The following is a 72,089-nucleotide window of genomic DNA, read 5'->3' as shown; positions in this document are numbered from 1 at the left end:
TTATGTTCTCAGTCTTCTTTGAATTTATTATTAAAAACAGCTATAAAAAATTCTCTTCTATTTTTGGGTAAAAATATTGCTGGTATTATTCAATGCATTGCTCAGTATAGCCCCTCTCTGGGGAATGTCTTCATCAACTTAGTGGCAGAAAAAAATCTCTCTGGATGTGCTTTTTTTCTTCCAAAGATGAGAATTGTAAAACTTTCTAAGTTTCCTTTGTTTTCCCTGTTGCCAGGATGTTCAGAGCCATTTTCATCTCTATCAGAGCAAGTATGTCAAACGATATATAGACATACGTGCCTTTGTACTTTTTTCTTGAATTTTATCCCTATTTTATCAATTTATTGTATGTTTGGGGGAATGTCTACTTGTAGAGATTCACATCCCAGGAAGGGTTTGCTTCATATCCCAGAAAGGGTTTGTTTAGAAGACTGAAAGCTGATCTCCTAACATGAAATCAATTAACCTTAAAAATGTTTTTCAAAGACTAATTGCAAAAAATTGTTTTAAAAGAAAATGGGTCCAAAAATCTTCATTCATTCACTAGTGTAACAACACTAACTAATCTGTATTGTATATTCTAACAAATTAAACAATGAAAAGATTGTTTTTGCTTGTTATTGTGTATTAATTATAAAAACTCGTGTCTTATTTTTACTATAAGCATCATTAGGCATTGTAAAGCTTAGTAAAACCTCACATCAATACCCAGAAAAATTATTCCTAGCATCATGAAGATAGTTGTACCAGATGCAGAACATCTCATGGAGGAATTTATTTTTTCATTTTATAATGCTTTTTATTTGAAAGAATTTGCCTTCTTTGTGTACACTGGAATGTTATATTCTCTATGTATTTTACAGGAATAAAAAACATGTCTCACTTTAAATATTATCCCAAAAATAATTTAAGGGAGAAAAAGTTTTTGTGAAACTAAACTTTAAAAAAATCCTCTGGGTAAGCACCTCTCAAACAAAAGACTGATAATAAAATAATCTAGATTAACAAGATTTCTTGCTTACCTAACTACATGACAGGTTTCTTGTCCTTCCCCTTCCTCAAACACCTCAAAAAACATGCAGAAACCAAGCTAGAGATAAGGATTCTTCCCTGATACAGGTAATGCAAAGGGAAGGACCAGAAATTTCTTTGGCAAACGATTCCATCTCTGGCCTTTGTGTGTGGCTGCTTTAATGCCAGGAACCCCACGAAGTGCGATACTGGGTTAAAAGCCAACCCTGGGCTAGCTGATGGAGTCTTCTCTGTTGAAAAAGTAGTGGATGAGACAGGCTGAGAAACAACCATCACATAGTGACACTCGATAGGAAAGTCTTAGAGGCAAAAAAGGAAGGGTTTCACAGACAGGTACAGATAGGTTAATGAAAAACAAATCACATTTTGGTTAAGAAAATAAGACAGAAAAAAGGAGAGTCGGTGATCCAGCAGCATTTTTACATGATCTCCTTACTGAGATAGAGTCCAAAGGTTAATTATATTGATGGTCTTTGTTTTCTCAGCTTGAACAAATTAAGGTGCATGAGTAGCTTCAAAACAATACATGATAGGAGGAAATGGAAACACAACTGACAATAGCTGTGTGTATTCTGATAACTAGCTCATTCACGGGTTTAACATTAGTCAATCTGTAATGCTAACCCAATAAGTTGACCAATAAAAGGATTGCTTTAGCATTACAGAGACGTAACCTAGGTATAATTTTGAGGGCTTCCATAAATTAATTATATTATTATGCATAAACATCCATATATTATCAGCATTAAAGAACTTGACTCAAGCTAGGGGATATTTAAACAGTGATAAAAATCATCCATGACTAGCCACGCTGGCACTATACTTCTTCAGCATACTCATGCTTATGGCTATTAGATGCCTCATTGCTATGACATTGCTAAGTATAGGAAGGACTACGGAAAAGTTTGTTGGCTGGTAAAAATACCTGTGGTTCAAGTTATTATTTTACTAGTTATGCAATGTAACATATCTATTGTGGGTTTCCAAGAGACTCAAGTCGACAAATATATTTCATCTTGACTCTGCCTCCACCTGGCACAGAAGGACACAGGGAAGTCAGACTGCTCTGATCTCAGTCATGAAAAGGAGGGTAACTCATTGAATACATCTTCTTTATGCCACAGTTTAGGGCCAAAGGATCACAAAATAAAATAAAATTTATGATTTTAGGAAAACAGCAATGGAGAAAATAAATATTTGAATAAAAGACAAACTTTTGCTCTAAAATCCTTTTTCCACCCTCTTAGATATCAATTAACTTACAAATGATTGACTTTGCTTTTGTACCCTACCTTTAAGAATAACTGTTAAGGAAATGCCTAAATACATGAAAAGCTCTATTTGGTAGATAATTTAGTCTAATGTTTTATTCCTCCATCTTTCTCTGTCATTCTTCAAATGTCTACTGAAGTATAAGCAGTATCATGAAATTTGATGACATATACAAATGCTCTCTGAGTAGACTGAATGAAAGTCATTAATACAGGAAGGGCATACTTAGAATTATCTTTTGGTTGATAACCACTCATCCTCTATTCACATATCCTTAATCTCTGGTTTTCTATAATTCTAGGATTTATCCATGGGTTTTTAAAAAATCATGAAGCCCTCTTATTTTTTGCATCTACATCTTTAGATGTACATAACCCTAAGTTTACACGACCATAGGACTTTATAAAGAATTTGAGTTGGAATCTGGATTCTTTTTTTTTTAAATTTTTTTTTTTTTTTCAACGTTTATTTATTTTTTGGGACAGAGAGAGACAGAGCATGAACGGGGGAGGGGCAGAGAGAGAGAGACACACACAGAATCGGAAACAGGCTCCAGGCTCTGAGCCATCAGCCCAGAGCCTGACGCGGGGCTCGAACTCACGGACAGCAAGATCGTGACCTGGCTGAAGTCGGACGCTTAACCGACTGCGCCACCCAGGCGCCCCGGAATCTGGATTTTAGTAAAGAAAAAAGTCATGAGATTCTGTTAAAATGAGTCTGACCTGGTCTTGGCCCAAAGTTATACTAGAGAGGAAACTTTTTTCTTTTGAAAGCAAGAGTATAGTCAATATTTTCACAAAATATGAAATAAAATAGAATATAGCATTATTAAGCCAGTATTAACATTTTATTAATGAGGATTTCACTTTTTAAAGGCTGTGTAATAGGACAACTTAATCTCATAACCTGGAAGTTTTTACTTCATTATTGTTGCCTCTTTATTTTTGGCTAAATTGTACTTTCAAGTGAGTAGACAAAAACCTGATACTATAACTTCAAGTAAATATACATGCTATTCTTCAGTGTTAAGTGATCTATTGGGCTGAATAAAAAGGGTAGATATGATGGTCTCTCTAGTCCCTAGAACAGTTTGCCCCAACATAGAGGTTTCTTGGGTTATTGCTAGAGAATGACTCCAGTTCTTGGTAGCCTTACTATGGATCCCAATTTCTGCATCTGTTTAGATAAGCCAGTGGCTAAATGGATGTTTGGTAATATTAAACAGTACCAATCTGCCTTCTGTATGGTGATTTTTAGGACTGGTCACACCTACCCTCTTCCTCTTTCCTTTCTGTCCTCTTTCCATGCATATTTTTGAGATCCCATACATGTTAAGAACGGGGTTACTGTCTGTTAAGAATTCAGCCTAGTGGAGTTGAGATACAAGAAAACAAAAAATTCTAGCTCAATACAGTAAGTGCTATGATACCATGAAAGTACAGATGAGATACACCTAATGTCATTTATGGGGATTAGGGAAGGCAATTTAAAGATTATACCTGACACAAATACACAGATATTTGTATATACATGTATGAAAACACATTTTTTACATACATCACTTCCTTTGCAGAAGTAAGACAGTCATGACTGTGTTGGCTGATATGCCTTTCTCCAGTATAATGAAAGACATATACTATCTCAATTGGGGGTGAATATCTACAAACTACTTGGTTTTTCTAGAAGAATGATGCCACATAATTTTAAATTATTAATACTTTTTTAATCTCTACTATATTTTCAACAGATGACTTACAGTCAATACCAAAGGAGAATTTTCATTATATGCATGGTAGAGTGGAAAGCATGTTAGATAAATTAAAAAATATAGCTGTTACTCCTGGGTTGGTGGGTCATAAACAATGTGATTTTGACCAAATCATTTAACTTAATTAAATGATTCTTCACTGAAAACATGAGGAGGCTGAGCAATATGATTTAAAATTTCTTCCAGATTTAAACTTCTGAACTTTACAAAACTCCTGGTGCACGTTAACACTTTTAAGCTATTGTGATCTTAAGGCAATAACTTTTAAGTTTCCACTCTTAGAAAGTGCTTATAAATTATTTATGTTCTCATGCTCCCTATAAAATTGACTTAGTCCTGCTCCCCATACAAACAGTCCCCACTACACTTGCCAAGACCCGTCAGACTGGTTCTATTTACATCATTAGTGACTTCTTTCTTCACCTCAATCCAGCCCATGAAATTGCTGATATAGTCTGGATGCACACACTTGATTGCAGACCTCGGTCTCCACAGGGCTCTTCCCTGCTGGTCAGCGATGTATCGGTGAGTTCCTTTTTTCTTTGTCTTAAATTAACTTGTAGTTCAAAATGGCATAAACCACACCACAGAATGTGTAGATCTCTAATTTATTATTTGTTTAAGAAAATATTTTTGATTTTAACATAAAATTATGTCAAGAAATACATTTCTCTTCTTTCTGCATTAGTGTTCCCTGGGATGTAAGGCTTCATCCCCAAATATTTTTGTATATATTTTCAGATGGATTCAATAAATGATAAATGTAGATGGGGTTTGACAGCTGTCTTTTAGTTAACTGGTTAGTTAGTTTCAAGAATAGAATGTGTTCTTAGCTTGGGCTTTGTGTTATTTTCAAAGGTATACGTGAGAAAAAATAAATCTGAAATCATGCAGTTCAAAATTACATTCATTTCTAGAAGTAAATAATTTAAATTTCAAAATTATAGATGTTTTGAAAGGAAAAAAAATAATTTAAGGAGACAGTCTGATCAAATTATTAGAGTTGGATTTAAAAAATAAATCCAGTGATATACCTGGCCACAATCACTTCTCTAACAGATAAATCATAATTATTTTGAAGTTGTTTTCATTCAAAGTTAGAAACTAAACAGTAACAAAGTTTCTATGTACTAGTTTGGACTCTGAAAAATAATTTTATCTTCAGATTAAGATTTTATTTTCTCTAAGTGATATATTGGCATGTCATTTTTTTTTTTTTTTTTTTGATTCTACTTTGAGAAGGAAACAGTTCGGAAAAACTTCCAGTAGAATCTTAATAGGGGCAAACACTCAGTCTCTGTCATTGATAGAAAGCTCCACATACTTATGAAAAGTTTAATACTCTTCTATACACATTGATGAAGCAACTAAGAGCTACAGACATAAATTTAGTCAGACTTCAAGGCTCCCTACCTTTTGCAAGTACTTCCCTATAATCCATGATGATTCTTCTGTCCTACACTTTTTACTACATTATCTTTAAGAATATTACTGTAAAAAAGAGTGCTTTTATTTAAACATATAATCTCTATCAAACTTAAGGTACTAAATAGATTTCAGACTTTGTCTATGCTAGATATAAGTGAGTCTAGAAATTGTGTAGAGGAGCTATAACATGGGGGTATTGGAATGCATTTTTCTGAGTAGAGTCTCTAATTTGAAGGAAAAGATGTACCTATTTTTTGGTCCTACTTCAGAGCAGAGGGAAGATATCTCTCAGGGAAAAACAAAATAAACAAACAAAAAACTCCTCCCTGATCTAAAACTGTAAAAAAAGGGGAGCATATCTATGTTTGTCAGCCTAGGAGATGTTAAGAGAATGGGCTAGAGTGGAAAGGGACTAAATTTACTATGCACATTTGCACCAACAGGAAGGCTTTGAAAAAGAGGTGTAATTGAAATACGTTCTTTCTAAGGACATTGGTTCATAGCTGGGCAAACATATAAGAAACACTGGAGGGTTTTAGCAAATGTCACATTCCTTCCTCGTTAGCCAAATTTCTGAGAGCCCCCTCCCTCACTGCACCTGTTCTAAATGAGAACCACTATTTTAGAATTTAAAAGTAAAAAGAAATTTGGACCAGGTAAATATTATTTTTCAAACGCTACCGTTTCCCCCAAATTCTTATTTTATACTATCCTTTGAGCACGAAGAGAATAACCCATGGATTTTATAAACACACACACACAGAGCAGAAGGTTAAAGAAAAATTTACTAGGAATAAGTTCATAGGGAAGAGATTGGGAAGAGAAGAATATATTTATTAAATATATTTATTTTTGATGGGATATATGCTAACTGTAGTTATCCGCAACCACTGATAAGAATGAAAGATAAACAGACTGAATTTATAGACAGTATCTACACAAATTTAGATGCACAAAGGCGAAATGAGTAATATTCAAATTAAAAAAATGGACAACTTTAGTTTCTACTCAGTAGGGTGAGAACTACCTCTCAGTTTGTGTGTGGCCCATGGACCCTTTCCATTAGATTCAATGGGGGCTTATTAAAAATAGAAAAGCCCAATTCTCATCCTAGAAATTCTCATCAATCTCTGGTTGAGGCATGGGAATCACATTTTTTAAAAGTTACACCAGGTAACTCTTATTCACTCTAAAGTTTGAGAAGTACTGATTATAGTGTAAAGCTATAAAAAAGAAAGGAACTTGTAAGGTGGAATGGAATTAAAGCACAAATGAAATAGGTCAGCTTTTAAGAGAGCTGTAGCCTTTTGTTTTATTTAAATTGGTATAATTATATCATAATGGGAGGTGATCTCTCCCTAGTCACTTTTCCCTCCAAGGGAGAAGAGTACTCATTTATGCAATGTAGTGATGATGATTAAGGAAGAGAGGATAATTTCAGAAGGTAAGGGAAACTGAAGGGTGGATACAAACATGATTTGGGTAGTTTGTGTCCAACAGGGAGGGTCTTAATATGGATCAAAAATATGTTTGTTTAGAGGGAAACCTTAACGTAAAACCAATCAAACATATCCCCCTTCCCCACCCTCTAACCCAAATCAATTCAGAGACAGTGATACTGAAAGGTCACCAAATTGAGGTTTAGGCCCAGAGTTGCTATGGGATCCTGAAGAAAGAAAACTATCTGTTGAGCACCTATTATGTATTGTACATTTTCTAAAATACTATCTTATTTAATTCTGGAAATACCTTGAGAAACACTTATTGAGTGGCACCTGGGTGGCTCAGTTTGTTGAGCGTCTGACTTTGGCTCAGATCATGATCTCCCAGTTCGTGGATTTGAACCCTGCATGGGGCTATGTGCTGACAGCTCAGAGCCTGGAGCCTGCTTCGGATTCTGTGTCTCCTCTGTCTCTATCCCTCCCCACTTGCACTCTGTCTCTGTCTCTCTCTCTGTCTCTCTCTGTCTCTCTCTCTCTCTCTGTCTCTGTCTCTCTCTCGAAAGAAAAACAAACAACAACAACAAAAAAACCACACAACTTCCCCCTCTCCCCAACTTATTGTGATTGCTCCTTTAAGAGTTGAAATAAGTGTGGCTCAGATTGTCCAGGGTTAGTCAATATTGAAACAGATAAGAATCTGATCTTGGCCTTCTTGGCTCTAAAGTCTATGCTGTTACTGCCATAACACATTGTCTATCATGTGCGGGGAGCTAAAAGAAGTCTTTGGAAAGTTTGCATTCTAATAGAGAAAGGGAAAACATGCACACACACACATATACAGATCTGGAGAAAATGTGCATGTATGTGTAGGCATATATAGCTATACAATGTCCTAGGCAAAGAAACAGATCGTATACAGATTGATATGAAATAATGTACACAAATGCTGAAGGAGGAAAGGTGGTGGCATGTATTTTACTTTCATTGGTACATTTTTAGAAACATTTTAAAGAATGCATGGACTGCCCTTATTTAATTTTCTTAAAACTATCTTTGTACTAAACAAGATGAAAATGTGACCTAACTTTTCCACACTGTTTCAAAGGTGAGCAGTGACTGAGAGTATAATACCTCAATCACATCATCACTGTTTTCTAAAAAGGATTACAACATTTGCTATTGCATGAAAATCAAGTTCAATTCGAGCGGCATATCATGGAAAGAAGTCACCTGTCTGTTGTAACTATAACTGTCTCAATGGACCTTTGTTATTTTTTTCATTGTTGTCAGCTTTCCTCCAAAAATATGCCATTGTTTCAATACAAAGAGGGAATAAATAGAAACATTCAAGAAAAAAAGCAACATCGTGTGCTTCAGTATCAGCATTGAGCTTTATAAGTATGCCTGATGGCTTTAGTAATCGAGAATGGGGTGAGTTGGGTAGCTGTGGAGCAGGTCTTCTAAGACAGAAGGTGGTGAAATGGGTGCTCTGGCTGCTTTCCATGGCTTTGTCAGCATTAGGATTTAGAGGAACTGCATGAAGAACTTCATAAAGCACACTCCTTTGGGCATATTCTCATCAAAGACGGTGGGTGAGAATTAGGAAGAATGCCCTCACAACTGCAAGCATAATTTAATACATTTGAAATGAATGGATTAGAGAATAGGAAAGTATTAAGAGGTTGAGAAAAAAAAAATGGGTTGCAGAGATATCAAGTTATGCCAGAATCTGCAAGCCCGAACTTCTCCCACTTACTTACATGGCCTGTGTGGTTGGGCAATTTGTGAGACTTTTAGAATAGTAGCTCTGAAATAATAGAACTAAGCTAGGGAAATCAGAAGCACCATACATCATCACTAAATTCTCTCCTGCAATCTTTTGTCTGAAGATGTCAGGTGATGTCTCTTTTTTGAAGCTGCAAAAGGAGATACAGAAGAATTTAGCACTTTGTTTCAAGTCAACCTGTGAGTCAGTGAAGAACAAAATAATAATTGCCATCATTTGTTTTACATGTCCTATGTGCCAACTACCGTTTTAAAATATCATGAGTATTTAATCTTTATAACAACCTATGATTATATTATTATACCCATTTTATAGGTGAAGAAATTGAGGCTCAGTTGGTAACATTATTTGCTCAGAGGTAACACATGGCAGAACTGGGAGTTAACCTAGGTCTATCTCACTCTAAACCTATGCTATTAACCACAATGTTGTACCATCCTCCCGTCTCCTGTATCTACCACAATGGTTCTACAGCAAGGATGATTTAACTGTCCCATTGTGTCAAAAGCTATAAAAGCTATAATTATAAGCAACAGTGTTATTATTCAATGGGTAGTCTTCTCAGTTTTCCTCCTGGTAGACAGGCAGCATTGCTATCTGTGTTCTATAAAGTAGGGGATTCAATGTTCAAAGATTAGGTAATTTGCATGTGGTTACAGGAATGGGTGAGTCAGTCAATAGTAGAGAGAGGATCTGTTTTTCCTGTTCACCTGTAAACTGAATCCAATATTGTCAAGTAGAAGAGTTAAATTAACACAGGTGTCTACATTATCTAGGAAATACTACTGTTATTATTATTATTTCCATTTGAATATGTACAGAAATATATGACCTTTTAAAAATTAGTTGTTCACTTTAAAAGCTTGTCAGGTTGCATTTAACAAACTTCAGAGAGGGTACATATAGCAGGAAAAAATACATATAGATGATTCCACCATATATTTTCTTATTTGGTACTTATCAACTACCCTGTAAGTTAGATAATTTTAATAGTACTGTGAATTTACAGGTAGGGAAACCAAAGATTAGGAAGACCGAGACTTCCAAATCTCTGAGTAAGTGATTGGTAGAGCTGGAGTTTAATTCATCAGTTGAATTTCTTTTTACACATGAGGCCTAAGAAAACTCCTGATACATGGAGCAGAGTTGCTGTGGGTGAAGTGGCACTAAGGCTTGGGAGCCTTACTTGCTTTGTTTTCTTATCCCCTTAGGCATGCATGAGGCAACTTGAGGGATTTTTCAGCCCACTTTGAAAACAAATTAATTTCTCATTATTATGGTGGAAATAATGACAAGAGCCAACAGTTGTTGAACCTTTATTATGTGCCTGGTCTGATGGCAATTGCTGTATAGGTGTTATTTTGTTTAACCCTCAGAAGAACCCTATACTTAGGTCCTATCATTAGCCCCATTTATAGGTGGGGACATGTAGACTTAGAGAGAGTGAGTAATTTCAGAGCCACTTAGCTAGTGAGAGGCAGAGCCAGGACTAAATCCAAACTCATGGATGCCAATGAGTTTGATGCCAAAGCCCAGACACGGAAATGGAAGTCCTTTGTTTAAAGTCATAGAGCATAATCAAGAGTATCTTGGGGCGCCTGGGTGGCGCAGTCGGTTAAGCGTCCGACTTCAGCCAGGTCACGATCTCACGCTCCGTGAGTTCGAGCCCCGCGTCGGGCTCTGGGCTGATGGCTCAGAGCCTGGAGCCTGTTTCCGATTCTGTGTCTCCCTCTCTCTCTGCCCCTCCCCCGTTCATGCTCTGTCTCTCTCTGTCCCAAAAATAAATAAATGTGGAAAAAAAAAATTAAAAAAAGAAAAAAGAGTATCTTAAAATCAGCTGCTAGAGAATATTAACTAAAAGTATTTTATCATATTTTCCATATACAGAAACTATTAAAAAGTTAGTAATATATTTCTTGATGTTCTCTTTTCACAAAGATAATTACATAAAAGTGGCAATTTACCTTGATTGCAATTAATCTGTTTTGCATATTTTAATAGCATTGGATTTCTCTATGTAGGAGTGACAAGAAATTTAGGGTAACAGAGGTTTATATAAAAGGGAATTAATATAAACAAGTCTGGAGGCAAACAGGTAAACCTGGGAGGAGATTAACAAAGTAATCAGGAATTTAGGCTCCTGCTGTTGTGCTGTCCCACTAGCAATGAATATACATCCTCTAAATCACGGTCCAATATGATTGCCTGAGCTCCAACTAGCACATATGCATTCTAGCTATGAAATGCACACCAGGATTCCACCCACTGGAATAGAGACTCATTAGTCAGAACTTACTCACACGGTGACTCCTATGGACAAGGGACACTATTCTATTTTCCAGATGGCCACGTGCTTAACCAAATATCAAAAATTCTATTAATAAGAAGAAAATATTTGGGATATACATTTACAAGTATCTACTACAGACATGTTAAGTTTGAACGATGGTAAGTGTATCCTATTGTGATGAACAGCAGGCAGTAGACATATGGGTCTGAAGTTAGCAAAGTGATCTGAGCTGCAGTTATGGATTTGGTAGCCATCAGCATATAGATATGAATTAAAGCCGTGGGTGTTGGTAACTGAAAATATTTTATTCTTTTGGATAAAAAAATACTGCCTTTATAATTTTATGGTATTGATTTGCACAGCAAGTTCTACCTTATTCTAACATGAATCTGAGCATATTTCATTATTATCATTAAAATGCCAATATGTTAGGGTATTATTAATGTAATTATATAATGATCAATTTTATAAATTCTGTGTTCCATTCAAAAGTTAAGACCCAACACTTTCATATATTACAGGTCAACAACTGGGGCAGGGGATTCATTAATCAAGAAATCTCACATCTGGAAGAATAATATAAATATTAACAGAATCAGTAATTTTCCAATTGTCCTTCATTGACAAATGAATTCAGATATTATAAACAGGAGTTTCTAGACTACTGGAGGGATTCTTCGATTGTGGCTAACAGTGTTTGCCAGGAAAACAGCAACCTGGAAGACACCATAGAGTCTTAGCATGTGTTTCAATGGATACGTTCCAATTTTAAGGGCCATTACTGTTTTATGTAAAATGAAATGTCATGGGTCTAGGGATTTTTAAACTGGCTTAGGAGGCAAGCAGTAAAGACATTTTATGACTTCCTCTTACAAAACTTGGATCACTTGCAGTCCCTTACTTGTAATCCCTTACTTTGTTCCAGTTATCTGGCATGTGGCAACCAGAGAAAATTATGTTAAAGCTACTTGTTTGATAAATGCTGAATTTTTATTACAAAAATATTAAGCATTTTTAAGTCATGTGAGACATGGAACACTAACTTTGCTGGAAATTAAAGAGCATTTAGATCAGTTAAAGTCCCCATTGTTTTTTTAACAAATGAAGAAAATGAGAGCACGTGCAACAATGGTGCAAGTTGGAGATTAAGGGATGCTGGAATTTGTGTGATGTTGCATATGCTCTCAGGTTTTTCAGCTGAGAAACTTCAGGCTCAGATGAAAGGACTTCATCCTTAAAATTTTTTTTTTTAAATTTTTTTTTTCAACGTTTATTTATTTTTGGGACAGAGAGAGACAGAGCATGAACGGGGGAGGGGCAGAGAGAGAGGGAGACACAGAATTGGAAACAGGCTCCAGGCTCTGAGCCATCAGCCCAGAGCCTGACGCGGGGCTCGAACTCACGGACCGCGAGATCGTGACCTGGCTGAAGTCGGACGCTTAACCGACTGCGCCACCCAGGCGCCCCCTTAAAATTTTTTTAACGTATTTTTTTGAGAGACGGAACACTAGCGGGGGAGGGGCAGAGAGAGCGGGGGGGCCACAGAATCTGAAGCAGGCTCTAGGTTCTGAGTTGTCAGCACAGAGCCCCATATGGGGCTTGAACTCACGAATCACAAGATCACCACCTGAGCTAAAGTCGGAGGCTATCCTGACTGAGCACCCAAGCGCCCCAGAAAGGACTTAATCCTTAAGTAAGAACCCTCAGGACTAAGATGCAGGTCACTGGTTTTATAGTTCAGAGCTATTTCTACTATATCATGCCAACTCTCATAGGAGGCATCTAAGCAAAGTTATGAGAAAGATTTGGTAGGAAGATATCTAACGTTACAAAAAGTTTCTGAAAGTTTATATATTAGCCTCAGAGCAGCCCCAAACTAAGGTTTCTCAACTATTTTTCTTCTAATAAGACCTGCCGCCACATACTCACACACTTCCTGTGAATTTCTATTTTCTTTTACACTTTTAAGTGCGTACAATTCCCACGACTAGTTGCAGTGGCATCCCTTGTCGACATTTCTGTGGGAAACTGGCTTTTCAAGTTCCTTACTCAGATCGTGCCAATTTAATATCTTGAAGTGGAAAGAGTTTGAGGAAAAGAAAGCAAATATATCTGCGGAATTAAAGATTAAGATAGCTCAATTTATAAGTCTATAAACCCATACCTAATTTCTTAATAATATCTTTAAGTTCTGTTTCACCACATCTACCTATGATTATATATTTCTAGAGGTCAAGCTAAGTGTCAACCTGAATTTCAGTTTGTAGTTTCCTGTGCTGCACCATATCTGTCTGGGAACTTAATAAATACCTTGATGATCACACAATGGAGATCAGAGACATTCCTTCCTGTTGAGTTGCCACTAATACTTGCCACTAATATAATATGTGTATTTAACAAAGTCTAATGATCACATGTGTGATTTTCACAACTTCCATTTAAATTAGGTGCCAGAAAAGATATTATTACTTGAGTTTATGGTTGGTTAAATATAGGAATGGTTAAGCTATGGGTTTTGGCTAAGTTAACAGTTAATGAGTGGTAGGGTTTTCCATCAACAATGTTTATTCACAATATCTATTTAAAACTTCCTACTGTACTAAGTACTGTATTTATTACTGTACTAAGTAATACTATGTTTTTGTGCCTACAATTTCAATAATATTTAGATATTTTATAATGTGAAATCCCATTACGGAGTCATTTCAGTAATAATCAAGGAAGTGCTGTCAGATATGTTAAAAATTGTTGTAGAGCTTGGTATGAATGATTTTATACTGCTCCCCTCCCTACCCCATCATATTGCTTTTACTAGGTAGTAATTGGTGTCACCTGCCAATAATGAAGGAAACGCTAAGAGTGTTACAAAACTAATTTTTGTTTCAATGCTAGGAATATTGTGGAGAATAGAACTTATTACATTATATACGTTTTTTTTTTTTTTTGTGAGAAAAATGTGGCTACTGAATAATTGATCAGTATTTATTTTATGGTTGCCATGAAGAATGTACCTGAACATGGTTGGCTTGTTTACTCTGTTTGTTTACTTTTGTTTTTGAGTTGGTTGCTGGTAAGCTACAAATTTTGTGGCCGGACTTTAGGAAATGTCTAAATAGGAATTTACATAGTTTTAGTTTACTCCCATTTTATGTTTTCACTCATGTTTTGTTTTCTCCTTGCAGAGAATTTAAATTCTCTCTAAATTTAAAACTTATTTTTGGGACAGAGAGAGAGCATGAACGGGCGAGGGGCAGAGAGAGAGGGAGACACAGAATCGGAAACAGGCTCCAGGCTCTGAGCCATCAGCCCAGAGCCTGACGCGGGGCTCGAACTCACGGACCGCGAGATCGTGACCTGGCTGAAGTCGGACACTTAATCGACTGCGCCACCCAGGTGCCCCTCTAAATTTAAAACTTTTAAAAAATGCTTATATTTGAGAGAGTGGAGGAGAAAGGGCAGAGAGAGAGGGGGACAGAAGATCTAAAGCAGGCTCTACACTGACATTAGAGAGCCTTACGTGGGGCTCAACCTCACAAACTGTGAGATCATGACCTGAGCCAAAGTCAGACACTTAACTGACTGAGCCACCCAGGTGCCCTTCGCATCTCTAAATTTAATTTAATACCATATATACTATATTATATCTATATCTATATATCTATATCTATATCTATACCTAATGTCCTTTTAAGTTACCTTAAGCCAATCTAGAACAAGATGGAATATAAATAAAAACATTTATAATAAAAACAATGAGCTTCTTACCATTTATCTTAGCTGTAGGGAGAAAATGGAAAAGGTTTTCTGGTAATTAGACTACCACCTTGTTGTAATTGTAACTTCTCTATGTGAATTTTTCATAGTTATCATTCTTGAGAATGCACACATAATTCAGTCCAAAGGCCTTACTGATGTTATTAGACACTTTATAAATTTGTGTAACAGTTGACAGTACAGAAATATGTTATTTGCAATTTTATAAGAAGTAATTTGTATTTCTTTAAAAAAAAACCAGCAATGAAAATATATGATCCATGCACACATATACAAATGTTAATTCCACCCTGTATATTTTTAGAGTCTCATTCTACAAAGTATAAGAAAGATTAAAGATCTCTCCAATGCCTACTGGTATGAGTTTTCCACAGAGGAGAAAGCACCTGAGGTATTTGTGTAGATAGAACAAGCAGGCACAACTCAATGAGCTAAAGAAATAAACAAGTGCCAAAAATGTAATAAAAATTGAATAAATAGTTATTACTTGATATTTGAAATCCTAAGTGCTGACTTAGGGGATTAGCAATGTCATAAGGTACCAGGTTGTTACTTTATTGTGGTATCTTTCTTCATGCTTTTCTTTTGATATTGTAATATACAGACCTTTAATAGCCCCAGATAACATGTTTCCTGAAATTAATGTCCCTCATTTGCATTTATCACTTTCTGTACTATGATCACACTTTACAGTGGATAGATCAAATCACAGTTGGAAAATCATATGTTTTCAGGTGAAATAGAAATATTAACCGCAAAGCTTGATCATTACATAAAGTGTTTTATGGAAATCAGGTTTTACTTAATAGTAATTATTCTTCACAACTTCTGACCTGTCTTTCCTTGTGTGTAATATGCCAAGTTCTTTTCCAAGGCTAAGGCAGACTAGAAGTGCTTTGAGAGAAATTAAAACCTACACTATGGTGTTGACAAACATTCAGTTTAATTTGGTTTAGTCAATTTTAATTCATTTCCCTCTGTGAATATATCTAAGTCAGAGAATGTAGATATAAGTAAGGCTCAGTCCCTATCCTCAAGGAGTTCAGAATACATACTTCAACGTGATGCTCTGATGCTGGGGGGGGCGGGGCAGGGTATAGACCTAACTAAGGGGACTTTTTGAACTGGCTCTTAAATACACATGAGCTTTTATGATGCAAGCAGAGCTTAAACTCTGTTACTGCACCTAGGAGGCAGCAGAAACAAAGGCGAAGAGCCTGAAAGCTCATGGGGAAAAGGGGGAATGTCAGTTTGGGTTTCTAGTAGTCTCAACTGGCTATATCACTTCTAGAAAGATAGCTTACTGAAATGGAGAGTGATCCAGAGATTGGGAGGACAGAAAAGAAAACTTGTTAAGCTACAGGAAAAATTTTAATGAGAATTCCAGAATAAGGTCAGTGACAATGGGATTGCAGACAGACTACATTAAATTTGCCATGCAGATGAGACTGGAAAATGAAAAGATTATTATAGCTTCCCAACACAATTTGCATTGACTTGTAGGTTATTGCTTAAGTCAACCATCAGTAAACTATGGCCCAAGAGCCAAATCTGGCCCACCACCTGTTTTTGTACAGTGCTTGAGCTAAGAATGATTTTTATACTTTCGTGGTTGAAAACAAATCAAAAGCCATGACAAATGAAAATTATATGAAATTCAAATTTCAGTGTACAGAAATAAAGTTTTATCGGAACACAGCCATGCTCATTTGTTTATGTATATTGTCCATGGCTGTTTTGGGCCTACAAGGGCAGAGCTGAGTAGTTGCAACAGAAAATGTGTGGCCCAGGAAGCCTAAAATAGTTTCTATCTGAACTTTGACAGAAGAGTTTGCTGACCTGTAGTTGAAGTAGTTGATAATAATGCTTTGGAACCATCAGCTTTACAGATACTGTGCACATGTTCATTCAAAACATCTCAGCTGGACTGGTCTGGTGAAACACGCAGACTAGGAATATCAGTGCTGGTTACCGTTACAGAGAATAAGCAAAGAGTTTGAGATCCACTGTTAGTCTATGATGGTGGTGTGATGTGCGGGCTTGTGCTGATAAACTTTCCTTTGAAGCACTGTGAGCCCTGACTTACTCTCCAGTGCTTGCCATGAGGTTTATTTGCCTTAGTGTCTTTTTTTTTTTTTTTTGCCCTTGCCTTTTTGTTGTTATCTCTGCTTTTCTTTTTTAGTACAATTCTAAATTGACACATTAGGAAATGATAATGATAATACAACTCTGGACATATTACTTATCTTTTGGCCATTTTAGGCTTCTAAAAATGTACCCATATTTTATTTGCTGTATTCACTTGCTATATTCATTATCTAATCACACATATCCTCAAACCGAAAAGAAAAATCACAGAAAAAAGGAAATTTGATGCCACTGAAACTATTAGAATTTATCTAGTCTGTCTGAAGGTGTGATTTTACATGAAAAGGTTCAGAAAAGTTTCAACAGGCCACAACAATCGTTGGACAGGATTTCTGTACAAGAGGGGTTAATTACATTAAGTGTCTATTGATAGGCACTTTATTCCTCCATTTTACCTATTTTTTTTGAGCATACTTCAACCACATGTAATTAGGAATAATTCAGTATTGGATCTCTTTCTGAGAGAGCAACAAAAAAACTAATTAAGAAACAGGGTGAATCAGTTTGAAAAACAATGCCATATAGACTGGGAAGAGAAGAGATAATGTTTCAGATGACTAACATCTCAGCAATGTGGTCATTACCATTATTATTAATAATGAAAATAACGATACTAATAACAGTCCTTGCTGACTGTTTTCTACTTGTGAACCCAGAGTAATAAAAAAATTTTTACCATTTTAATCTCTATATAGCTCATCATGTTAGGTGGGGTCTGAAATTATTATCTCTGGTTTTGACCTGAAGAAAATAAGAGAGAGAATAAGAGAATCTATTGGTACAAGATTATACAATAAATAAATTGGTGGCAGGACTCAGAATCAGACTCTCTTAATTGTTTATTCAAAGTGTTTTTGGTAGATTCCCTTTTCTCTTTGTCCCATGCTGTCCCTGTTGTCCCTTCAAATTACCAAAGACAAAGCATCACCAAAATTGTTGTGAATCGTGGGGGTTAGGACAGTACCTTGGGCACAATAGTGATGGGAAATCCATAAAAAGACAGGTATAATCTTCCTTGTTAATTTTTTTTACCTTTTTAAAAATCTCTCTCTCTCTTTTGTTTAATTCAAAAGCTATTATGTTTGTGGTTTTTAAAAAATGAATGCATCATAACACAAAAAGTAAATAAAATGAAAGTCTCTCATATTTCTGCTATTCCACTTCTTGCTATTAGTAATTTTGTGTCTCTTTCTCTACATTTTGCTATGCACACATGTAGTTTCATTATTTAAAAACAACTGGAACACAGAATGCATATATTTCTGCAACATTTTTTCATTAAAATATATCATTGACTATTTGAATGTTAATACTTCTAGATTTACCCCATCAATTTAACAGCTGCATTGTTTTACTTTGCTGTCTTGATTAAAAGTTATCATAGAACAATTAGAATTTCTGCCATATTTCACAACTCTACATAGTGATAATATATTTTTGATAATTACAGCACATTTCCAACAATTACAAATTCATATTCTTCATCTGGCATGTTTTGATATTAGTTGAGAAGCCCTTCCCTCCCCACATTCCCTCCAAAGTTTTGCTTACGTCTGCTATATCCATCTCCTTTCTTCTGCAACAGGTGAATAGCAAGCATTCAGAGATGAAGGAGCAGGGATCAGTTTTTAGGTTTCTTAGGCACATTTGCACATAAAAAATAATAACCTCCTCGTGGAGCAGTCTTTTTATATTGCAGTAATTGCCATTCTAGGATCAGGTGTTTGGAATATCACTCAAGGGAGGACTGAAGATTGAAGAGACGGGGGAGAGGAAGGTGAAGTTTCCTTGGCTATAATCCCATAGGAAAATCACAGGAACAAGGGAGGAGACCAAACAGAGTCTCTGGAGTCTTTCCCTATATCTCTGTGTTTTCAGGAGGGGCAGAATCATATCTCAATGATGATAGTATTGACTTCTGCGACAGTGTTCCCACAGAATAAAACATCGAGACAGAGCCAGGGTAGGATGAGGTATGATAGGGACCAAAATGATATCACTTCCTCGTCCTACATAACTGGAAACAGAGTCCCCTTGATTCCTGTAAGCGAAAATTATTTATTGCAAAATGCTTTCCAGTTTGCAAGAAGTTTTCACATTCATGACCTCATGCAGGATTCTGCAATCAATCATGTGCTTTAGACAGAATGGCTATCCTGTCCCTTATCAATGAATGGGCAACTTAGTTCAGAGTTTAAATGATTTTTCCAAGTTGCATAGCTACTAAGGAAAGAGGTGACTCAGAGTCCTCCTTATTTTGGTTGAACTTCCCGTGTTCCTCCAGGATAGCACCACACTTTCTCACCAGTCCTCATGTACCAGACAGTGCTCTGGAGACAAGCATACGTGCCAATGATTCTACCAGTATCTCAAGACATTTAAAATAACAGAATCCTTATTTAAAATAACAGCAACTCTGACTTATTATTTTATTTTCTCCAACTTTTGAGTTTGCTTAGCAACTATTATAGCACAAGGGAACAGCAACTGTGATAATTAAACAAAAACCCGGTTGACAAACATTTTTCAGTAACATGCTTTTGAAGAAAGAACAAATGGGAGAGGTTGAGGGAATCTTACACAGAAGGGATTTCCTGCAGTGTTACTGAAATTTGGAGTCAAACAGGTTCTTTGGAAGAGAGTTCTGGGTATCTTTTATGTGTATCCTCAAAGTTCGTTTGGAGACAAATTAGAAAAACCGAAGGAGAATAGAATTAGAAATTCTATCTGGAATAGTATAGATCAAGCTGTAATGCGTTTCATGGACCATTTAAGATTCTAGAGTGGTAGAAATAGGCTTTAAACATTTTTATAACCTCTACAGTGCCTAACTCAGTATTTTGAACCTAGCCAGCTCTGTAAATCATAACTAACACTTACACAGCACTTTCTACATGCCAGGCACTGTGGTAGGCACTTTACATATAGTAATTCATATAATCCTTACAAAAATCCAATGAGGGGTGTCTGGGTGGCTCAGTCGGTTAAGCGTCCGACTTCAGCTCAGGTCACGATCTCGCGGCCCGTGAGTTCGAGCCCCGCGTCGGGATCTGGGCTGATGGCACAGAGCCTGGAGCCTGTTTCCGATTCTGTGTCTCCCTCTCTCTCTGCCCCTCCCCCATTCATGCTCTGTCTCTCTCTCTCTCAAAAATAAATAAAAGTTAAAAAAAATTAAAAAATCCAATGAGATACGTACTGTCATTATCATCTTCACGTTATGGATGAGGAAACAGGCACAGAGATGTCAAATTACTTGCCTAAGGTCAGGCAACCAGAGGCCGGGATTAGCTTCAGCAGCCTGGGACCAGGGTGTGCGCTAAACCAAAACAGTACTCTACCACCTGAGTGTCCTGAATTCCCCAGAAATGTCTGCTTTAACTAAGGAATACATGTGGCACATACTGTGATATAACCCATTTATTTGCTTTCTTTCTCAGGCGAGCTGTGGTGAGGGCCAGAAAGAGAACTTGTTTGGAGCCCTGGGCTATTGGCCTCATCACCTTTATATCCCTGATTGTCCTGGCAGTGTGCATTGGACTTACTGTTCATTATGTGAGATACAGTAAGTATGGGCTGCCCTGGCATCATGTGATTTACCCCCAAATATTTCCTCTTGTGCATTCCAGTTTTGATTTGCCTCAGGCCTATTCATTCATGCCCACAACTTATTTGCATAGCTGGTACAAAGAATTCTTTACCTACCTGTCTCTTACTTAATCCTCACAAGCCAAGAAGGATTCTTTCATCTATCTTTGATGTAGCAATGCTTCCTGCTGGGAATAGCATGCTAGTTTTAATATTCGTTAATAAGCGATAATCAAATATTAAATAGGAAGACCATAGGAGAGTTAGAGTCCACTGTGTTGAGTTGTTTGAAGACATAGGACAATCACCTTGATTTAAAATTATTCCAACTTATTGAAATCCTGAGAGCCCAATAAATTAATTACATAATCAAGGATCAGAGGGAAGTAGGCTCTATTCTTTACGAGTAAGATAGAAAAATGCCATAATGATATATTGTTGAATAAGTGCCCATTTCTGTTATTTTAAATCTAATCTCGGAATATATTGCATGTGATTAAAGAGGATAGGATATGATGAGAAGGTTAATTATAAAGAGGTTCACTCTGGTAGTCAGGTGTCTCACATCTAGATGAACCATGAGTGTGCTATGTTATTAGAAAGGTCCCCAGGGTGCTTTAGGACTATTCTTCTATAACAACCCTTCTGAAGTTTCCCTCTACTTTGCTTGGGGTTGTAATTACTTGACTCCACTATGACCTATTGGCTTAATATCTCCCTTAGTGACTAACTAATTCTTTGATGTCAAGACACTGTAACCAAAGAAGCTAATCACTTGATTCAAATTTAATTGCAAATTTGCACAAGTTGCTTTCCTATAAAGAGACAGTATGATCAGTAAATTGGTTATCTACTTCCACTAGCAGACATAATCTCAATTCCAATCTCAAATCCAATCTCAATTTCTAAAGCAAGGTGGACCATTTCTGGGTAGTTCAAAGTAAAAATATTTAAAGTAAATACTTGTTTTGGTAGAATTTGCCCACACACAAATCTTTAAATTTGGAGTATCTATATTTTGATGATTTCTCTGGAGCATGTTTTTAATTAAAAAAAAAAGAATGGCTAAAATAACTTAATTCTATAGTTCTGTTATGAATATATTGAGTCTCATTATACTATAAACATCATTATTTCTCTCTACAGATTCCTAGCACTGTATGATAAAGATTAGTGAGGGGTATCTAGGTGGCTCAGTCTGCCAAGTGTCTGACTCTTGGTTTCAGCTCAGGTCATGATCTTACGGTTCGTGAGTTTGAGTCCCGGGTTGGGCTGTGCTGACAATGCAGAGCCTGCTTGGGATTCTCTCTCTCCCTTTCTCTCTCTGCCCCTCTCCTGCTCATGCTGTCTCTGTCTCTCTCAAAATAAATAAACTTAAAAAAAGATTAGTAAATCATATGTATGATATCTTCATGGGGCATACTTTGGTTTGTCTGACTTCACAAGGAATTCCTAGTAATGCTAGAGGTTTCATTACTGAAGTGAGAGAAAATGTTTCTTACTATTTCTCCTTTGCTTTTTCTAAGCCATGCATTATAAGGCTTACAAATCTTACTCACATGCATAAAATGAAAACCTGGCAAGGTTTTTCCAGTAACTTGTTCCTGGATCCTATTGTCTGGATGATCAGTATGGTAATATGGAACACTCAACTTCCACTGCCCACACAGCACATCTGAATAAATAGTGATTGTTGTGATATGTGTTACTGTCTTACATGTATGACCCGCCCTCTGTTTGGAGATATAAACAAAGAACAGAGTGGATATAGCACATGAGCATTGAGGAGTTGGCACACCTAGATAACCAACTAAACCAAATAGTTACGGAAACAGACAGGTTAGGATGGAGGTAATTCACCTTGAAAAAAACATCATTTTGGCAAAAAGTCCAGGACAGCGTAGAATTGTGTGGGCGGCTTCTATCCAGGGGCCTTTAGGTCTGCCTTTTTGCCCTTTTGTAAATTGTCTGACAGGAGGTGACTCTCTTATGAGCAATATCCTTATAGGTTACAGATTCAGGAACTTGTTAGAAAATTATCAGCAAACTAGTGTTCATCCTTATTTTTCTTACTTTTCTGTTAATATTCCTCAATAATATTTCCCAACAACTACACATGCCATATAATTTTGGCAACTGGGAATATATTTTGACTCTTGGTGACCTATTTCAGTCTCTTCAACAAAGTAAAATATTGACTACAGATAAGTTGTTCATTTGGGTGAAACATATGAAGTTGTCATATTTGAGCATATTTGGCTTATACAAATGGCAGTTTCAAAAAGTCAATCTAATAATTTAAAACAGAATAAGAATAATATGTATAAGTCAGTTATCTCTACTTTTCAGTGAGGGGATAGGTACCCCACCAGTAGTATTACATGGGAGCTTATTAGAAATGAGGATTATTATGCCCAATTTAGACCCAATGTTCAGTATTTCAATAAATTAAAAAGCTTCTTTGGGATTATGTGTATTTCCGGGGAACTTCCTGGATTTCAGGTCATTCTGGCCTTTCAGGGCAAGACCGTTCAGTGAAAGGGAGGTAAGGAAAGAGGGAACAAGGCAAAACCTCCCTAGCACCTCACTTTGGTGGCTCATTTCCAGGAGGTCCTAACATTTCAGGCTGCCATCCAACATCTTTTGCATCACTGACCATTCCTTAGCCATTCCCTAGCCTTGCCAACCCAACCAAATCCTCTGGATGGCTCGGATATTCTTTTGAAATTTACCAGTAGTTTTTTCCCAAAACTCTTATGTATGAGAGACTTCTTATACAGCTTCAGTGAGTGGGTTTGGTTTTTCCCACCCAAAAAGTGGTATGTAAAGAAAGTTTGTGTTATGAGAATTAGAGCTTGACTTGAAATCCAGTTCTGTCTTTTCTGGCTATGTCATGTTAGAGTTGGGCAATTTCCTTACATTTCAGAGACTGTAGTCTTTACCTGTTAAATGTGGACATACTGCCTTCCCATGGAGATTATAGTAAACTAATGTTAGTTTCCCTTTCCTCTGGGGTTCAAGTGAAGAGGAAAAGAATGAGAAGCAAGAGAGAAGAGGAAAGAAATTGAGATTGCGTAAGGCACACTCCATTCTCCTACAATAACCACACACAACTGTCTTGATCACCATTATATTCCTAATACTCAACACAGAGTCTTTCATAGAAGAATTAATATTTGTTGAATTAATGAATCTTCTTAAGGTCCCATGCTTGCTTCAGGTATAGAAGGGTAGATGAATACTGCGTTAATTTTCAGCAGGCCCAAAATGAGGGCTGCTTAAACCGGATGAAGAAAGTGTAGACAATGGCTAAGGAAACAGGACACTCCTTATGGCTGGTGGGAGAAAATAAGTGGAGTGAGAAGGGAGTCAGGTGAAATTAAGTGTCCCTGGAAGGTTATGTCAGATGGCAGCTCTAGCTCTCTACCTGAACTCCAAGCATTTTCATCTCTACCCTTATCTCCTTCTTTAGCCCCAAAACATTTTCTTACACTATGGTCGCTGTGGCCAGAATTGATACGTAGTTTCCTGAATTGGAAGAAATCTACTTCTGGAATATAATAGTAAGTTTACTAGGGGCGCCCGGGTGGCTCAGTCGGTTAAGCGTCCGACTTCAGCTCAGGTCACGATCTCGTGGTCTGTGAGTTCGAGCCCCGTGTCGGCCTCTGGGCTGATGGCTCAGAGCCTGGAGCCTGTTTCCGGTTCTGTGTCTCCCTCTCTCTCTGCCCCTGCCCCGTTCATGCTCTGTCTCTCTCTGTCTCAAAAAAAACCAAAAACAAAACAAAACAAAAAAACAAAAAAAAATAAGTTTACTCTTTGGAAACTTCTGAGTCCATTTTATTTTGACACTTCTTTAAAAAATTTAAATCCAAGTAAGTTAACTTATAGTGTAATGATGGTTTCAGGAGTAGAATTTAGTGATTCATCACTTATATATAACACCCAATTGTCATTCCCACAAGTTCCCTCCTTAATGCCCATCACCCATTTCACCCATTCCCCACTCAACACCCCTGTAGCAACCCTCAGTTTGTTCTCTGTATTTAAAAGTCTCAAATGGTTTGCCTCCCTCTCTGTTTTTATCTTATTTTTCCTTCCCTTCCCCTCTGTTTATCTGTTTCGTTTCTTAAATTCCACATATGAGTGAAATCATATGATGTTTATCTTTCGCTGACTGCTGAGTCCATTCTTGTTTGTACGTTCTGATGGTGTAACTTGCTGCCTCTCGTGGCTAATTCAGGAATGGGTAACAAATGACTAATCAGCCCGCAGGAACACCAAGCATTTCTTATGGCTTTTACACTCTAAATCTTATGATGATGAGTGTTGTTTTTTATTCTGAGATAACCAGGAAGCTCAGGGCAAGATAATGGAGATGACGACCTGGGGTAGGACACTCTTTCTGGTCTAAACAGGGAAATAATGATGTTTTACACACATCTAATTAAAAGTATTATGGGTTTTTTTCCCTCTCTCCTCATAGACCAAAGGAAGACCTACAATTACTATAGCACATTGTCATTTACAAGTAACAAACTATATGATGATTTCGGAAAAGAGGCTTCTAAAAATTTCACTGAAATGAGCCAGAAAATTGAATCAATGGTAAGCACTTTTTTCTCCATTTCTAGGCATTTGCAATCACTTTATATCATAAGTTTTGGTACCTAGCTTCCAAAACATCCATTCAACTGATCTTGTGTATCTTTGAAAAATGGGAAGCAGCCCTGCCTGAAAGATATAAAACAGACTGACAGTACATGACTTGGAGAGCACACCTTGCAGGGCTGAGGCAAGTGAACTGTAGACTTTCCTTCATGTCCCTCCTACTTGCTCTTCAATAGCTAGTGCTACAATCTTGATGAGTGGAGTCCAGGAATTTTGGGAATGTGAGGGTGACCCAAAATATGACTGTTGTATCCTATAGAAGACACCTTGAGCAAAAGACGATGAGACTGAAACTATTCAGACACATACTTGAATGGTATTTTGGTATTCAAAAATATCTGACCTTGGGCTGGTTTTTGGTATATGAGTCTATAGGAAATACATGGATACTCATCTCTACCTTTAAGACATCAACATTCATTCTCAGAGATGAATCAAATATTTTAAAAAGTGGAAAAATTATCAGTTTAGGCCAAGAGAGCAACAGTCTGTGTGATGATTCGAATCATTATCAGATTACTTAGAGAATAATTTGGACTTTTCCTGACAGTGTATGAGGTAATTTGTGGCATATGATGTGATGGAAAATACCCTAAACTAGAAGTTGGGACACTTAGTTTTAGAACCACCTGTTACCAATTTTCATTCTGGACAAATTTTCTTATGTGAAAATTAAGGTATTAGACTAGATAATTTTAAAATTGTCTTCCATATCCAATATCCTGAGTGAGAACATAATGGCAGTTATGTGCATAGAAACTGCCTAATAGACTAGAAGCCTGAGGATTTAAATACATTTGTAAGGAGGGGGTCAAATCCTGGTTGAATTTGTACTTATAAACAACAAATCAGGAAAATATCTGAATATACTCTCTTCTAAAACTATATTATATATATACATATACACATATATATAGACTGTATATGAATATACTCTCTTCTAAGACTATATATATATATATATATATATACATATATATGTATATATATAAAATAAAGAAAAGAAAATGGAACTAAAAAGGTCAAAAAAGATGCAACTATTTGCCTTGTTTTTTGTGACATTCACTAAAAGAAATTTTATAAGATCCAAAATGATTTACGTATGAAGGAATATAGATAGGACTCTTGAACACTCTTAAAATTAATAATAATTTTTAAATTATTTGATTAAATATAAGCCCTTAAATAAAAATATCCAAGTGAATGTTGTCATTAGAGGACTCACTTGTACTATGCTGATCTGTCTTATAATTGAAGTAACTGCTCTTGGGCACAAAGAGGAGTCAGCAAAAGATATGAAAGAATAAAAAGGCTCATTGTTCCTGTCAGTCAATCACTAGCTTGTAGTAACTGTGTTTGGTTAATATTCACACACTTGAAACCAAGAAATACTTGACATGTTTACCTTGACTTCTAATTTAAAATTTTAATTTGGCTAGAATTCTTTAAAAAAAATTTTTTTTAAATGTTTTTATTTATGTTTGAGACTGAGAGAGAGAGACAGAGACAGAGACAGAGACAGAACACGAGCTGGAGAGGGGCAGAGAGGGAGAGGGAGACATAGAATTGGAAGCAAGCTCCAGACTCCGAGCAGTCAGAACATAGCCCCACGTGGGGCTCAAACTCACGGACCATGTGATCATGACCTGAGATGAAGTCAGACGCTTAACCGACTGAGCCACCCAGGAGCTCCAAGTTGGATAGAATTCTTAATTATAGTAGTAAGAAATATCTCCACAAGATACATTCTGGTATCTTATTAAAGTAAACCTTACAGAACATATTAGGCTAAGTATCCTAGTTCACATGGGCCTTTCTAAGAGCATTTTGAGTACTGAAGTGGGTGCAGATAATGCCAGGATATTTGGTAACTTCTTCACAAGGTTTAAGAACCACGTGACACTGTCATACACCCACATCTATGATCCAACCATCAGTTGGCAGAACTATTCAATTTCCTTTGTTTACCTACAGTAGAAGTCTGTATCTCAGGGTATGAATATTTACTCTTTCTTTTCATAAAACAGTGTGTTTATTCCTTTTTAGTCTCTTTCTGAGTGTACACAGCAGATGTCATTCTTGGCCAACTACTGTGGTTCCCAGATATCTCCTAAGGTAGAGTTCAGTTGAAATTACTGAGAATACCAGAAAAGATTCTTTGAGATTCTTCAAGTTGAGTGAATTGTGAAATGTTGATTAATGTTTCTTGTTTTGCTTTGTTTTGTTTTTAAATTTTCCATAGAGCTTTAAATTGACTTGTAGAAAATTATTCTTGCTGATGTATGTTGAATATTTTTGGAACAGGTAAAAAATGCATTTCATAAATCTCCATTGAGGGGAGAGTTTGTCAAGCCTCACATTATCAGGTTCAGGTATGTAAATCTAAAATGCTGACTTCTGAATATAATTTAAAACTAAAGCTGTTAACTTGGCTAGTAATAAATACTATTGGAAATATTAATGATATGATATAATTCAATTAAACCAATATTCATTTGACAACTGTTCTAAGGCACGGATCATAATTTGCTTTACTCATTCTCTAAATCCATAAGAAAGCATTTGCAAGGTGAGGTAAGGGACGAGTATTATTGGTGGCTATATTATTGAATTGTTCTTTGGGAATCTAATTACAAAAATAGGGACCTAAGCCATATACCTTAGTTTAATAACCAATTTTTCCCTCTGTAAAATAGCATAGTAGATGAGGTTTGTCTTACCCTCTTCATTCTCCTCTTTATGAATTTTGTTTACTTTTTTCATCTCTGTCTCTTTCTGCTCCAAATATTTATTTAAGAAAATTCCAGATCTGATCATCTACCATCAATAAATAGAAGTTCAGAGCACAACATTTTAAGCAAAATACTATATAAGTATCTTAAATAATATATTGTCTTAATAAAAATTATTTGTATTTTTAAAAAACAGAATGAGAGCTGTTTCCAGTATCATTTCAATGACAAAAACTGCAAGTTACCTCTCAGTCTATCATTTAGCTGACATCTCTAAATGTCTAAACATCTCTAAATGAGGTGTTACTTTGACCACTTTCTTCTGAGAAGTCTGTATTCCCTGGGATTTGAAATACTATTCTTTCTTGGATCTGTATCTACTTCTCCAATCCTTAAATTTTCACTCTCTCAAGGGGACTTCATGCACCCACATGACTTCATACTATCGAAATCCAAATTTCTATTTCCAATCTAAACTGTTTTTCTGATTTCTAGAGCTATCTGCCTGCCCATGCACATCTCCACATGTAGGTTCCACAGAAAATTCTCTAACTCAAGTGAAACCCACTGACACTAATGGGAAACCTGGACATCATCCTACACTCCTCCATTTCCTGGGCCCCTCACATTTTATGAATAACCATGTTCTTCCAGTTCTACCTTCCAAATCACTTTCCAATTTGTCTACCTCTTCATCTTAGTAACCTTCTTACTCATTAGTATTTTTTCTGCAATCAGTGGGAAGAAATGCAAGTTTGTACAAAAGATGAAGTTAGTCTTACAGATTTTAAGCTGAGATACTAGGGGACATGAGCCTGAAATACGAGTCTCACTCGGGGGAGGAAAAGGGAGCTGAGTTGAAGATATGCCTTTGCCCATTCTCAATCAAAGTACTAGAGAGTGTGGATGTAACCAGAATTTTTCAGGAAAAGGGTAATGCAAGGAAAAAAATGATGATGAAGAAAGCCTGAAGAAAATAATACTTAAGGAGATGGGAAAAAATAGGAGCCAAGGAAATAGGGAAGGAGAAAGAAAAAAAGAGATATCATGAGAAAGGCACCACTGATACAAAAGACAAAAAGTTTCAAGCATGGAATGGTCAGCATTGGCAAATACTCCTGAGAGACCAAGTAATATGACCAGAAATAATTCACTGGATATGCCAATGAGGAAGTCATTTAGTGTACAGAAAAGACTCAGTGGGATGGAAAGGGAGGAAGTAGATTGCAAGGAAGTAAATATGAGGCACAGTGTAATTTACCCTTTCAAGAAGGTTTGTTGTGATAAGGTGAGAGATAAATTGAATAGCTGGGGTAGAGAGACAGTTTTGTTTGTTTTTGTTTCTATTAGTCAACCAGTATAGGAATAGTTTAAGAGAAGGAATAAAGAATAATTGTTGTACGGTGTTGCTTAGTCAGTGAAAGGGGTGAGATACATAACAATATTCTCATTAAAGTCCTATTTGTTTTTTCAGATTACAAAAACAATATAAATATATATAAAATTCAAATAACACAATATCACATAAAATAGAAGGCAAAAACTCCCTCTCTAATAATTCCATTTGCAGAAGTAACATAGTTTCTTAACAATTGGTTGTGTGGTATTTCACTACAAGTATGTGTCAGGGTTGATTTAGCCAATGCCCTTGTGATGGACACTTGGGTTGTTACATATTTTTTTCTGATTTAAAAACAAGGTTATGATAAACATTTGTATAAATCTCTTTGCACACACAAAAGTTTATTTGAAGAGAGTGCTGTATCAGAGAAATGGATCATCAAATGTATAATTGATAAACAAAACTGACCTCTAAAAATAAGGTTCTAATTTACATTCTCATTTACAGTTTATATGAGAAGTCAATACACTGTATAGTGGGGAGTAAAATTCTTTGAGAACTGATTATATATGAAAAAAAAGGAGGTAGAGTAGCTGACAGAAAATGAGAAAGAGAAGTCAAGGATGATTCCAGGAAGTAATTCATCCAAACAACACTAAGGCTAATTAATGCTCTATTTTGAAAATATAATCACATGAAGTAACAACAATTTGGTCAAGCTTTCTAATATCCCTAGGATTAGAAGTTGTTTAGGAAAGCATGAAGTTGCTTAGGAGATTTCACTGGATTTAAGCCACTGGGAATTAAACCTGGAGGCCAAACCCAGAGTTGATTTCACATTGATCATATGGTATATTTAATAGTATTAAATGGTTGACAAGAGGGTATCTTTTTATATTAATAACTAGATATTTTGGTGTTAAGGGACACCATGAGCATACTATCTTACTATCAGGGAGGATAAGTTGGAAGTTTTATATGTGGAAAACAATAGGAATATAGAATGAAACAAATTGGATCTTTTAAATTACATTATGGATTTGTTTTGTGTGTGTGTTTCAAATGGATGATAAAGAAAAAAATAGATTGTGATATTACCACAAATCTAATTTTGAACTTTATCTTTAAAACCATTTTTTTCTGTTTTTCTTTTTGATCCACAGTCCAGAGGAACATGGAGTGTTGGCTCATATGTTGCTGATTTTTAGATTTCGCTCTACTGAGGATCCTGAAGCCATCAATAAAATTATTCAACGTGTTCTAACTGAAAAGCTGCATGATGCTGTAGGACCCCCTAAATTAGATCCTGAATCAGTTGAAATTAAAAGTAAGTTTCTTTCTGTTATTTAGCTTAATTTTCTTACATAGAACAGCTCCATGTTAGTTTTGGTCTTAGGCACTGATTTTATTTATTTATTTATTTATTTATTTATTTATTTATTTATTTATTTAAAATCCAAGTTAGGTAACATATGATTTCAGGAATAGAATTTAGTGATTAATCACTTAAATATAACACCCAGTGCTCATCCCAACAAGTGCCTCTTAGGCACTGACTTTTAAAAATTGTTTTGGATATCCTTTAATTATGGAGTCTTGCCATCAATAGAACATTTATTTGGGACTAAATTGGTCCTAATAAAGTATTTTAATTTTAATACTACCCTAAACTTATGTCTCCTATGCACATCTCTCATTAACCCCGGGTCTGTGTTCTTTCTCTGTATTGGGACTTACATCTCAGCTCTAGCATCCAATTATACATGGAGAAAGTGGCTTTGTGCATTCTTCTTCTTGTTGCTTCCATTTTATGTTCTGAGAGTATGATGTATGGAAAGGTTCATGCCATTCACACATTTGCCTTCAAGTTGCATTGATATACCTTGTTATAGCTTCTTTCCTTAGACCATTTACCAATGAAAAATTTATAATTTATTTATACTTATTTTTTATATATTTTACAACTAATTTAAAAAGTCTGAGCTTTTTGTGTGGAGGATAGGGGAATGAAATAAGCAGGAGTATGTCCTCATTACCAGAAAGGAAGAAATATAGTAGATCCTCAGTGGAAATAAATGTTTGGTTAAGAGTTGTGTGCTATAGAACAATGCTAGTCATAGAAATACCATGTGGGCCAACCCTATGATCTTAAATTTTCTAGTATCCACATTAAAAAAGCAATAGTAAACATGTGAACTTCATTTAAATAGTTTGATATTTAACCCACTATATCAAAGTATTATTATTTCAACAAGTAGTCAATAGAAAAATTATTCATGAGATATTTTATATATTTTTTTGTACTAAGGGTTTGAAATCTAGTGTATATTTTGTTATTTATAGCATATTTCGGTTTAGACTAGCCACATTTCAAGAGCTACTAGGCACATGCGGCTAGTGGACACAGTATTGAACATGGCAGCACTAGAAAATAGAGAAGAGGGAACAAGTAGAAAGTATGAACATAATGTGCTAACATAAAAGCTGATAGACCTAACTAGCAGCATGGCCTAATGGTCACCTACCCTGTTTGCTTAGGAAGAAAGACTTGGGTAGTTAGGACCAGCTACATAATTTATGGGGCCTAGTGCCAAATGCTGGACTCTTTTCAAAAAGCAACAAAAACTTACCACTAAGAGTATTAATATATAAGATTTCTTTCTTCTACAGTCTCTCTTGACTCGTCATGGTATTTTTTATTTGCTAATTATTTGCTAATAATTTGCTAATAATTATTTGCCATTCTATATGAAAAAATTGAAATTTTAAATTACTAGCATGAGATGTATCGTTCCTCTTCATGTTGTAAAATATCAATTTCAAATGCAAATGTAAAAGCATTTAAGTATATGGAATTATGAAAATTATACAACAGTATTTCACACATGCATGAATTTGGCTGTAATCAGATCGATAGAAAAACTATACAAGACAAGCTTCACAGTTTTTTTTTTTCCCTTGTTGATATGTGCACATTTTACCAATGTTCTCTACCTTCGGCTTAAGTAAGAAAGACCTGAAAAGTCCTTGTATGTCATTATTTTCAGCAGAAGCTGTTGGCTAATATAAAAAAGTAATGGGAGCAAGAAAGGCTATAATAGGGCCCTTGGGTGGTTTGTGTCTAGTAGAATGCTATTGCTTTCTTTCTGTGTTCTGAGCAAGTCCTGCTTCAAACAGAAAACATGGTCTCCTGGACTGTCACTGCATCCTGGTTCCTTAATGGTAAGCATCACACACTTATTTTGTACTCACTTTGAGTTTGCTGAATGTTGTGGATCCACTGGAATTCTGAGTTCATTGGGTATCACAAATGACATATGCAAATGGGCGCCAGGAGCCCATGGACACATATATTGTGTGTTATCTCCTCTGTGCATGTCATACCCCATTGCTCTTCAGACTTCACTTTTATTTATTTTTATTTTTAAGTTTATTCATTTATTTTGAGAGATGGGGGAGGGGCAGAGGGAGGGAGAGAGAGAGAATCCCAAGCAGGCTGTGTGCTGTCAGTGCAGAGCCCAGTGCGGGGCTCTATCTCACAAAGGGTGACTTCATAACCTGGGCCAAAACCAAGAGTTGGAGACTTAACTGCCTAAACCACCCAGGCTCCCCCAGACTTCACTTTTAAAGCACAAATTATAAAATAAAAAATATTAAGAATTTCAAGACAGTGAGCATTAAACCAAGTGCACAGTCATGCTGAGTGCAGAGCCCAATGTAGATACACATCCATTAAGATGGCCCTTTAAGTAGTATCAAGATCAAAGCCAGAACTTTCTCTAGGAAAAGTCTGAGCTAAGGAAGAACAGGTTATTTGAAACAAGGAGATAAGAGGTGATGATATTTAATATCTACACAGAATAGTCACTTCTTTATTTGAGCCATTTCCCCCCAAAATAGCCAGAATGGAGAAAGTCAGAAAGAAGCTTTCTAGAATATAGATTTCTGGCATATAAATACTATTAAAGACTAAAAGAAAAATTAACATTAACATTTTTGTATTTAAAATTTTTTTTTTCAACGTTTATTTATTTTTGGGACAGAGAGAGACAGAGCATGAACGGGGGAGGGGCAGAGAGAGAGGGAGACACAGAATCGGAAACAGGCTCCAGGCTCTGAGCCATCAGCCCAGAGCCCGACGCGGGGCTCGAACTCACGGACCGCGAGATCGTGACCTGGCTGAAGTCGGACGCTTAACCGACTGCGCCACCCAGGCGCCCCAACATTTTTGTATTTAGAACACTGATTCTGCCATGTTCAAAGAGAAGAGTTTTGATCATTGGAAATCTACTGAATCAGGACATTTAACTGTGTGGAGTTTTATGTATCTGTTGGTTGGCTTAATGCTTGCATAGGGTTAGAACCTGATTGTTGAGAAATAAATAAGCTAAGGAGCCATGCGCTAAAGTTGAAAAGAGGGCAAATTGTCTTTGCAAATTTCAGCAGAAAGAAAAATTAGAGAGATAACATTCTTTTTAAGTGAGAGTGAGGATGGATTTATGGACCTGCCATTCAAAAATGTTATACAAATGGGACTATGCCTGTGAGTTTAGTGGGGAAAAAATCTGAAATAATGGTCAGTAAAAATATCATTGCATTTAGGGAATTAATACCATGGTTTAGAAAAGTATTTCCACAAAAGGGGGAAATACTGCATCTTATTTCTGGTATGAAACTCAGATTCCTGGGTTTCATCATAAAACTACTGAATCAGAATTACTGGGAAGAGGAACAGGAACTGACAGTATAAAGACGTTCTCTCTGTGAGTGTCATTCAGACTAAAGCTTAAAAACGCTGTTCAGATCTCCCTTTTCTCCAAGGTAATGAACATGCTCTACATATGATAAACTAACTGTGTCGCTTTTTTTTTTTTTTTTTTTTTTTTTTTTTACAATCTAGAGGTTCTGTCTTATAACGGAATTAACCAGCCTTTCCTATTTAAAGTACTCAGAGGCATTATGAAATCCTGATGTGCTGGCCCTGTTCTATTCACCATTTCTGTGTATTTCAGAAATCAACAAGACAGAAACAGACAACTTTCTGAACAGTTGTAAGTGTAACATATTTATTAAAATTGCATTATTTGAATGTTAACACTGGATCATTTAGGCTTACTTTGTGTGATATTATAGGGTCAGAATAAAGTTTGATTGATCTGTGCACAGCTCATGGTGCTTTATCTTATTGTTGAAGCACATTTTATTACTAAATAATGAAAAAAATTGGGAGAACTTTGGAGTGGATATATGGGTGTCTGTGGCACAGGTATAGTGGAAATGAGTTGTACACTTGTTAAAGAAGGGAAAAAAGACTCAGTGTTCTGGCTGCAGATATCTATAATAATACTCTTACAAACATTTTCTAAAGATTATATAAAAGTAAACGGCATGTTGGCATTTTTCAGCTATAGGCAGAAGCTCATTGTTACTCTAAACAAAATATTAATGATGATTTTTTAAAAAAATTTTAAGATTTATTTATTATTGAGAGACAGAGAGAGACAGAGCATGAGCATGGGAGGGGCAGAGAGAGGGGGAGACAGAATCTGAAGCAGGCTCCAGGATCTGAGCTGTCAGTACAGAGCCCAATGTGGGGCTTGAACCCACGGACTTTGAGATCATGACCTGAGCCAAAATCGGATGCCCAACTGACTGAGACACCCAGGTGCCCCTTCATGATGATTGTTAATCCCATACTATGGAAATATCAGGCAACTATGGGGTTGGGTATATATTGATAAAATTACTGAAGGCTCAGATAGTATCTTTACCCATATTTTATTTATTATTTTTTTAAGTTTATTTATTTTGAGGGAGAGAGAGAGTATGAGCAGAGGAGGGGCAAAGAGGGAGGGAGGGAGGGAGAGAGAGAGAGAGAGAGAGAGAGAGAGAGAATCCCAAGCAGGCTCCATGCTGTCACCGCAGAGCCAGACGTGGGGTTGAACTGTCAAATTGTGAGATCGTGACCTGAGGTGAAATCCAGAGTTGGACGCTTAACTGACTGAGCCACCCAGGCACTCCTACCTATATTTTAAAAGTACTGACTCTAGGCCTAGTATTTCCCTTCACCTACAGCAGATTACTCCACCATGATTTAGAGGATACATTTGATAATTATGGAGTTAGTACATAATATATTTTTCTTAAATGATGGAAGGAAATGTGCTACTCACCAGCTTAGAATATCAGTTAATTCATGAGCTTGATTAAACATGAGACCAAAGAATAATCCTGTTACGTAAATGGCATGTATTCTTGCCACCGATATTTATTGTGCTAGTGATGTATTAAGCAATAGAAATATAAAATGGATGAGATATAATACCTGCGTAAAGCAGCTTTTACTCTAGTGAGACTAGATGTATGAGATTAATGCATGAACACATAATTCTGAAGCAATGGGTCTCAAGCAAGAGAAATTTTGACCCCCATGGGATCATGACCCACTGTGACTTTGGTTATCATGGTTGTGGGGGGGATGCTACTGGCATCTAATATGTATAGGCCAAGGATTCTTCTGAACATTCGATCATATACAGGATCATATACAGGATACAGTGAAGAATTATGCATCTCAAAAATGTCAATACAGCCAAGGCTGAGAAACCCTGTTATAAACAATATATATACACATATATAATATTATATATGTATATGTATAAAATTGGTGTATATATTATTAGTGTATCTATATATAATTAGCATATATAATAAACCCTGTTATAAACAATGCTTATATGTAAATAATATATATAATTAGTGTATATATGATATATAATTATATATAATTAGTACTGGTAACTATACTAGCATATATACATGTATATATAAACAGACATATATACATATATATGTATATACACAGAGAGAGAGAGAGAAATGATGATGATGATATAAGTATGAAAAAAGCCATAACTAATCCAGTTTGGGGGCAGAGGAATTGTTAGAGAAGGCATCCTAGAGGAGGTAATGAATGACTTAATCCTACAAGATGAATAGATGTTAAATTAATGAACCACTATAGTTTAAGGAAAAGTAAGGACAAGAGAAAATGTTTGGTACTATTGGAGCACAAAGTATGAAAAAAATTGAGATAGTAACGCAATTTGATACTTAGAAGCAACTGCTAAGTAAGGCATTGTCTCTCTTTGGCAGGCTGTGGGACACGAAGGAATAAAACTTCAAGACAGAGTCTCAGGATCGTTGGTGGGACACCTGTAGAGGAGGGAGAATGGCCGTGGCAAGCTAGCCTGCAGTGGGATGGGATGCATCGCTGTGGAGCAACTTTAATTAATAGCACGTGGCTTGTGAGTGCCGCTCACTGCTTTAGAACGTAAGTCTTGAAACTTGTGAATGACTGGGGGTAAGCAAAGTGCACTCATGCACTCGGGCTTGGCAGGAAGGAAATACCTTGCGAAGTTTGAAAGAGATGAGTTTAAATTTTTTTTTCTGTAATGTTTATTTTTGAGAGAGATAGAGACCGAGTGCGAGTGAGGGAGGGGCAGGGAGAGAGGGAGACACAGAATCTGAAACAGGCTCCAGGCTTCCAGCCGCCAGCACAGAGCCTGATTGGGGCGGGGGGGGGGGGGGGGTGTAGCGGGCTCAAACTCACGAACCGTGAGATGATGACCGGAGCCGAAGTCGGGCGCTCAACCGCCTGAGCCACCCAGGCACCCCGTGAAAGAGATGAGTTTAATATGGAGGTAACATACACATCACAAAGAGTGGAAGGCTCCTAAACCTTAGTGAGAGGTTTAATGGTCGGGAATTGGAAATGGCATCAAAATACATGTAGATAAATTATCCACTGATAAAGAAATAATAATTTGTCAAAGCAAGCCGGTGTTTTAAAGAAATTTTAAAGTCATCTTTGGACTTTGAGCCTGATGTCAAAGAGCCTTAGCTCTCTGCTGTGTATCTATCAGGAATGGGGGCTGGGTGGATTGCAGATTTGACCTCAAAGGAGAAATTCTACATGGCAAGAAATAATTAAATATGAAGACATTTGGTAGTAACAAATTATACAACTGAAGTATTCCAAGGAATGAAGACCTTTTAACCTAATGCAAAATGCCTATGTATATAGGATAGTAATGTTTTGTTAAATTTATGTGTAGCCTTTTCAGTTTTCAGAGAAATGTGTATGTTTGTGAGTAGGGAGCATGGTACATAGAATACATTTGTTCCTGCATCTGTACAAAATATGTTTTCTGTATGTCTCCTGGAGTCACTGATTCCTAGAAATGTCAAAAGGCTCTAGGATCTGGAGTAAGCGATTCAGTGCAGAGTGGCATGTATTTCCTAAAAACCACACCACTGTGGCATTTCCACCTCACCTTACTCCTGAGCCAGATTCTCAGATTGGAAAGAGTTTATTTTTATACATAGAAACTGTAATTTTATTTTTATTTTTTTAAAGGTTTTTACTTAATTTTGAGAGAGAGAGAGAGAGAGCAAGCAGGGGAAGGGCAGAGAGAGAGAGAAGGAGACACAGAATCCAAAGCAGGCTCCAGGCTCTGAGCTGTCAGCACAGAGCCTGACGTGGGGGGTGAACCCATGAGCCACGAGATCATGACCTGAGCCGAAGTCAGACGCTTAACCGACTGAGACACCCAGGAGCCCCAGAAACTGTAATTTTAAAAAGAAAACTTATGTTGACACCAGCAGCCTAAAATGTGTAATATAAGTCCTTACATTGGTAGCATAATAAAGTGGAATTTGCTGTTCATATTTTTTTCCTCAGGTATAAGGACCCAACCAGATGGACTGCTTCCTTTGGAGTAACAATAAAGACTCCAAAGATGAAGCAAGGCCTTCGAAGGATATTTGTCCATGAAAAATACAAGTATCCATCACATGACTATGATATTTCAGTTGCAGAGCTTTCTAGCCCGGTCCCCTACACAAATGCAGTACATAGGATTTGTCTTCCTGATGCATCTCATGAGTTCCAACCAGGGGATGAGATGTTTGTGACAGGATTTGGAGCACTGGAAAATGATGGTGAGCATCTGAAGAGAAATCAAACCATAGTAACCCAGTTTGGTATTCTAAGCCTTTTAAAGAATGGAATGTTATTATGCCAAAATATGCTGGTGCATTGGTCCTATGAACCTGGGTAAGTCAGGCCCTGTTTGTAAATTAGGTCTTTTATACGACACAAAGATTCCTTCATTGCTTTAGGTTACTATCAAGTGCCTCACTACTACTGTAGTCATGGTGCTTGGTGAGGTGTCTGAAATAGTAAATATGTCTGAAGTTTTTACTAGGGATTTAACTGCATAGGAGATTAGGAATCATTAATATACTCAATTGTGAAGATGAGAGAATCATATAGCCACCATTCTCCCTACTGAAATTACATTCTAAGTTTCACAATGGAACAGAAGTCACTTAAACAACATGATGCTCTCTCATAAGTATCTAACTTTTCATTTAAAGTAGTAAGGAAATCATTCTTTTCCCCAATATTACTGTACCTGAAAAAATACATATCCTAAATTGCCATCTTATCCAACAATTATGAAAGATTTTCTCAAGGTTTATAGAATATATGTATATCTACAAATATAAAGAATTTTTTGTCTTTAGGTAGTGGTCAAAATCATCTTCGGCAAGTACAGGTGGATCTCATAGACACTAAAACCTGTAACGAACCCCAATCTTACAATGGTGCCATAACTCCTAGAATGTTATGCGCTGGCTCCTTGAAAGGAAAAAGAGATGCATGCCAGGTACGTGGTTTGACCAGTAGTATGCTGTGTAATTTTTTGTTCATCTTTTATTTTGAAATCATTATAATTTGCAGAAGGTTTACAGAGGGGTCTCATGTATTCTTCACCTCATTTTCCCCAAACATTGCATCTCACATCCTATAATACAATATAGAATCTAGGAAATTGACATTGGTGCAATGTGTGTTTCTAGTTCTATGGCATATTTTTTTTACATGTGTTGTATGTTTGTGTAACCATCACTCCAGCTGAGAGATATTCCATCACCACAAAGATCTCCTTTATAGTAACACTTACTTCTCTATCACTTTCTTTTTTTATCTTTTTTCATTTAAATTCCAGTTGGTTAGCATGCAGTGCAATTTTAGTTTCCAGTGTAGAATATAGTGATTCAACAGTTCCATATCACACCTGGTGCTCATCACTACAAGTGAACTCCTTAGTCACCATCACCTATTTAACCACCCCCCCCCCACCTCCCTTCTGGTAACCATCAGTTTGTTCTCTATAGTTAAGAGTCTGCTTCTTGGTTTGCTTCCCTGTCTCTTTTTTTCCCTTTCCTCATTTGTTTTGTTTTGTTTTAAATTTTTTAATGTTTATTTTTGAGGGAGGGAGACAGATAGAGTGAGTGTTTTGTTTGTTTCTTAAACTCCACATCTGAGTGAAATCATATGGTATTTATCTTTCTCCAATTTATTTTACTTAGCATAATACTCTCTAGCTCCATCCAAGTCATTATAAACGGCAAGATTTCATTCTTTTTATGACCGAGTAATATTCCATTATATATACATTATATATATAACATATGTATATTATATGTATATAATATGTATATATGTATGTATATATATATACACACACACACACACTATGTGTATCTATGTGTATATATATATATATATATATATTATATATATATACACTGCATCTTCTTTATCCATTCATCTTCTTTATCCATTCATCAGTCAAAGGACATTTGGGTTGTTCCATAACTTGGCTGTTATAGATAATGCTGCTATTAGGGGGACATGTATCCCTTTGATATTTGTTTGTTTGTTTATTTATTTATTTATTTATTTATTTATAAATTTACATCCAAGTTAGTTAGCATATAGTGCAACAATGATTTCAGGAGTAGATTCCTTAATGCCCCTTACCCATTTAGCACCCCCTCCCAATCCCTCCAGCAACCCTCTGTTTGTTCTCTATATTTAAGAATCTCTTATGTTTTGTCCTCCTCCCTGTTTTTATATTAGTTTTGCTTTCCTTCCCCTATGTTCATCTGTTTTGTATCTTAAATTCCTCATATGACTGAAGTTATATGATATTTGTCTTTGACTGACTAATTTCGCTTAGCATAATACCCTCTAGTTCCATCCAAATAGTTGCAAATGGTAAGATTTCATTTTTTTTATTGCTGAGTAATACTCCACTGTGTATATATATATATATATATGTATATATATATATATATATATATATATATATATATATACCATATCTTCTTTATCAATTCATCCATTGATGGATATTTGGGCTCTTTCTATACTTTGGCTATTGTTGATAGTGCTGCTATAAACATTGGTGTGCATGTGCCCCTTCAAACAGCATTCCTGTATCCCTTGGATAAATACCTAGTAGTGCAATTGCTGGGCCATAGAGTAGTTCTATTTTTAGTTTTTATTTTATTTTATTTATTTTATTTTTAGTTTTTTAAGGAACCTCCATACTGTTTACCAGAGTGGCTGTACCAGTTTGCATTCCCACCAGCAGTGCCAAAGAGATCCTCTTTCTCCGTATCCCCGCAAACATCTGTTGTTGCCTGAGTTGTTGATGTTAGCCATTCTGACAGTTGTAAGGTGGTATATCTCCATGTGGTTTTGATTTGTATTTCCCTGATGATGAGTGATGTGGAGCATTTTTTCATGTGTCGGTTGGCCATCTGGATGTTTTCTTTGGAGAAGTGTCTATTCATGTCTTTTGCCCATTTCTTCACTGGATTATTTATTTTTTGGGTTTTGAGTTTGAGAAGTTCTTTATAGATTTGGATCTATGCCTTTATCTGATATGTCTACATATCTTTATCTGATATGTCTTTTGCAAATATCATCTCCCATTCTGTCAGTTACCTTTTAGTTTTGTTGATTGTTTCCTTCGCTGTGCAGAAGGTTTTTATTTTGATGAGGTCCCAGTAGTTCATTTTTGCTTTTGTTTCCCTTGCCTCCGGAGATGTGTTGAGGAAGAAGTTGCTGCGGCCAAGGTCAAAGAGGTTTTTGCCTGCTTTCTCCTCAAGGATTTTGATGGCTTCCTGTCTTACATTGAGGTCTTTCATCCATTTTGAGTTTATTTTTGTGTATGGTGTAAGAAAGTGGTCCAGGTTCATTGTTCTGCATGTCGCTGTCCAGTTTCCCCAGCACCACTTGCTGAAGAGACTGTCTTTATTCCACTGGATATTCTTTCCTTCTTTGTCAAATATTAGTTGGCCATACGTTTGTGGTTCCATTTCTGGGTTCTCTATTCTGTTCCATTGATCTGAGTGTCTGTTTTTGTGCCAGTACCATACTCTCTTGATGATTACAGCTTTGTAATACAGCTTGAAGTCTGGGATTGTGATGCCTCCTGCTTTGGTTTTCTTTTTCAGGATTGCTTTGGCTATTCGGGGTCTTTTCTGGTTCCATACAAATTTTAGGATTGTTTGTTCTAGCTCTGAATGCTTGAGTTATTTTGATAAGTATTGCATTGAATATGTAGATTGCTTTGGGTTGTATCAACATTTAAATAGTATTTGTTCTCCTATCCAGGAGCATAGAATATTTTTCCATTTTTTTATGTCTTCTTCAATTTCTTTCATCAGCTTTCTATAGATTTCAGTGTATAGATTTTTCACCTCTTTGGTTAGATTTATTCCTAGGTATTTTGCAGTTTTTGGTGCAATTGTAAATGGGATCGATCCTTGATTTCTCTTTCTGTTGCTTCACTGTTGGTATATAGGAAAACAATCGATTTCTGTGCATTGATTTTATATCCTGTGATTTTGCTGAATTCATTGATTGGTTCCAGCAGTTTTTTTGGTGGAATTTTTTGGGTTTTCCATATAAAGTATCATGTCATCTGCAAAGAGTGAAAGGTTGACCTCCTCCTGGCCGATTTGGATGCCTTTTGTTTCTTTGTGTTGTCTTATTGCTGAGGCTAAGACTTCCAGTAGTATCTTGAATAACAGTGGCGAGAGTGGACATCCCTGTCTTGTTCCTGACCTTAGGGGGAAAGCTCTCAGTTTTTCCCCATTGATAATGATATTAGCGTTGGGTCTTTCATATATGGCTTTTATGATCTCGAGGTATGATCCTTCTATCCCTACTTTCTTGGGGTTTCTATCAAGAAAGGATGCTGTGTTTTGTTAAATGATTTCTCTGCATCTATTGAGAGCATCATGTGGTTCTTATCCTTTCTTTTATTGATGTGATGAATCACATTGATTGTTTTGCAGGTATTGAACTGGCCCTGCATCCCAGGTATAAATCCCACTTGGTCGTGGTGAATAATTTTTTAATGTATTGTTGGATCTGGTTGGCTAATATCTTTTTGAGGATTTTTGCATCCATGTTCATCAGAATAATTGGTCTATGGTTCTCCTTTTTAGTAGGGCCTTTGTCTGGTTTTGGAATCAAGGTAATGCTGGCTTCATAGAAAGAGTTTGGAAGTTTTCCTTCCATTTCTATTTTTTGGAACAGCTTCAAGAGAATAGGTGTTAACTCTTCCTTAAATATTTGGTAGAATTCCCCTGGAAAGCCATCTGGCCCTGGACTCTTATTTTTTTGCAGATTTTTGATTACTAATTCGATTTCCTTACTGGTTATGGGTCTGCTCAAATTTTCTATTTCTTCCTGTTTCAGTTTTGGTAGTTTATATGTTTCTAGGAATTTGTCCATCGCTTCCGGATAGGGCATAGACACCTTTAAAATATTTTTTAAAAATAGAGCCCCAAAGACTTCTACCTGTGCAACAGCTCAGTTGAGCGTTTTTTTCTCTTTTTCTGGTTGGCATAATTTTACTCCCATTGTTCTGGCATCCATGCCTAAGACAAAACACATATAAACCATCACAACTTCCATCTTATAATGACATAATTCCCTGATAATGTGTGAACTAATTAGTTTCAGTAGGACAGACTATCTTTCCGTTTTTGATAATTGCTGGTGGACATCACCTGATGAATCTTGTAATCTGTTAGCTATTCTGATTTTTCCATTAATTGCTTTATTCTCAGACTCATTTTTTCCCGTCTCTTAAGCAGATTTAAATTTTGTTGTCTCTGTAATGTCTATTTCTGCATCCGAATCTGCTCTGCCTTCATATAGGCTTGGGTTTTAATTATCAAAATGATTTATTTGGATGCTACCTGTACTTACACTCTTTTTGTATCTCCTACCACCTATGAGGCTATACATCAACACTTATTGGTGAATTGATTTAAAAATTACAAACACGTTATTCCAAATTCAGTTACTATTAGCATTAGTTAACATGTTTACATGAACAAAAGAAAATGCACAAAGAAGTTAGTATAATGCAGAGGGGAAAAGCCAAATGTCTGAGTTAGAGCACTCTGGATTCAAATTCAATTCTGCCACTGAATACATTTGCCATCAGGCAAATTACTTAATTTCTCCAAGTTTTGATTTCCTCATTGTTAATATGGAGAAAATGAAATCTTGCTCCATGTTTTGTTGCCAGAATTAACATGAGTGAATTAGATAATATGTTAATTCAGAGCTCCATAGAGTGCTGAACACCTAATGGGTGGTCAGTACTAAAGACCCCATGATTTTGAGGCAAGATCAGCATGTACCTTGTTTTTCTGAGCTATATAAAGAAACAGCCCTCGGGAGTTTACAAGGCATAAACAATCGGAATTTGTGGTTTTAAATATGTATTTACTAAGTTCTATTTTATGCCAGGCTCTATGCTAAGCACTTTATATTTACTGTTTTATCTAATCTTCAAAATTATCATCAGAGGTAGGTATTATTAGGAGCATTACAAATATATAAATTAAAGGTCTTAGCCGGCTGGAAGAGCCAGACTTGAGATTTAAACCCAGGTGTCTGACTCTAGTGTCTGTCCTTTTTATCAGTAATAGACTCTCCACCCTTCTTTTGGGAGCTATGTCACACTGATAAAGAATATGAGGAATTATAGTCTCAGATGTACCAGATAAGAGTACTCTTCTCCAAAGAGATGTCTCCTTTAATCTCAGTGTACCCACCTCTGAATCTAAGCTAATGTTTCAGGTAGTGGATCTCCTCCCTTATGTGAATTACTGACACAGGGTATCACTTCTGCATCTGAGCACACTGATTTTTGAAAACTTCCCTTTCATTAAATTCAAATTAGAAAAATAACAAAAACTGCCATAATGAACTGAATTATTAGTTACCAATCTCTCTCTTCTCCTGTAGGGTGACTCTGGAGGACCACTGGTTAGTCCAGATGCTAGAGATATCTGGTATCTTGCTGGAATAGTGAGCTGGGGAGATGAATGTGGACAACCTAACAAGCCTGGTGTTTATACTAGAGTGACTGCTTTCCGAGACTGGATCCATTCCAAAACTGGTATCTAAGAGAGAAAAATCTAGTAGAATGGAACACATTTTTGTGTATAGGCCATTCTCAAAGATACAGAATTGCAGAAGTCTTGCAGGTCACTTGGATATGACCCATCTAACTAACCTGTTTGCTTGATGCACATATTTCCTTCCTACCTCTGCTCCACTCCACTCCACTGAACGTCCTGCTTCTGTCAGATAGATTCTGTCCCAATTTGCGTTCATTTGTTTTCTAGAAGCTTTTTCATCAAAATTTTGGCTTGTTGATGTAAATTTCTTATGCATATTATGCATATATATATATATGTATATATATATATACATAATTTGAAGCAATTCCTTCTTTCATTTTTCCAACTTCTCTCATCTCAGATCTCTGCTTTCAAGGTGCAGAACAAAGGGTCAAAGGAAATGTAAAAAGGAAAGAACTATATTTTTATGTACAAAAACGTATTAGGAATTTCTTTTTCCTTAAAGGAATGAGGAAAATGATAATATTCATTATGACAGGTCAAGCAAACAGAAAGTAGAATACAAAACACTTAATGATGGAGAAAGAATGGGAATTAAGGAAGTACAGAGAAACCAAGATATAGTTTTATTTTCATTTCTAGCTAACATCTACAGTGATAAGTGTGGGGACAATTCTGTTTTCCTGTGACCTACAATAATTATACAGATTCTATATAATGTACTTGTTCTAAGTTAAAGCAAATAATATTTATTTAGTCTTGCACTACTGAAAGTATCAATATATTATAATGAAAACATCATCCATTTACTTGATATTATGATAGTCCATGAAGAAGGGGAAGATGGGAAAATATCACTACTCAATGTATTGCAAATGCTTTAAAAATCTGAGGTTATGAAAATTCATTTAAGAACGACCAGTCTACCTTACGTATTAAGATTTTTTTTGTGGTTGACTAGACGAGAATGAAGAGAGAATTAGTATTTAACGAAAAGGAACTATCACCAAGGGCTTGTGTGCTTGTGATTAAAGCTTTTCCAGCTACAAAGCCTGGAAGGGAATAAGGTCCAGGTGTTAATGTATAGTTGTAGTCATGCAAATGGAAGTGAGACCTCCATTTGGAGATGATTACACATCTTTGCCTGCTACCTGCTTTACCAGCCCGTGGCCTGAGCACTTCCCTGGGCTTGGATCAGAAGATATCCTCCCTGCTGTGTCTAGTATGGCACAGAATTGCTAACTGCTTACATACAAAACTGAAGACGGAAAGCCAAATATCAGCCATTTTCATAATTTTATTTTTGGTAATTTACTAAGCTGTGAGAGACATAACATGCAAGTGATCTAGGCCATCATGAAGTTAGAACTCATGCCATGTTAATGGTGAGATTTCACTGAAGTTTTCATTACCCTTACCTGCTCATATATAGCTATTCACCAAATTCTGTATTGGGCCATAACCACTTTGAAAACCACAATCAGTAGGAAAAATTTGACTTTTATTGACCTGAATAATATTGGCATATGAACTGGTAAAATTTAGGCACTTGGCTAAAGTAAGATGAAAACTGACATGAATGGACGTGTTTGATATTTTGCACAAATTATTTTTGTTTCATTTAATATTCTGAAAAAAATAAAATTGAGGCAAGTGATGAATTTTAAACAAAGATTTAAGTACATTTCAAACTAAATTACTCTCAGTGTTCTATTCAAAATTGACCCCCTGTTTCAGTATCTTCTGTAGTTGGGCCTCTAGATGGCACCTGTAAGCTGTGGGAAGATAGAAAAAGATGTCTGGATCTTCAAGTGCTAAAAACTGTAGTAGAAATTCTGTGTTAGGAATTTTTTTTTATAAAAGCAAAAGAATACAATTCCTCTCTTTGAAGGCATTTAAAAATAAGTACACATAAATTGACATCATGGTCAATATTTTCCAGATTTCTGGAGGCGAGTTTCCAAACTAAAAATTTATAACATGTGATGTGAGGAATTTCTTCTGCAAGCCAACTTGAAGAGATTTAAATTAAGGAGAAATTTTAGGAGTTTAATTTCACAATGGCATCATAGTCCTCAGAGAAATACCTTTGATACTATCTTTTACAAAAGATTTGAGAAACAGAGGTTGGGTCACAGTGAAAATATGAGCAGTAGTTCAAACTTTATGTGCACAGAGAAATAGATAATACGATAGGTCATATTTTTAAAATAACTTCTTTTGAAAAAAGATAACATGTGGAGGGTTTCAGCATTTTTGAACATGTCTATTTTAACTATGTCATTGGAGAAAGTTAAGTTATGACTGGAATAACATTTATTAATTGTATAAGCAGTATGCAGTTCCTTTTATATCTTTTATCTCTCTTCCCACAGTACCTAGTAAAGTGCTTTGTATGTCATAGTCTTTCAATGTGTTGCTTTATTTTTATATTATGCAGAAAACATAGCTTTATTATTGTTTACACATTGACTTTAAGAAGTAATCCAGATTTTACATTAACTGTGATTTAAGCCAGGTGATTAAACACGCTAAACCTCAATATACTCCCTTATAAGACAGGGATAATAATATTACCTCAAATGATCGATTGTAGAGACTACAATGAGATAACATTTGAAAGTGCTTAGCAGAGTTCTTGGCACATAGTGGGTGCTCAAGAAATGGTAGCTATTATAATTATTACTTTAATTAAACGGCAATCTTGTTTTAAACAATTGGTACTTGATCATTAGATAATTAGATAATTAGAATAATAGAGTAGGCCAATTTCTTGTTTAGTTAGGACTCCTCCTGGAAGTCTTTCTTGACTCCCTCAAGTGAATATAACATCCTCTTTTCTGAAATTCCTTACCATCTAAAAAAAACACTTTAAGATTTTCCCAGATAATCATAGATTCACATATAGTTGTAAAATATAAAACAGAGAGATCATGTGTATCATTTACCTAGTTTCCCACAATGGTAAACATCTTGCTTAGCTATAATATAATATCACAGCCAAGAAGTCAACATTGAGACAATCCATCAATCCATCAACCTTATTCAGATTTCACCAGTTTTAAAAGCATGCAGTTATGTGGGTATGTATGTGTTTAATTCTGTAATTTTATCATGTGTAGATTTATGTAATCCCACCACAGATGAGGTACAGCATAGTTTGATCTCAAGGATCCCTCAAACTACCCATAGCCACCTGGCTCCTTGCCTATCCCTGTCCTCAGTCTTTAACTCCTGGTAACCATTAATCTCTCCTATATGTTTATGATTTTGTCAATTCAAGAATGGTAATGGAATCATACTCTATGAAACCTTTAGAGGTTAGCTTTTTCACTCAGCATACTTCCATTGGCATCAATCCAAGTTATGTGTGTCAATAGTTCATTCTTTTATTACTGAGTAGCATTCTATGGTATGGATGTACCACAATTTGTTTAACCATTCACTCACTGAAGGGCATTTGAAGTGTGTACAATTTTTGACTATCATGAATAAAGCAACTATAACATTTGTGTGTTGGTGTGTAGGTTTTGTGTGAACATTCATTCTTATGGGACTAATACCCTAGAGGGCATTAATGGTCATATGGTAAGCACATGCTTAGTTTTTAAAGAAACTGTTATATTCTTTTCATCTGGTTTCTTACATTTTTTTAAACCTCTCTGTACCTACACTCTCTCCCCATGTTTTATAAAACTGTTTTTAAAGTTTATTTATTTTCAGAGAGAGAGAATAAGCAGGGGAGGGGCAGAGAGAGAGAGAGAGAGAGAGAGAGAGAGAGAGAGAATCCCAAGCAGGCTCTGTGCTGGCATCACAGAGCCTGACACAGGGCTTGATCTCATGACCCTGAGATCATGACCTGAGCTGAAATCAAGAGTTGGATGCTCAAATGACTGAGCCATCCAGGCACCCCTCCCCATGTTTTTTTAGAGATGTGTTGAATAGATCTGATACAACAACTAGACCATAAGCTCTCTCAGGTGGGGACCATGGCCGTTTCATTTTTATAACCTTTATAGTTCATAGGAAAGTATAATATTTATGGCACATACTCAATAAAGATTTATGAAATAAAGATTGAAGACAGTAATAAAAAAAAGCAAATAGGAATACATGAGAAATTTAAAAAAGGAATTACTTTGGGGAGAAAAAAATTAACAGTGTTGCCTTCATGAATGCATTATGCCATAATTTTTATAATTCTGGACTTTACCACAGTACCTCCAAGTATCTCATATTGCTTGATATATAATCTTGCTCTCTGTACTCTCCCACATGGTATACAAATACAGACTAAAAGACATGGATTATGTGATAATCTTATCCTTGTGCCTGTTTATTTCCTGACACATAATGTCTTTGATGGTTTTCTGATGAATCTGTATCAATTTCTACACTGTATTTGTGGAGTGGATTCAAGTACAAGGATATATCTTATATCTGTGTTGGTATTAATTTTTATAACCCTGACTCTATGAGTTTTTTGTTCTAGTAATGTTTTTATTGTACAACTCTCAAGGTGGAGTGGAAGACAGAGAGGCCTGTGACATGTAATTAGATGTGCCTTACTCGACACTGATCCATTAATCAATACTTCTTTGGCACAGCTGCAGCCAGTTTAAATAAATAACAGTGTCAATCACTATAATCACTGCCCTGCACATACCTTTGACTCCTGCTTTTCATTCTTGCTTCACCACCCTATGACATTTGCTTTTTACCACAACCCTGATAAAATCCAGATCTCCACCTACTCTTTTCCTATAGTGTGCCATTGAACATGTTTGGAGAAAAATACAAAAACACTCTGACAGGTCTGACTTCAAATGCATGGTCACAAATCTCCAGTGCACTCTCAGTGCTTCCCCAACATCATATGATACTTCACTGTTCACCTTCCCGTTCTCCCAGATTTCTGTTTCACACCTCTTCCTCTCCTCAACTCCCCTATCACCTCCTTCTGCATCCCATTCTCCACTGATGATCTTGCTTCTCACCTCCTTCACTGAAAATCGAAGCATTCTGAAGAAACCCTCCACCACCTCTATTCGCGTGTCAGCGGCTGCTTCTGCACACTTGGCTTTCCTGCCTGTTGCCCCAGGTGCTCTGATTGAAAGCCAATCCCCCCACCTATACACTAGATCCCATCTTCTCTCACTTACGTAGGTAATTCGCTCCAGCAACTCCTCCCTCCCTCTCCTACATCAAATTTTCTTTTTGTTATTTTCTCAATCTTAAAACACACACACACACACACACACACACACACCCCAAAATGATCTCAACTCAACTTTTTCTACCCATTGCAGCTCCAAGACTTTGCAGGAAAGCTTTTTGAAAAAATCACTCTATATTTACTACCTGTTTACTACCTCTTATAACCTCTGCTTCTGTTATTCCTTAAGCACATTTCAATCAAATTTTGGCTTCGTAATTTCTCTAAAACTGCTCTTCACAAGGGCACTAATAGTCTCCATGTTGCTAAATCTAATGGTGAGTTCTCATCTTACATGTCTCATCAATCACATTTGGCACAGTTAATCCCTGCCTCCTCCTTGTTAGATCCTCTTCTTTTTCTTTCAGGTCACTACATATTCCTGATTTCCTGCTACTCTCAGACTTTGTACTCACAGGTAGTCTCATTTTCTGGTTGCCACCCTTGTCCTTGTGCTCCTAATGTTAGCTTACACCAGGGCTAAGACCTTATTATTCTTCCTTGGTGATCTCATTCAGTCTCATGGTTTTAAATGCCATCTATATGATGACATTTCCAGATTTTTATCTCTGGCTCAGACCTCTCTTCTCAAATCCAAACTCCTATGTCCAATGGTCTATTGGTATCTCCATTACTGGTATCTCCATTAAGATGTATAGTAACCATTTCTTTAAAAAAATTCTTTTTAATGTTTATTTATTTTTGAGAGACAGAGAGAGAGACAGAGAATGAGTAGGGAAGGGGCAGAGAGAGAGGAGACACAGACTCTGAAGCAGGCTCCAGCTCCAAGCTGTCAGCACAGATCCTGACGTGGGGCTCAAACTCACGAGCTGTGAGATCATGATCTGAGCTGAAGTTGGGTGCCTAACTGACTGAGTCACCCATGTGTCCCTCTAATAATCATTTCAAACACAATGTGTCTTGTCTCCAAACATGTTGTACCCACTGTCTTCCCCACCTCAGTCAATGCCATTCTTCCAGTTATTCAGGCCCTAAAACTCTTGACTTCTCTCTTTCTTTCACATCCCACATCTAGAATTTTCTAGTATAATATTCTCTAGAATTTTGCCTAAACTCAAGCTCACTTGTCAATTATTTGTAAATTTATCTTCCATTCCCCTTTGAAAAGAATATCATTTGCTACTTTTTCCATTCTCTGAATCTCCAAAATTCCAAGGCCTGTGTCTCCCTCTCTCTTTGACTCTCCCCCACTGTGCACACTCTCTAAAGCATTTCATGAATTCTTCTGCCTCCACACTTTCATTTTTGCTGCTTTTCTACCTGGGAAGCTATTTCCCTAAATAGTCATGTGATTTTCCCCATTCTCTTTTCATTCAAGTCTCTGCTCAGATGTTGATCCTCAGAGAAGCCTACTTTGACCATTGTATCTTGTATAAATGCTTCTGTCTCTCATTTGCCTTTTTACCATACCTTACATATCTTTATAGCAATCATTTCTACCTGACACTACACACACACACACACACACACACAAATACACAAATGCACACGCATGCACACACACACACTGAGTATAATCCAGTATAATCTCATTTTAATTACATCTGCAAAGATTATTTTTCCAAATAAGGTCACATTCTGAAGTTCCAGTTGGGGGACAATACTCAACACAGTACAGTGCCCAAGACAGAAGCCACAGTCTTTTTGTATCCTTGGAAGTGACCTAATCTAATCTTGGAAGCAACATCCTGCAGCATTTAATTTGGTAGAAGTGAGTCAGTAAATCCAGTCCATCCTCAGGGGAGGAGATTGCACAAGGGTGGTTGTGACCCTTGTGTGTCATACAAGGGTGATTCCAGGAGGTTGACACTATGGGGGGGCCATTTTAGAGGCTCCCTACCATGAGCATGGACTTGGAAGGGGTCTTTTGAAGTTAAGGCTCCAACCTGTTGCTGTGATTGACTCTATGATGTTAGCTTTAGTTCTCCTGAAAGCAGAAGCTGAAACAATGGCTTCCATGCAGATAGCCTCCTGGAAGTGATCCTACGAACGGCGGGGTGGAGGTGTTGGGAGGAAATAGCAAGGGGAAAACCAAGACTTGGCTATGTGATTGAGTTGGAGCCTCTGGGGGAATGGTTCTTCATCCCACAGGGATTTCTGAAGGGCTGTATGGAATGCTTCTCAGAATTATCCATCTGAGAAAATAAAGGTGTCCTCAGGTCTAAAATGAGTCTCTTGTAGACAGCAAATAGATGGGTCTTGTTTTTTTATCCATTCTGATACCCTATGTCTTTTGGTTGGCGCATTTAATCCATTTACATTCAGTGTTATTATAGAAAGATACGGGTTTAGAGTCATTGTGATGTCTGTATGTTTTATGCTTGTAGTGATGTCTCTGGTACTTTGTCTCACAGGGTCCCCCTTAGGATCTCTTGTAGGGCTGGTTTAGTGGTGACAAATTCCTTCAGTTTTTGTTTGTTTGGGAAGACCTTTATCTCTCCTTCTATTCTAAATGACAGACTTGCTGGATAAAGGATTCTCGGCTGCATATTTTTTCTGTCTAGCACACTGAAAATCTCGTGCCAATTCTTTCTGGCCTGCCAAGTTTCAAAAGAGAGATCCGTCACGAGTCTTATAGGTCTCCCTTTATATGTGAGGGCACGTTTACTCCTTGCTGCTTTCAGAATTTTCTCTTTATCCTTGTATTTTGCCAGTTTCACTATGATATGTCGTGCAGAAGATCGATTCAAGTTACATCTGAAGGGAGTTCTCTGTGCCTCTTGGATTTCAATGCCTTTTTCCTTCCCCAGTTCAGGGAAGTTCTCAGCTATTATTTCTTCAAGTACCCCTTCAGCACCTTTCCCTCTCTCTTCCTCCTCTGGGATACCAATTATGCGTATATTATTTCTTTTTAGTGTATCACTTAGTTCTCTAATTTTCCCCTCATACTCCTGGATTTTTTTATCTCTCTTTTTCTCAGCTTCCTCTTTTTCCATAACTTTATCTTCTAGTTCACCTATTCTCTCCTCTGCCTCTTCCATCCGAGCTGTGGTGGTTTCCATTTTGTTTTGCATTTCCTTTAAAGCGTTTTTCAGCTCCTCGTGACTGTTCCTTAGTCCCTTGATCTCTGTAGCAAGAGATTCTCTGCTGTCCTGTATACTGTTTTCCAGCCCAGCGATTAATTTTATGACTATTATTCTAAATTCACTTTCTGTTATATTATTTAAATCCTTTTTGATCAGCTCATTAGCTGTTGTTATTTCCTGGAGATTCTTCTGAGGGGAATTCTTCCGCTTGGTCATTTTGGATAGTCCCTGGTGTGGTGAGGGCCTGCAGGGCACTTCCCCTGTGCTGTGGTGTATAACTGGAGTTGGTGGGCGGGGCCGCAGTCAGTCCTGATGTCTGCCCCCAGCCCACAGCTGGGGCCACAGTCAGACTGGTGTGTGCCTTCTCTTCCCCTCTCCTAGGGGCGGGATTCACTGTGGGGTGGCGTGGCCCATCTGGGCTACTTGCACACTGCCAGGCTTGTGATGCTGGGAATCTGGTGTATTAGCTGGGGTGGGTAGGCAAGGTGCACGGCAGCAGGGGGGGCAGGCTTAGCTCGCTTCTCCTTAGGTGATCCACTTCAGGAGGGGCCCTGTGGCAGCCGGAGGGAGTCAGATCCGCTGCGGGAGGTTTGGCTCCGCAGAAGCACAGAGTTGGGTGTTCGCGCGGAGCGAGCAAGTTCCCTGGCAGGAACCGGTTCCCTTTGGGATTTTGGCTGGGGGATGGGCGGGGGAGATGGCGCTGGCGAGCGCCTTTGTTCCCCACCAAACTGAGCTCTGTCGTCCGGGGGCTCCGCAGCTCTCCCTCCCTTTGTCCTCCAGCCTTCCCGCTTCCGAGCAGAGCTGTTAACTTATGACCTCCCAGACGCTAAGTCGCGCTTGTTGTCGGAACACAGTCAGTCAGGCCCCTCCGCTTTTGCCAGCCAGACTCAGGGACTCTGCTTGGCCAGCGAGCCGCCCCTCCGCCCCGGCTCCCTCCCGCCAGTCCGTGGAGCGCGCACCGCCTCGCCGCCCTTCCTACACTCTTCCGTGGGCCTCTCGTCTGCGCTTGGCTCCGGAGACTCCATTCTGCTAATCCTCTGGAGGTTTTCTGGGTTATTTAAGCAGGTGTAGGTGGAATCTAAGTGATCAGCAGGACGCGCGGTGAGCCCAGCGTCCTCCTACGCCGCCATCTTCCAACACGTCCTATAAAGTCTCCATCTGAGAAAATAAAGAAGGAACATTTCCCCTCACTGATTGAGAGCTGCCCCATGGTGAATTACCTGTTTGCGCTTCCAGGTTGTGCAAATGTCAGGGTTGATCTGACTCCCATTGCTCCCATGCTGAAGTTTCTAAAGAAGTTTCTAAAGAAGTCTTACAATGCTTGAGGTGAAGTGATGTCTGAAGTCTATGCAGAACTATTTGCCATATTTGCATTTGGAATTGAGGTGAAACCAAGAAGAAATAAAGAGTGCCCAAGAGATTTATGGTAAAAGGGAGAGGTTAGGAGAAATTGGAAATTCAATGACAAAAGAATTTGCCTTTTCCAAGTCAGAAATAGTTCACCTACATAACTGTCATATGCCTTCCCTCCCATTTCAGTTCTCAAGACTAAAAACTATGGCTGTCCTCCTGTGTAAGGCCTAACTATTCTGTGCCCTAAAGTTACTGTTGATCAGATTAACCATTGACTTGCTGCTGTCACTGCTCCCATGTATTTATGTATGTAAATATTCATATACATAAATATAATAGTTTTGTTATAAAGGCATTGGTCTTAAGGTCTGGGCTATTAATTTATATCATAGTCATGGATCTAAAAAGATAAAAATCAAATAAGCCAAAAATAAGCCAAAATAATAAAAGTGATTGCCATCTCTAGATAGTGCTTTCTAACAGAAATATAATGTAAGCTACACATGTATTTTAATTTTCTAGTGGACACACTTAAAAAAGTAAAAAGAAACATGTGGCAGGTGGCCACAAGACGGGCCACATTGTCATGATGATTATTTTGAATTAAAAAGCAGTTAAAACCCATTAGATTCAGGAAGAGCTCTTTACTTCCCCCCTCAACTGCCTAAAAATTTAGAAGGAGGACTTGCTCTAGGAAGAGAACTATTATCATAGTTAATTACTCACTGAACTAGATATGGTAGAACCTAGCAAAGCCTTCCCTTTTTCTCTTTAGACTTGCCCAATGTGTACCATAGTTTGCTTGTCCCCAAATGCAGTTCCTCTACTATTTCCTGATGAACTCATTTTGCTGTTAAAATAACCAGCCATTTTATTTTTAAGGTTGACAATACAGCCATAGTAGTTCAAAATACTGGGCTTATTTTATTATTTCTGCAGTGACATTTATTAAGGATTATTCAAAAGATTTAGTGGCTTAAAAAAACATTTTATTTCAAATTAATTTTTGACTTCTAGAAAGTTGCAAAAATAGTAAACAATGTTCCCTTATATTACTCGCCCCACCATGTCTCATGCAAACATTAACCATAGTACAATTATCAAGAACAGGAAATTAACATTACTACAGTATTATTAGTAACCTAAGGTCTTATTTGAGTTATTAAAAAAAAACTGGCAGTTGGGTGCTGAAGGGTATACTAATAATTTCTTTTAATACTTTCAGTACATGCCTAAAACTACTGGTCTCATCCTTTCGGGATTAAAACTCGTTAAAATTTTAAAGGAAATACAGTAACTTCTTTAGCTCCTAGGGTTTCTTTTTGTTATAACTAATATGAATATTCTTAGAGCAATGTTTCTCAGACTTTGGTGTCTATAAACTTACCAGGGATATTTGTCAACAATTTATCTTGGGTTCCATCCCTACATGCATATACAGTTGGGTTGGGAGAGCCTAGAATCTGTATTTTAAACAAACATTTGCTAATGGATCTCTCTTTGATGAACATAGGATTAAAAGCAGATTTGGCAGAAATCAATGTGGTATACTGAAGAGGTTTTGAAAAATCTTCCTCAATTGTCTTTCAAACTGATTTTTTTTTAAAAGAATGACTCACTAATATTAGTTCTTATATTTTACTATTAAAACATGCATGCATTACCTGGAGCAACACATAGGTTACCTGTCTTTTTTTTTTTTTTCTTGATATAAATTGTCACCCTATCTGGTAGCTGCATCATGCAAGAGAGAATGGGAACAAGATACAGGGTAGAACCCCAATAGCCACAAACGTTGTAAAAGGTCTTCAAGGCAGTAAAATCAGTCCTGCAGCAACCCAGCCTCTAGAGGTGGGGAAGCAAATAGCTCACACACAAAAAACTGTATTGACTCCAGTTAGCACAGCACCAAAATGTTTGTGCCTTCTCATTTTTTTCCCCAATCTTACATAATCTACTATGCAAACATACATCTAACCTCCTTTGGTGCACAAATTCTACATTTACCACCGCCTCTGCTGCATTGTCCTCCTGTGTACCTACCGGCCACTTAGAAACTTTGCAGTGCCAGTCATATATCCTAATACAATAGGCACTATATTAATAATAGAACTATTATTGTAATTAATAGCTTTTTATGTAAGCATATAGACTTTAATAATTACATTTTGTGACATTCAAGAAATTCACTCAACATCTTCAAAGAAACAACTTGTAGCAGAAAGCTAGCACGGCAATGATGCCTTTATCAGCACTAGAATATTTCTCTCGCTAGTTCTAGCACTTCTGGAAGTGTAAATGAATAGATATTACTGATGTTCAGGTTTCTTCCTGCAAAAAGAAGCCATTTGAGAAGAAACACAGAAGCTATTTTATAGTAGATGCTAAAAGACCACATAACATCCATAAATGCAGTTCCCTCTTCTCCTAGTATTTTAGGTATTTACTTATTTTTCTGATTTAATTTCTATTTCTTAGGTTTCTAAACCATACTAAACATGGGAATAATGTACCCAAAACTTCCAGAATTTAAATAGGAAATATATTATTTGCTGAGATGTGGTGTTTCCAGCAGCATCTATCTATAAAAATGTATTGTGAAACTCGTATCTGAAGGGAGTATGGAGGAGGGTAAAACTGCTGCCTAAAAACTGGGCAGAGAAGACAGCACTGGTAGAAAATGGAGAGAAGGATACTAGGGCTTGACAATAAGAAGCAGATTCTGGAATTCAGTTTGTCAAACATGGTTCATCCTAACTTTACCTTGTAATTGGGGTGACCATCTGTGTTAGCTAATTGGCTTTATCCGGAGAAAAGTGAAACTTTGCATACCATTGTGACAGGAGCTTGTTTTGCAAATAGGAGCAAGGTACCACCCAAGTTAGGCTCCTACCTTCCCAGAGAAACTGGCAGATGGGGGTGTCATCTCTTATGGTATTTACATCTCAAAGATAAGCTTCTCAGGTCTTTGAGAAAGACATTCCTGGATCATAAAGCTGGCAAAAGGCTTATCTAGTTTTCTTATGTAACTTAGGTTAAGAAATAGACTAGTAATTGCTATAATTTAAAAAAAATAAAATAATTGGCACAGTGTCTTTTAGGCCTTTGTTGTTATCATCTTTCCCGAATGAAGGGATGGTTTTTCTTGAGTAGATGAAAATTGTGTGGCAGTTTTTTATTTTTATTTATTTTTATTATTTTAAGTTTATTTATTTTGAGAAAGAGAAAGCACAAGTGGGAGAGGGGCAAAGAGAGAGGGAGAGAGAGAGAATCCCAAGCAGGCTCCACACTCTCAGCACAGAGCCAGGTGCAGGGCTCCAATTCATGAACTGCGAGATCATGACCTGAGCTGAAGTCGAATGCTTAACCAACGGAGCCACCCAGGTGCCCCGTGTGGCTAGTTTTCTAAAGATCTAATGCAGAAGATTGGCTTACAATAGGTACAACGGATCTTCAGTGAGGATCAATAAGTTATCTGTGTGATGTTTGCTTTGTAATGGCCAAGAGATGGTGGTAAGTAAGAATTAAAATAACTCTTAAAAATAATGTTTCATTATGTATTTTCTTGACAATTGCTTTATCTCTTTTTCATTCTTATTAAAAACGGCACTTTAAAAATAATTTGTTAATCAATGATCAATAAGGTTAGATATCCAACATGAAAATTTCAGCTTTCAGCAATTTCATTCTTTTATCTGCTGAAACATTAGTTTAGATTACTATAATTTATTTAACCACTTCTATATTGATGGGCACTTTAGCTCTTTCTCGTTTCCTCTAATTAAGAGAACACTGCAGGGAACATACTTGAATTTGTCAGGTAACACAAAACTGTTATAACATGCAGAGCAAAAATGCATAATAGCTCAAGCATAATAGAATTTTATTTCTTGCTCACATGATTATCCAAGGCAGGTGGTCCAGATAATCTACTGGTCTTTTCCAGTGTTTCAGGGACCTAGGATGCTTCCACCATGGAGCTCTACCATCCATTAGGGACACTTCATTCTTTGTATTTAGTCTGCAGAGCAAGAAAGTGATCATGGAGGAGGCACACTTGCTTTTCCTAAAAGCCCTACGCAAGTGGAGTACACAACAGTTCCACTCCCATACCACTGGAGAGTGGATCTGTCACACATTCATACCTAAGTACAACAGTGGCTGGAAAGCACGCAGCTAGAAAAAACAAAACCAATTTCCTGGGTAGCTATTAGTCTCTGCCACGATACTTGTAATACATTTTTTTATGGATATTTGAACATATTATGTAGGATTGATACCTAGAAATGTTACTGCTGGGTTTTGATATATACTGTAAAATGATCTTGTAGATAGATTTTAACAACCTAAAAATGCATGATAATACTACTTTCCTTGCATCCTCTTCAACCTGACATTTTCAATACCCCATCTGATAAATAAAAAAAATCTCCTAATTGTTCTAATTTGCACTTCATTAATTGTTAAGCTTTTTCAACTCAATTAAGGCAAAATAATTCCCCAAAGATTTACTGTTCAATGTGTTTCTGTGAATTGTCTGTTTATAGTGCTTACTGTTTGTTTTTGTTTTTTTCTTCTGGGTTATTTTCCTGGCTTCATACTGATGTTCTGGGTCTCTTTATATATTATAGAAGTAATCCTTTTTCTTTTACATATGCAGTAAGTCTTTTTTTCCCAGTCTGTCACTTCTCTTTTAACTTTTTAAATTTACCATATTGCATTTTTTAGGTTGTCAAACTCAGTTTGACACTTTTTTTTAAATGTTTATTTATTTATTTTGAGAGAGAGAGAGACAGAGAGAGAGTGAGAGAGAGCATGAGTGAGTGGGGGGAGGGACAGAGAGAGGAGAGAGAGAATTCCAAGCAGGTTCTACACTGACAACGTGGGTCTTGATCTCACAAACTTGGGGCTCTATCTTATGAACCATGAGATGATGACCTCAGCCAAAATCAAGAGTTAGATGCTTAACCAATGAAGCCACCCAGGCACCCCTTCCTTTATCATTTTTAGGCTTTGTGTTTTGCTTAGCAAGTCTTTTACATTGAAGAATGTATAAAGTTTTCTACATTCTTTTTTTATTATTTTTATCATTTTATTTTTATTTACATTTACCTTGTAAAATTTACCTTGGTGTGAGTAGAGCTCAAAATTTGGCATTCAAGTGGTAAAAAAAATAATAGATTTTTGTTGTTTTTAATGAACACTACAAAAACTACCTTGGATCAAGAAAGAGAGATTATTAAAAGGTACCAGGAAGACTTGGTTAACTTGCAATAATTTTCTTGTATAACATGCAAACAAAAAACAATTCTGAAATTAAAATCTCATATTATTTTAGTTGACAAAGGGTGCCAAAATTCTTCCCTGATAGATACTACTCAGTCTAGAGAATGATAGAAAAATATGTTTAAATTTTTGCTAGAAACCTAGAAGGCTATCATTACATAAATTGAAATAAGATGTAATTGAAAAAAAATTTTTAATGTTTATTTATTTTTAAGAGAGAGAGAGAGAGAGAGAGAGAGAGAGACAGAGAGAGTGAGCATGAGTGGGGGAGGAGCAGAGAGAGGAAGACACAGAATCCGAAGCAGACTCCAAGCTCTGAGCTGTCAGCACAGAGCTCGACGAGGGGCTTAAACTCACGAATGGTGAGATCATAACCTGAAGTCAGACATTTAACGAACTAAGCCACTCAGGTGCCCTGAAATAAGGTGTAATTTTTAAACTACCTAAGAAATGATAAAAGATAAATATGCTCAATCCATTATAAAGCAGAAATAATTAAAGCAAATTAAGCATAGCAAAACCATAAAATTGGCAGAAACAACCTTAAACACGTAATTATATAAAATATAAATAAGTTAAATTCTTTTAAAAGCTAGAGATTCTGTCTCATAAGTTCCCAGAAAACAGACTCTCTGACAGAGATTTATGTATATGTGTTTATTGGACACTGCTCACTGAAATAGTGTCTCTAAGACAGTGAGATACAGTACTGGGAAGAGGGAGAAGTTGCAACAAGTTTTCAATCAATGCCACACAGAGTTCTGAAGCTGACATATCCCTTTAGACATGTCCTGGCTTCTCTGACATGTCCTAGATTGAAGCAAAGATACTAGGGCTTTTAAAACAACTTCCTCCTCACTCATTGGCCAATTGTTGCAGACCCTTTGGGCTGCTATACCAAAATATCATAGACTGGATAGTCTGTAACAATAGATATTTATTTCTCACAGCTCTGGGGGCTAGGGAGCCCAAGATCAAGGTGCCAGCAGATTTGGTACCTGGTGGGAACTTTCTTGCTGGTTCAATGACTGCGATCTTCTCATTATGTCATCACATGGTAGAAGGGACAAGGGAGGTCTTCAGTGTCTTTTTTATAAAAAGGCATTAATACCGTTCATGAGGGCTGTGCCCTCATGACCAAGTGACCAACCTGGACTTCTATAAATACTTTGTAACACAGTTCTCTACATCCTCTCTTACTGGCTTCCACACAACAGCCCTTCTCTAGGCAAGGTGATCTCTCTAAAACACAAAATTGATTGGATCATTCCCCACTTTAAAATAGCCAATAACAGTACCTTGGTTTCAGAATGAACAAATCCTTAACATGGCCTATCAAGCCTAACAGGATCTGGTCCCTGACTATATCTCAGTTTTATTTCAGGCCTTTGTCCCTCACTCTTAATGCTAAAAGCCACACTAGCCTTCCTTCAGAGGCTCTAGGGCAGAATCCACTCCCTTTTTTTTCTAGTTTCTTGTGGCTACCACACACCTTGGTTTGTGGTCACATCTCTGTCTCCATCTTCACATGCCTTTCTCCTCTTCTGTGTGTCCAATTTCCCTCTGCCTCTCTCTTATAAGAACACTTGCAGTTAGATTCACAGTCCCCTTAACTTATCAAGGATGATCTCCCCATGTCAGGGTCCTTAACTTACATCTACAAATAAACTTTTTCTTGATAAGGTAACATTTCTAGGTTCCATGGATTAGGACCTGATATCTATTGGTGGCCACTATTCAGCCTACCATACCTTCCATAGGAATCCAAAATATATCCCATGCAAATTGTAGCATACAATTTGATTTTGGGGAGCAGGGAGGGACACTGTTTGGAATTGGCAATGAGGAACAAGGAAATATCCTTTCTACCTATATGGACAATGGTAAAAGGGGTAGGAGAGAAAGAATAGCCACCACCTTAAATGGTGACAAAGAAATCTTTATGCTGGAGTTGTCAGGTTCCAGTTAGAACATGAAGATGATGTTTGGAGAAGAATTAAAAATTAAGAAAGATTTTATATAATAAAATAGAATAAAATGAAATAAAGAAATAAAGAAAATGAAATAGAATAAAAAATTAAAAAATTAAAAAGTGAAAAAATTTAAAAATTTTAAAATTAAAAATTAAAAAAAAGAAAAGAAAAATAAAATTTTCTCTTTCTGTATCCAAGAAAAAAAAAGGAAAAAAACAAAAGAAAAGAAACCAATTTTAACAAAATTGGAAGCAAAACAAAACAAAACAAAACAAAACAAAAAACTAGAAATGAACCAGAAAACAGAATGAAACCCAAATGAAGTTACATCCAGTTTCCCCTAGAACTAAAACTATGAAGCACTCTATAGTCCATACACTAAGCAGGTGGAGGGACTTGTGCTGTTCTTTTAGGGGATGTGCTTGGAGGGCACAGTTGGGTGGGGCTGGGTGTAACGGCTCTGTTCTACATTAGTTGGCCCTGCTTAGTTTACTGGGGTGGATCGGTGTGGTGAGCGTGTGCTTGTGCACGCATGTGGGTGCGCAGGAAAGGTGGGGTTGGTTTCACCCAGCTCTCCAATCTCTGGTATGGGAACTTTGTGCTCTCATGACCCCCAATCACTCCCCCACTACCCTTCCCCTCCTTTGTCTCACGCCTCCATCCACTCCCTGCCTATACCCTGTCTGTGTCCAAGCTGTGAGCCTGGCAGGTGGCACCTCCCTCCAGAGTTCTATCTATGATGGGGTTGTGTTTCAAAACCCCATACTTCAGAGACTCCTGTGGCCTGGACCTGTGCTGACTCTCTAGGGGAGGGTCTTGCTGAGCAAAGGCAGGGTGCTAGCTTGCCCCAGAAAATGTTGGTAAAGTTGTATAGTGGCAGAGGTTCAGAGATTATGGCAAATCACAACACACAGCTGGTGCCAGATTTCACCACACTCCGATGTTTCTGTCCCAATATCAGCAAACATGGCTGTTCTCTGGGGTCCACTGGGACCTTTACCTGTGGGGAGGCCATATGGCCTCTACCAGATGAACTCCAAGCAGGGGAACCACTTCTCCCCATGTGGCAAGCGGACCACTCAGACCCTGTTGCCTGCTCCCGGGGATTCACCCTACTTTCTCATCAGAGCACTGCCAGGCACTGGGCTCTGGAACTTCAGACTCTGTGCTCCACTGTTTATAGAATCCTGGTGGTATTGAAACCCTCTCCTTTCTTCCCATCAGTGATTTGGGGGAAGAGATTTCTTGTTCAGTCCCCTGCAAGTGCTTTCACTCTTTCTCTTTCTCTCCAGCTACTTTCAGGCGAGTGTTTTTCCTGCACTCTCCCCCTCTGTCCTTTCTCTGCAGAAACATTTCCTTACCCTCCATGGCTTTCCTCTCCACCTGTTCACTTCTCTGCACCATGTATCTTCTGAGTTCTGTGGCTCAAGTTATGCAGATTGTTGTGTTAATCCTCGGATCAATTTCCAAGATATGCAAAATGGTTTGGTGCTCATCTAGCTGCGTTTCAGGCACAAGACAAGCTGAGGGTTTCCATGCTACTCGTCCATCTTGATCACCACACTGCCCTAATCTTCTAATCTAAAGGGGATATAAGGTGAATCTGACAACACACAGGCTTCAAGTAACAATTGTTTCCAATTTTTAGATTTGCCCAAGCCATACTTTTAATAATTTATTCTGGATTTTTTTGACCTAAAATTGGTGTCAGACTCATGATTTTAAATATCAACTTTACTCATGTAAAAAATAAATTGTATTATCTCTGTTCTTGTATTTCTCTCATTTTATGATATATCAAAATTCCACAGACACTAGTTATAACACTGCCACAGTTTCTCTTGTAAGTACTATTAGTAATTCATCTTACAAGAAGACTGAAACTCATTGAACAGCAATTTGGTCTCATAATCTTTTTACTAATGTTGGGCTTCACTTCATGCTGGCAAGGCATGTCAATCCCCCTTTAATTTTCCTCTGGAGGAACAGATTATATAATCAAGTTGTATTTTTAGCAATTAGAATTACCAATGAGCATGAAATTATGTTTAACTCTAGAGGACTTACAGGAAGTAGGCAGTCAAGCATCAGAATATTTGGTTTTGATGCGTATACATTGCTTATTAAGTAACAGGCCTATTGTCTAGGTTGTACAGTTTCCTTGAGAATATGAAGCTAATTTCCTAGTTATGGATTTTATACACAGGGAATAGGGTAGCTCCCATTCTAAGTTAACTAAATGACATCTTGGTCAGATAAATATGTCTTATGATAAATATAAACAATTTCCTACAGCTGGGTCATAGGGGCTTTACTGAGCTTCAATTTAGCTGTAATTAAAAAGGTCTCTGTTAGTTTGCTATCTAAGCTAACCCAAAATATTACTGCAAATACAGAAGAAAATAGTGGTAAGAAGAACCAAATACTATGTAGGAATAAACAAGCAATAGAAAGAAAAGAGAAGAGGTGCTTGCTTCCTGTTCCACGTTGTAAGAATTAGACAACTCATAAGTGTTTATTAAGAATCTGGAATGTATAGAAAATTAGTATAAGTCATAAACCCTATACTTCAGGATTTTGTCATCTACTTGGGGAAATAAACATGGAACAAATAGAATAGTAAGTAATAATTAGTTGCTATGAAGTACATGAAATTTTATCAGAAAAAATGAAATTAATGTGGGCCAAAGTTTTTCTGGAAGGTTTTGTAATAAGTTTTAAGATAGTTTTGAAGGATTTTGAAAATAAATGGATATAGATGCAAATACCAGGATAAAACTTTGGGGGAAAATATAAACCCAGGAAGAGGAAGTGCTGTCATGGGGTGGATAATTCCAGTGGCTGAAAAGCATTTGAATAATTCTTATCCAAGTTGACATTGAGACTTCATGGCTGCATTGAAGCTAGAACATGATGTCTGTGGGAGTGTCCTTGGAACAAAGGTACATTCTGTAAATCACTCATTTAAAAAAAATTTTTTTTAACGTTTATTTATTTTTGAGACAGAGAGAGACAGAGCATGAACGGGGGAGGGTCAGAGAGAGGGAGACACAGAATCTGAAACAGGCTCCAGGCTCTGAGCTGTCAGCACAGAGCCCGACGCGGGGCTCAAACTCACGGACCGCGAGATCATGACCTGAGCCGAAGTCGGCCACTTAACCGACTGAGCCACCCAGGCGCCTCTGTAAATCATCCATTTAAAGAATGATGATTCAATAAGACCACAACTATAACGTATGTACTTTTTCTTTATAACTGACAGGACTTCTGTGATTATGGGGCTAAGAGGAGAAAAATGGCATGAGTACTGAAAGTTTAGGCTTTGTTCAAAATGGAAGAAAGATTTGTCTTGTTTCAGCAGCAACACTGTCCAGTGGTGGAGAACCACAGTTTCTATTTCTAATACTAGAAGCAAATCAAAAGCAAGAAGAGATGCATGTGAAAAGAGTTATATCTAATATAAATACTTTCAAATGTTTAAGTTTTGTTTTAAAAATATAAATTGACAGTAAATATTATACAGCATTTATATTTGTTATAGATGATATTTCTATTAGCTGTTTCAAGAGATAAATTACTGAATCTCAGTGAGTTGGTAAAACGGAAAGTTTATTTCAAGATTATGCAAAGTCCAAAATGTGATATACTTCAAAGGGCAGGTAACAATTCTTATAGTGGTGATTATGTCAGTTTTGACACCCTAAGTTTCTTTTGTAGGAATTTGTTTACTTCATATAAATTTTTAAATTTATTTGCAATAAAATAGATATTTCCCAACTTGTTTTATAAGGCCAACATAACTTTGATTACAAACTTAACAATGACATTAAAAGATAGGAAAATTGTGCCATTCTCTCTCTGAAGCATGAATGCAAAAATCCTGAACAAAATAGTGTATGAAACCCAGTGATACCTAAAATGTATAATAAATTGCAATCAAGTTGAAGTTATTCCAGAAATACGAAGTCGGTTTAACATGTAAATATCAGTCAATGTGACTTACAACATTGATCAAACACAGGTAGAAAAGAAGTATCATTATCTCAATTATGCAAAAAAACACATTTGATCAAATTTGAAATTCCTTTAATATAAAACATCTCAAACTAAAAACAGAAGATAACTTCCTTAATCTGATATAGTGAGAGCAAACATCCTACTGAATGGTGAAACATGCTGGAAGCTGAGCTATCCCAGCCTGAGTGGCAGGGCCCGGGCTGTGGACAGACTGGTGACTGCAAGGCGGCCCACCGACAGTGAAGCTTCTTGTACTCCCGCTTTTAGTAATTTGGCCTTAAAACTACCTGGGGTATTGTCTGTTGGGGAATGGCCCCCTGGGAAAAGAAGCATTAGGAAAGAAAATAAGGTTCCGCAAGAAATTGTATAGCCTTATGTTTAGCCCTTGCCATCCCCTATGGAGACTCCTCTACTTACAGGAAGGATAGCCTCATGCATTTGCTAGCAAAGAGGGCCTGTAAAGGAGAGACATAAGGATTTGAAAGCCTCACTCTGGCAACTAAGGAGTGTATCTCTGGGCACAGGTGACTTCAACCCATAGCCCCACCTGGCCCCCCGGAGGCATTCCAGATGATGACTGAACCTAGTCGGTTAAGGTACAGAATGGTTCATTAGTTCCTAGGTGCATTGTGTCTCTGAGAATGTATGAGGCATGGGTTTCTAGGGCTTTTTCAGCCCCTTTCTGGCACCTCAGACCGAGGCAAACACATTGTTCTTCTGGCTTCAAGTGGTTAGGAGGTCATGTCCCTGTAACTGTTCCACTTGAGGTGTTTCATGCGAACAGCAAAGCAAATGCTTCATAGACTACAGATAATTATAGATAAATGCAGATGCATAATGGGATAATGTAAGAAATTAATCAATAATCAAAGGGTATGTGGGAACATTACGGGAAAATCGCCATGTTATTTCTTAAAGGTTGATTACACATAGGAACGTTTTTAAAATTAGGTAATGTTAGAAAAGCGTAGATGACGTATGCTACAAGGAAATCACTAGCAAATATAATGCCACGTTTGCTACAATAAATCAGCCAGTTCAGCACACTGCTGTTGTCTGTGTCCATTTTTATTTTAGTTTTAGGTTTTTATTTTAGTTTTTTATTTTTAGTTTTTTTAATTTTAGTTTTGTTTTATTTTCACCGACACTGTTCTTCCTTCGGGAACCCCTGGTTGCTGGAGCTCATCTCCAGCAAATGGCCCCCAAACAGGACCCAAAGGTAATCAGATAGGAGCACTCGGGAGGGCTAGGACTCCACCTGGGGTGCTGCAGACCCCTGCAGACGTAGACAGGTAAGTGAAGGGTGGATAGTCAGAACAAAAATTTGAGAAGTTATGGGCCATATTAAGTCTAAAGAAAGAAGACTATTGAAGTATTACTGCATATGCTTGGAAAAAGAAAAATTAAAGTTACTAATAGCCAGTTGGCTAAATTTTTACATTTTATTCAGGAATGCTGTCCATGGTTTCCTGAAGAAGATACAGTAAACTTACAGACATGGAATAGAGTAGGAGATCAGCTTAGGGAGTATTATACTCTCCATGGACCAGAAAAGGTAACTGTAGATGCCTTTGCTCTTTGGAATTTAATTAAAGATGTTTTAGAACCTCGGCAAGAGGTTGAAAAACTCCCCCAATGGGAGAATTTTTCTTTAGGGGAAGGTACTCCTTTGCTTTCTCCTGCTAAGTCTCAGGCAATGCTGGCTTCGGCCCTGCCTGATGACGATAAGCTTACACCTGAGGAGGAACAAGATTTGGAGGATGCTGCAGCCAAATATCATGATGAGGGAAGCCCTATAGGGGTTTGTGCAGCTCCACTAAATAATAAAGAGCCTCCTACACCTTTTCAGGCTCCCCCTAGTCCTTTACATTGTGATAAATTGTTTAGACGTTTGCCACCTCGTCCCCCTCTTCCAATGACCTTGGCATGACAGAAGGTCCATAGAACTTCAGGCTTTTTGGCTGCGCTAAGACAGGCAGAACAGGCAGGGGATATTGAATTTGCTCAATGTTTTCCTGTCATGTGTGGAGGCGAATTTGATGAGGAGATCTCTTGGGAACCTCTGCCATATAAAATACTCAAGGAATTAAAGGCTGCATGTCAGGACTATGGTCCTCTTGCTCCTTATACATTAACTCTTTTGGATACACTGTCTAACCGATGGATGGCACCTTATGATTGGATGCAAGTGGCCAAGGCCTGTTTGTCTGGAGGTAATTACTTGTTATGGAGGGCAGAATATGAGGAATTGGCTAAGAGGCAGGTTTCTATAAAAAGGAAGTCCAAGGATGCACCTATGACTTTAGACATGTTGCTAGGGAGAGGAGAGTATAATACTGCCTGGTGTCAGATGTATTTAGACAAGGATGTTCTTGCATAAGTAAATTCCTGTGCAGTCAATGCTTGGAAGGCCTTGCCAGTCACCACTGAAAAAGCAACAGCATTAGGGAATGTTAAACAAAGGGCAGAGGAGCCTTTTGAGGATTTTGTCTCTCACCTAATGGTGGCAGTAAAAAGAGTTATAACAGATGAGGAAGCAGCCAACATTTTGGTAAAGCAGCTTGCATTTGAAAATTCCAATACTACAAACTGAGGGTTGATGGGGGGTGGGAGGGAGGGGAGGGTGGGTGATGGGTATTGAGGAGGGCACCTTTTGGGATGAGCACTGGGTGTTGTATGGTAACCAATTTGTCAATAAATTTCATATATAAAAAAAAAAAGAAAATTCCAATACTACTTGTCAGTCTTTGCTGCGGTCTATACGAAAAACTGGCTCTTTAACCAATTATGTCAAACAATGTGCAGATGTCAGTCCTGCTTTTATACAGGGAGTAGCTATTGCTTCAGCCCTGAAAGGAGAAACTTATTCTCAATTCATGCAAGGATTGTCTAATAAAAATGGTAAACAACCTTTAAAGGGTCTTAATGTAAATTGCTTTACATGTAAGCAACCAGGGCATTTTAGTCGGCAATGTCCCCAGAATAGATTTGTTTCTCAAGTGTCCGGACAAAATGTAAATACTCGCCTTCCTCAGGCACTTTGCCTTTGCTGCCAGAAGGGATTTCACTGGGCCAAATATTGTAGGTCCATGTTTCATAAGGATGGCACTCCTCTGAACCCTAACAAAGAGTTAGATTTTAATCAAGGGAATTCGGGAAACGGGCAGAGGGGCCTGCCCCAGGCCCAGACAATAAGTGGGGGTATCTTCCCTGAACCCGTTCATTCCTTTTGTCCCGTCTTAGAACTCTTCAAAGTCACTCCAGGGAGCGCAGGATTGGACCTACGTTCCTCTACCTCAACAATATTAACACCAGATGTGGCTGTTACCCCTATACTCACCGGAGTAAAAGGACCTTTGCCCAAAGGCATAGTGGGAATCATTTGGGGTCAAAGCTCTATGGCCTTACAAGGGCTGTCAATTATTCCAGGAGTGATTGATTCAGATTACACTGGAGAACTCCAGGTACTCGTTTCTCCTCCAACAAGAACTGTTCAAATAGAGAAAGGACAAAGAATAGCACAATTATTATTATTGCCTTACCATGAGACAGGAAAAGTAGTCTCTCAACAAGATAGAGGTCCAAAGTGATTTGGGTCTAGTGATTTGGTTTTTTGGATCCAAGAGGTCACAGCTTTGCGACCTCTTAAGGAATTATTAATTCAAGGGGAAAAAATTACAGGTTTGCTCGATACAGGCGCAGATGTGTCTTGTATTGCAGGAAATGATTGGCCTTCTGAGTGGCCCACTAAAGCTGCTCCTGTAGGACTTATAGGTATAGGAAGAGCTCCTTCTATTGCTAAAAGCACACAAATTTTGCCATGGGCTAACGAGGAGGGTCAATCTGGAGTTTTTTGTCTTTATGTAATTCCCACTATCCCTATAATGCTATGGGGACGGGACATATTATCCCACATGGGGATGCTGCTATATAGTCCAGATGACAAGGTGCTTGCACAGATGCTACAGATGCATTTTGATCCAGATAAAGGACTGGGAAAACACAATCAGGACATTAAAGAACCTATACAGACAATATCTAATGTTAAAAGACAGGGACTTGGATATCAAAATTTTTAATGGAGGCCATTGCTGAAAGAGCTGCTGATCCCATTAATTGGATAAATGACAATCTAGTTTGGGTGGAACAATGGTCTCTACCTTTAGAAAAGTTACAGGCAGCAAAAGAGTTAATACAGCAACAGTTAGAAGCAGGGCATATAGAACCCTCCAATAGTCCATGGAACACACCTATTTTTGTCATTAAAAAAAAAAATCAGGAAAATGGAGATTATTACAAGACTTAAGGGCAGTAAATGCTACTATGGAGGATATGGGTTCTCTTCAACCAGGCAACCCTTCTCCTGTGGCAGTACCCTCCACTCATAACATAATTGTTATTGATCTGCAGGATTGTTTTCTTCACCATTCCTTTAAGTCCTTAAGTCCTTTAAGTCCACCATTCCTTTAAGCAAGCACTTTGCTTTCAGTCTGCCATCAGATAATCTTAAGCAGCCTTATCAAAGATATCAATGGAGGGTGTTGCCACAGGGTATGAAAAATAGTCCTACCTTATGTCAAAAATACGTTGATCAAGCTTTAACAGAAATAAGAGACCTTTATCCTGACCTTTATTTGGTCCGTTATATGGATGACATATTAATCGCTCATCTGGACCAGACACTTTTACAAGAAGTGTTCATTAAAACCACCTCCACCCTGTCGTCTCATGGGTTAAAGGTGGCACCAGAAAAAATCCATACATACTTGGGACGGATATTAAACACACATACAGTTTCACCTCAATCTTTGCAACTTAGAAAGGACAATTTACAAACTTTAAATGATTTCCAAAAACAATTAGGAGATATTAATTGGATTAGGCCATTTTTTAAGATTCCCACTGCCGATTTAAAACCATTATTTGATTTATTACAGGGAGACTCTAATCCTTTAAATTTTTTTTTTTCAACGTTTATTTTATTTTTGGGACAGAGAGAGACAGAGCATGAACGGGGGAGGGGCAGAGAGAGAGGGAGACACAGAATCGGAAACAGGCTCCAGGCTCTGAGCCATCAGCTCAGAGCCTGACGCGGGGCTCGAACTCCCGGACCGCGAGATCGTGACCTGGCTGAAGTCGGACGCTTAACCGACTGCGCCACCCAGGCGCCCCGAGACTCTAATCCTTTAAAAGAACTTTAACTCCTGAGGCCTCCGAAGCCTTGAATATGGTAGAATAAGCCATTAATAAGTAGATTTTAAGGTGAATCAACTATAATTTACCTTGGTCTCTAATAATTGTGGCCACAATATATACTCCAACAGGCTGCCTATGGCAGGAGGGGTCACTTGAATGGTTACATATGCCAGCTACTGGAAAGAAAATATTAACAGCATACATTGATTTGACTGCCAGCTTAATAACTAAGGACAGAAGAAGAAGCATGGAGATCTTTGGTAGGGATGTTCATAATATTATTCCTTATAACAAAAACCAATTACAAGATTTAATAGAATCCAATGAAAATTGGCAAATAGCTCTGAGTGATTTTAGAGGCGAAATACTGTTTCATTTGCCAAAAAATCCTATATTCCTTCCTCCTGTTATATTTCTAGAGAAATGTAAATCATCTCCTATTCCTAATGCATCTCTGGTATTTACTGATGGTTCATCCAATGGAAAAGCTGTGGCTATTATTGACTATCACCCACACATACAAGAGACTCAGGAAACTTCAGGTCAAAAGGTAGAAATAATGGCAATCCTGTTTGTTTTTTCCACACTAACTGAACAAAGTTTTAATCTTTATACAGATTCTCAATATGTGGTTAAGCTCTTTCCCCATATAGAAACTGCTACAATAGCTATTAATAAAACTACTATTTCTAGATACTTATTGGAATTACAAAATTTGATTCATGAAAGAAGAGATCCTTTTTACATAGGTCACATCAGGGCTCACAGTAATTTGACAGGGCCCTTACATGAGGGAAATGTATTGGCTGATAAGTACACAAAGTTTATTCTGGGGACAGCAATAGAGGATGCTCAGAGAGCTCATAAAATTCATCATCAAAATGCTGCTGCCTTACGATATCAATTTCAGATTACCAGAGAAGCTGCTAGACAGATAGTAAGAGATTGTCCTACTTGTCCTATGCATGTCAGTGCACAATCTGTGGGAGTTAATCCCTGAGGCCTACGACCTAATGATTCATGGCAGATGGATGTAACTCACATTTCCAGCTTTGGGAAACTTTCCTATGTACATGTTACTACAGATACTTACTCCCATTAACTCTAGCCTCAGCCAGAATTGGAGAAGCCCACAAAGATGTCATTCAGCACCTGTTCTATTGTTTTTCTTATTTAGGTATGCCACTTCATTTAAAAACTGATAATGCACCTACTTATACTTCAAAAGCTTTTAAGCAATTCTCCAACACCTTCAACATTAAACATACTACAGGAATTCCTTATAATCCTCAGGGACAAGCTATTGTAGAAAGAGCCCATCAGACTTTAAAACATCAAACTACCAAACTGCAAGAAGGAGAGCTTAAGTATAGCTCCCCTCATCATATTTTGAGCCATGCCATGTTTGTTATTAATAATT

At 37.3% G+C, this 72,089-nt stretch overlaps 1 protein-coding gene across 1 annotated transcript; it reads left to right on the top strand.

Annotated features, from left to right (window-relative positions):
- The first annotated feature begins 20,157 nt into the window (after window positions 1-20,157).
- Window positions 20,158-44,625, top strand: LOC124521073 (transmembrane protease serine 11E-like). Its single transcript, XM_047092253.1, has 11 exons — window positions 20,158-20,249; window positions 20,378-20,502; window positions 25,009-25,130; window positions 27,498-27,565; window positions 30,431-30,594; window positions 32,445-32,489; window positions 34,280-34,318; window positions 36,423-36,600; window positions 38,011-38,270; window positions 38,859-39,001; window positions 44,464-44,625. The coding sequence occupies exons 1-11, from the start codon at window positions 20,158-20,160 to the stop codon at window positions 44,623-44,625; spliced, it is 1,398 nt and encodes a 465-aa protein (XP_046948209.1).
- The last annotated feature ends 27,464 nt before the right edge of the window (window positions 44,626-72,089 follow it).

Source organism: Lynx rufus, unplaced genomic scaffold (assembly GCF_022079265.1).
Source record: "Lynx rufus isolate CCGP_SWC_20201006 ecotype Redwood Valley unplaced genomic scaffold, mLynRuf1.p SCAF_3, whole genome shotgun sequence".
Classification (NCBI taxonomy): domain Eukaryota; kingdom Metazoa; phylum Chordata; class Mammalia; order Carnivora; family Felidae; genus Lynx; species Lynx rufus.
The sequence above is the reverse complement of the archived record's forward strand: the minus strand, read 5'-3'. Positions and strand labels throughout refer to the sequence as shown.

Excerpts from the sequence above, each read along its gene's own strand:
- LOC124521073 (XM_047092253.1), top strand. The coding sequence starts at position 20,158 with ATGGATGAGGAAACAGGCACAGAGATGTCAAATTACTTGCCTAAGGTC. Across the intron at positions 20,250-20,377 it reads TTCAGCAGCCTGGGACCAGG|GCGAGCTGTGGTGAGGGCCA; the intron begins GTGTGCGCTAAA and ends TTTCTTTCTCAG. Across the intron at positions 30,595-32,444 it reads TGAATCAGTTGAAATTAAAA|AAAACATGGTCTCCTGGACT; the intron begins GTAAGTTTCTTT and ends TGCTTCAAACAG.